We start from the raw sequence: 55,682 nt of genomic DNA, 5'->3' as shown, positions 1-55,682 counted from the left end.
GTGTCAAGGGGATGGGGACAAAGGCTTTTCAGCTGTCCCATGCGAAAGCACTAGAGGCAAAGGGCAAAAACTGAACCACAGGAAGTTGCGCCTGAACGTGAGGAGGAATTTCTGCACTGTGAGAGTGACAGAGCACTGGAAGAGGTTGCCCAGAGAGGTCATGGAGTCTCCTTCTCTGGAGATATTCAAAGGCCACCTGGATGCAACCCTGTCTAACGTGTTCTAGGTGAGCCTGCTTGAGCAGGGGCGTTGGACTAGATGATCTGCAGAGGTCCCTTCCAAGCTAACCGATTCTGTGCTTCTGTGAAAGGGACAGAAAGGAAAGGAAAAGGGGGAGGGGAAGGGGAAGGGGAAGGGAAAGGGAAAGGGGAAGGGGAAGGGAAGGCATAGGGAACAGCTCCAAATGACTGCAGGATGCCCAGAATTTTGTGATGCAGTTTAACTGAATGATACTGGTTAAATGTTGATAACCTCAAGGAAATCTCTAACAATGAGCTTGGTCTGACTTGTGTAATATGCCCTTTTTTGGCTTATGCTGAAGTACGAGCATTCCAAACTAGAAGGGGCTAAAAGTGGAAGCTCTCAGGCTTTTCTAACCATGAAAAGGTGTGGGCTTACTATGTTTTCTTGAAAAAGGAACGTGACAGGGTTTGCATGTTGTAACTCGACTCTCCTGCGGAGGCTTCCAGTTCCTTAAAGAGTACTTTTGTGTATTCAGATTCCCTTGTACTTTGATCTGCCTTTGTTTTCTTCCCGGTTTTCTTCTTCTTTTTCTAGAGGATTTATGGGCTGCCTTCGTTGTGGAAACAGTGTGCAAGTACAGTCTTTTTCTGGAGGAAATCCGACTTCCTCTATTTTTTCACAGACAGTTCTTGCTGAAATATGTTTCTCCAGAATATTAGCAGAAAGGCTAATATTATCTTGTTCCAACACAACGACCTTCACCCTGTGGGTCCTCCTGTCCACAAGTGGTCCAGAAGCAGCTGCCCGCAGCAGTGCAGTACAGCCAGAGCCCAGCTTGCTCCCAGCGAAGGCGCAGGCTGCCTTGACTGCCTGATGTACAAGGCTCCTGGGCACACATCCTCACAAAGGTGCACAGCTGAGCCATGACGCTGGCCTTGAAAGCCTCTGCCTGACTGCCTGGAGCTGCTGAGAAGCCAGTGGGAAGTGCTGGCAAAGTCCAGTAGGTTTCTGCCTGCCAGCAGGCTGACTGCATGCTCAGCATGGCAACCTGCAAGGATATGCCTGGGGGTGTCCAAGGCAGCTGCCTTTTCCGTGGGTCTGCACGGTAACTGCACACTGGCCTTGCTGGTCATACCAGAGCCAGCTGGACCAGTATCATTGCTCCTGACAACTCCTCCCCCCTCCCTCAATCTGTTATGTTGGGATGGACAGAGAAGTGACAGGGCATTTCACAGAATCACGCAGAAGCACAGAATGGCTGCGGTTGGAAGGGACCTCTGGAGATCATGTAGTCCAACCTCCCTGCTAAAGCAGAGTCACCTGTTGCATGTTAGACAGGATCATGTTGAGGCAGATATTGAATATCTCCAGAGACAGAGACTCCACGACCTCTCTGGGCAACCTGTTCCAGTGCTCCGCCAATCCTGCAGTAGAGAAGTTCTTCTTTATCTGTGGGGGCAGAATTTCACACTGCTCAGGGCATGTTCGGGGGTGTCATTAGACCCAGCCCACTCCCTCTCCTGAGAATGAAGAGCCCTGATTTGATGCTTTCCTTTGGTTGACTGCACTTGTTTGTGAGAGTCTCTACTTACTGAACATCCCAGGCATACACTGTCCCTGGAGATGTCCTGTGCTCTCTGGGTGGCTCCAAACCCCCTTCAGAAAAATGGGCATCTTTGATCAGCCCTCCAATATGTGGCACAGTCCCCAAAAGAGACCTCTTTGACCACTCATCCTCTCCAGGGACACTGGGCACCCACAAGTGACAGATGAATACAGCCCTCTTTCCCTCACGTGGCACTCAAAAGAGTTCATGCCCCTTTATCCACGGAAAACCCAAGCACAACAGCAGGATCCTTTTGGGTGCAATTCCCTGAGCACATTCTTGGCTCCAACTTGGGAGGAAGAGCCCAGCCTTCAGGCACAGAGATCCCCTTTTATTACAGAATTGCTACTTGGGAGATCAACTCCGACACAGAGATAGGCAGATTTGCAGAAGGCTTCTGGGTCAGAGAGATGGGATTTGTGCTCCAGCAGAAGTGGAATGAATTCAGATATTTGTGCACAAATAGGACTATCACAGACAGAACTCCCAGAGCACAAAGTTTCCTGAGATAAACTGGGAATACCTTGTGAGGAGACATGGGCAGCTCATTGCTACTGAGTTTGTACCAGCTGGAATAGTTTCCTCACTGCCTCCTGGAGCTCCTTGTTCCTCATGCTGTAGAGGAGCGAGTTGAGTGTTGGAGGCACCACTGAGTACAGAACAGCCACCACCAGATCCAGAGATGGGGAGGAGATGGAGGGGGGCTTCAGGTAGGCAAATGCTGTAGTGCTGACAAACAGGGAGACAACAGCCAGGTGAGGGAGGCACATGGAAAAGGCTTTGTGCCGGCCCTGCTCAGAGGGGATCCTCAGCACAGCCCTGAAGATCTGCACGTAGGACACCACAATGAAAATGAAACACCCAAAAACTAAAAAGACACTAACCACAATAAGCCCAGCTTCCCTGAGGTAGGAGTCTGCGCAGGAGAGCTTGAGGATGTGGGGAATCTCACAGAAGAACTGGTCCACAGCATTGCCTTGGCAGAGGGGTAGTGAAAATGTATTTCCAGTGTGCAGGAGAGAATAGATAAAACCACTGGCCCAGGCAGCTGCTGCCATTCTGACACAAGCTCTGCTGCCCATGATTGTGCCATAGTGCAGGGATCTGCAGATGGCAACAAAACGGTCATAGGCCATGACAGTGAGGAGAGAAAGTTCTGCTGAAAGCAAGAAGAGAACCAGGAAGACCTGGGCAGCACATCCTGAGTAGGAAATGGCGCTGGTGTTCCTCAGGGAATTGGCCATGAATTTGGGGACAGTGGTGGAGATGGAGCCAAGGTCGAGGAATGAGAGATTGAGGAGGAAGAAGTACATGGGAGTGTGGAGATGGTGGTCACCAACTACAGCTGTGATGACGAGGCCGTTGCCCAGGAGGGCAGCCAGGTAGATGCCCAGGAAGAGGGAGAAGTGCAAGAGCTGCAGCTCCTGTGTGTCTGCAAATGCCAGGAGGAGGAACTCATCGAAGGAGCTGCTGTTGGACATTTGCTGGTTTGGAGCATGGGGCAACTGTCCAAGGGGAAAAGACAGTGACCACTGATTGTCCTGAGAAACAAAACTTTCATTTGTTCATAGAAGTACTACCCCCTCACCCATCCTACCAACAGTATAGACAAATTTCTTTTCTCCTTCTCAGGAAGACCTTCGTTCAGCTCCTCAGCTCCTCAGCTTCAGCTCCAGCTGAGTGTGCTGGGAGGAGCACAGGCCTGTCCTGCTTCGCACCGGGCAGTAGATGGGGCTGGTTTTTGATATCTCTGATTTTCACAACTGATGTCTGAGTGTCCACCTGTAAAGAAAAAGATCTGTTAATATCCTCACACACGGTTCTATAGAATTTATGCTACAGCAGAGAGGTTTAGCAATTTTTTTACAGTTATTTGTTTGCAGATTTTTAGATTCTTCCATCACATCTGGTGAGTGGTCTTTTTAGGGATAGATGTTTTTTCTTGCTGCAAGGATGAACATTAGAAGACGAGAGAGGAAAACGGGCTCTCTGCTGCTTAGTGCAGGGTCGGGAGTGCTGTTGAGTCCACCTGCCTTGCTCCCAGCTGCCCTGTGCTCGCACTTGCGTTACCCAAAGGATGATTTCACCCATAAGCTACTCTAAAAAAAGACATTGCACTCTGATGAGATCAGGGGAGGCTGGTTTCAAAGCACAGATCTAACACAGATCTAACTCTGCTCTCTTTCGCAGCCCGAGGTGGAGATGTGATGGAGAGAACAGAACGTTGCTCCTGACATACATGATTCAACCAAGGACTCTGTGAGCTGACTGCCGAGAGTGGAGGAAACTCTCAACACTTCCATTCTAGCCGAGGAAACGCTGGGTTCACTTCAGCTGCACACATACGAAGGTGCTCAGGAGCATTTTCTGGTGTTAGTACCTCCTGAACTACTTGAAAGGGATCTCCAGTATTGCTAAGATCCAATGGGAGAGCTGTGTCCTTCTGGAGGGCAGCTTCCAAACCCAGCAGGACACCATAAGGACTCACTCACATGTCCTGAAAAGGAGATCTCCAAAAGGGAGAGTCCATTCATTCCCCAGACCCTCAAATCACATTTCCCAGCACCCTGGGATGAGAACAGGCCGTGGGCACCTCAGCCCTCTGCAGACACCTCCATGGGAGGACCTCAGGGTGGGTGTCTGAATTTGCAGCTGAACCTCCAGCTGACAGCAAGTACAAGAGCAGAAAGGGAGAGGGAGGACCACGGGAGAGTTGCCTGAGTCCAGCCTACCACAGTGTTTCTGTGGGCACTTTCCTCACATTCCCTGAGCATCTCTCAGCCGCCTGGAGCTGTCCCCACTGGAAGCTCTTTCTTTGTCCCCACGTCTGTCCCCTGTCAGTGCTCCCTGACCCCATGCCACCCACGGGGCATTTGGCTCTGCCCTACAGACTCCTTCTGGCCAAAGGGCCCAGCCCAGGGGCATCTCTGTGTGTGCAAGACCTAAGGAGCAGGGGAGACTAAGCATGATGAGACTGGTGAGGGCTGCAAAGGAGATACTGCTGCTGCTGGCAGGTGAAGAGGTGGCTGAAGGAGCTTTCTGGGGTCCTTGTAGACCTATTGGTCCCTCACAGGAACACTGCAGAACTCTCCTCCAGTCACCTAAGCCCAAACAATCCTTTCCAGTTTGTGCCCTGCCAAAGGTATAAAACAAAATCAGAGCCTCAGGAGAGTGCCTTCCCTTTCAGGCAAGCCTGCCATGCATGTTAGAAACCAGGAGAGTGATCCGTAAAAAGCCTTCCAGGCCCGGGATGGGCTGGGTTCAGAAGACCCCTCCAGGAATCTCAGTGGTGTTGTCCTGCAGCCAGAGACTTACCGTGTCAAAGGCTGTGAAGATTTCTCCCACAGTGAGCTCTCCTCTGGCCTCCCACTCCACACCGCCTTTCACTTCTCATCTCATGTCCACAGTCAGTGCCTAGAGCCTAGAGCCCTGCTGCTCTTTGCAGAGGAGCTGCTCCTGGACACCGCTGTCTCTCAGTAATGCTTCCAGGTTGCCATGGGCTCCTTCTGTCCCAGGAGCCCGGCCCCGCTCAGGAGCAGGGGGCAGCTGAAGACAGGAATTTCTCTGTGCCTTGTGCTCCATTCTCTTGGGAAATCGTCCCTGAAGCAGCCTGAAATAATCACCGATGGTCCCTCTCTAAGCCCTGAAGGAAGACTGACTCCAGCATAACAATTTCTTTCATCAGAGAATGGTTATCTGCAGGAGATGGAAATCTCCCACTCGGGAAGCCCCTGTTCCATCTCTTAACTAGGCAGGACACCTGGAAAGGGGCAGGAAGGGAGCTCGTTTAGCCATGGTTCAGGTATTGGTTCTGATGAGTCTTTCTGGGCATCGCATGTCTGTTTAGAAGCCCCTGAGCTGGAGTGGGACTCAGATCCCTCCCATGACCGCCACAGGCACAGAGAAGGTGGGATTCCCCTTGCCCGAGCAGAAGTGTGCACAACAGAGATGTTTGCCTATGAACTCCTTGTCTGAACTGCCGTTACAATCACTGGAGATGGCGGGTGGGAGTCAGTCCCTCACCCACAAACCTCTGGTGTTAATTAAAGAGACAGAGTTAAAGAGACAGCTAAGAGCTAAGGAGAAAGTTCAAGTATCTGCACTGATGGAGCAACTACGAGACTCACATCCTTCTGGAGCATGAGGTGGGGGCCGGGTGGGGAATTTCCTTGGCCATGACACTAGATGTCTAACACTGCTGGAGCCCCACTCACTACGAAGCTGAGACACAAGCCAATCCCTACAGTGCAAAATCCTGATGTGATTCAGTGCAGACTCTTGATTTAATGACGTAAAATAGGCTGGCAGGTCCATACCGGATGCCTGGGTTGTCCAGCACCACTGTGTATTTCTCGCAGATACAGCGTGGCACCTACAGGAAAATCATGCCCCTTTGGCACATGTGCTGGGCAAGTGCCCCAGGGCATCTTGGGTTTCCTGCCTGTGCCCAAACAAATGAATCCTACCTCTGCCTTTAGGCACAGTCAGTATCGTCCACGTCCAAGCGTGCTGTGTAAATGGGAGGCACATCACACCGGGGTCTCCACTCCAGTCTCGGCACTCTCACACCCTTCTAGCTCTCCTGTCCCTGAACCTCTTCTCACCTGCCCAGATGATGTGAACAGGGACTGGGCTAATGATGTCCACAAAGTGGCTGGATCATGGGCTTTCCAGGGCCTGGGAATTGCTCAGTAGCACCTTGTCCTTCCTGGAGATCAGTTCACCTCTGACACAGGCCCCACGATGCTGCAGAGTCAGCTCAGGCAGCAAACCCATTCCTGAACAGCCCAGCTGTGTTTCTCCCTGGCCTCGGGCACTGCAGAGTTTGCTCTCTTAGTGGGAACATCTTTCACCATAACATTGCCACCTGCTTTGTATGCCAGCATGTCCCTGCTCTGAAGTGGGACCACCACACACACTGTGTCCTTTGCCCTTGATAACAGGCTTCACCATCACCAATCTGACTGAAACATTGCTAGAATAACTAAGATGTGGTGAGATCACTTGCATGACTGAAAGGAACCAATTGTAGGGTAGAAGGTCTTCAGGAGAGAACAAGGGAGAAGATGAGGAAGGGGGATGTCCTTTGTGTGAAGGGACAGCTCAGATGTGTGGAGCTCTTCCATGGGAGAGACAAGTGTTTGGGTAAGCACCAGAGTCAGGGTGACATTGTGATGGGAACTAGACCACCTAATCAGGGTGACAAAGTCAATGTAATGTGAGCAATTCTGTGGATCACAGGCCCAAGTGATCTTGTGGGACAGGGAGGGGAATGGACTTCAATCTCACAGACATTCTCTGGAAAGGTGAACAGCAGGGTGGAAATAGGCCGGGAGGTTTCTGGAGGGCACCAGGGACAGCTTCTTTGCACAGTTGCACAGTGGGGCAGTACTCATACTTCCCTCTGTCTGCAATTCCAAACGGGGAGGAACTGATCAAGGATGGGACAGTCAGTGTCATGCTTTCCTAGAGTGACCATGAAAAAGCAGAGTTCTACATCCTGAGCAGAATGAGGAAGGATAGCTGCAGAGCTCAGACCCCGGACTTCAGAGAAGTAGACTTGGGCCTGCTCAGGGGACTGGTGGGGGCCCAGGAGCTCAGGAAAGCCAGCAGGTCTGTAAGGACAGCACCTGCCAAGCACAAGAATGGGCCATAGCAATACTCAGTAAAACTGGTAGAAATCTTGGGAGATTGGCTTGGCTACGCTGGGAAATCAGGATTGACCTCTCAGCAAAAAGTCTGCATGTAAGAATTGGAAGGAGGGAGAGGTTAAAAAAAAGTAGAAATCAGAAAAGTTGTCCAGCAAAGCAGGGATGGTCTTAGGGAAGCCAAAGCTCTGCTAGGATTGGACTTGCAGGGTATGTGAATGGCATCAAGAAGAGCTGCTGCCTCTTCAGTTACAGCAAAAGTGAGAAAAGGAAAATGTGGGCTCACTGCTGGTTCAGGCAAGGAATCTAGTAACAGAAGATGCAGGTAGGTCTGAGGAGCTCTGTGCCTTCTTGGCCCCACTCTCCACCAACAAGGTCTCCTGGGCTGTTTTGCCTGGAGCCAGGACTTCAGAGGAAAAAACAGCCAAGGTGGAAGAGGGTTCAGTGAGGTATTATTGGCAAGAACTCAACCCCCTACAAGTCTCTGGAGCTGGATGGGCTGCATCAGCGGATACTCAGAGGGCTGCCTAATATCATAACTGCCAGTTATGGCTGCCAGTCTCTATCATCCCTGAAAGGCTGTGGAGATCAAGGGAGGTCCCAACAACTAGAAAGAGGAATCTGTGCCCATCTTCCAAAAAGGCCATGAGGACCACTTGGGGAGCTGCAGGCCCTTCAGTCTAATTTTGGTGAGGAGCGTTTCATGGAGTGAGTCCTCTTGTTGTCCAAAATCTGGATTCTGTTACCCGGTGTGCAAGCAACCAATAGACACACAGGGTCGAGATATTTGTTTACTTAATTTCTGCACAGAGATGGGTGCTAGGTGGTAGATCCACAAAGCTAGCACACCTTCTCCCTCTCTCAGTCTTTATTTATATACACTTTTCAGGGAGTATTTTATACAAATCTTTCTGTTGGTTACAATTTCACTACCTCAGGTAATTGCTCTGCGCTTGTGCTTTCACATTCCTGCTAATTAGCACAGGAATCGAAGAAGAGGCAGTAACATCATTATCATGTCATTTCCATCTCATTCTTCATTTAGGGGTGTGTAGTTTAATATGTTAATAAGCCTTAATGAACCTACGGTCACTTCTGTGTTATTCTGCTGTTTTTGTCTTACCTACCCCTCGCATTCTTCAAAGCGCTGTGGTTTCATCAAGGTTATTTAGCCGGAGCTGGTTATCCTTTGCAGTACTGTTTGTCTCTCCCCCTTGTCCTTGAGTCTTGTTAACTATTTGCAAGGTTTTTCTCACAGCATTGCTCCAGCACTGTTACAACTGTTCATACCCCTGTGTAAGAAAGAGGTGTTCTCACCACAGCTATGCAGTATGGAAGGTATCGATGGAGTCGAGGGATGGGGACTGTAGGGGGATGCTTCCAGCTTCCCCCAGCATCTGGGGCCAGTTACATGCAGTCTGCATTCCTGTGCCTCATATTCTGAAAGAGAGGACATCAAGACTTTGACATAAGGCCTGCTTGGATGTCAGGACTTGGAAACAGGAAGCCTGCTCTCACCGCTGGGGCAGTGTTAATTCCTCCAGACAGGAATTAACTGCTCCTTACTCCAGTGATGGGATCTGTCCTTGGGACCACCACTGCAGGAGTAAAGCAGTCATTTGCAGTCACTGAAACTCCTTTCTTCAGTGTTCAAGGCAGATAGCCTGCTGTTGGGGGTGTTTGGCCACCCCCTCACCCCATGACTTTGACTATCATAAAAATGGAGCAGAGCTGAACCCTGCTGCAGCTAAAAGTTAAGGACTGAGAGTATGTGAGGAGAATGGTAACTGGCCTAGTGACCCCAAGTCCATGTTTGCCTGAAGGATATAAATAAATTGGTTGTTGTTTTATTAATCTCTTACTTTGCTGTAAAGGTCGTGGGGAAGGATGATTGGATCCATCCTTTCCATGTCAGGAAATTACCACCTTCCCAGAACGGTGAGACCTTTACCCAGGAAGATAAAGCTATGCTAGATCATGAAAAATGAAGGAATTTCTGGTACCTGTTGCACTTGTTTCCTTTCCAAGGCCTTGTGGACATGTGAGTCTCTGGTTGCTTGGCTGAGCCAACCATCTCAGAGCATAAACCAAGGACATTTTCCTCACTGGTGTCTTCATCATCCTTACAGGAGTGCCCTCCTCCTGCATGCTGCTCCAAGGGGGGAAGGATTAAGATACCACCGACACGGGTGGCTCTGGGTGACATGTAATAATTGTGGTTCTTGTGACCCTCGTTGGTGTGACCCATGTTACCGAGGCCAGTGGATGAATAACTCTCAAGGCTGCAGTTGGGGAAAGGTAAGTAGGCCAGGGGCAGCAGAACAAATTAACTGGTGTTGTTCCTGCCCATCGCATCAGCCCCAGGCTATAGAAGCTGGAATAGGTGCAATAACATTATTAACTAACTAATGACTCTACTCAAATTATCAAAATGATTAGGCTGCTAATAAGTTTACTTAGTGTTCGGGTGGCCCATTTCAAATTATCCATAATGCAGCCTGAGATTATGTCCAAATAATGTCTCCTGTGCAGCCTCAGAGCAGCCTTACTGCCCTGGAGCCCACATGCACGTTCCCCGTTTAGTCAAGCTGGGTCCCAGAGATGTCCACTAATTTTATAATTGTTTGTATGGAACATTCTTGTACTTGACAGGTGCAGTCCTTAATGAGCTACTGGCTTTCCTGAGCTCCTCTGTCCTTCAGAGCTGCCTCCTGTTATCCATCCCATGGAAGAGCTCCATACACCCAAGCCACCCATCCACATACAGGGGATCCCCCTCCTCATCTTCTCTGGCAGTCTCTACTGAAGAACTTGCACCCTGCCATTGAAAGACTCCAGTCATGTGAGTGATCCCACCAGTTACTCCAACCCTGTGGCAGTCCTGTGACAGCTCATTCATCTCCATTGGCTCCTGTCTGCACCCCAGGCTGCATACGTTTGCATACTAGTTGGCTTCACCACCTCAGCTATGGCACTGATGGAAGATTTGTCACAGGAAAACATGTTACCAAGGATCTTAAGTATGCACAGGCTTTGATTGGAAGTGGTGACATGCTAGCATGGATACAGGTGGCAATATAATGATGAAATGAGGTTCCCACTAACAGAACAAATCCTACAGTGCCCAAGGCCAAGAAAGAGCTGGGCTGTGCAGGAATGTCAGGCGAGGGGTTGACTGCCCAAGCTAACTCTGCAGCACCATTGCACTTGTGACAGATTTCTTGAACTAATCTCCAGGAAGGACATGTTGCCATTGAAGATATCCTGGGGCCTTGACAGCCTATGATCCAGCCACCCTGATGTCATCATTAGTCCAGTCCTAATTCATATCATCTGGTGGGGTCGGAAGAGGTTCAGGTCAGGAGAGCAAGAAGGATTTGAGAGTGCAGAGACCAGCACAGAGACCTTGCTGTGATGTGCCTCCCATTTGTGCAGTACACATGGATGTAGACAAGATGGGCTTTGCCTAAAGACAGTGGTGAGATTCATTTGTCCGGGCAAATGTAGGAAGCCAAACATGCTCTGGGGCCCTTGCCCAGCACGGACTCCAAAGGGACGTGGTTTTCCCTAAGGTCTCATGCAGTATCTGCTACAGACATATGGTTGTCCTGGACACTTGAGCATCTGACATGGCCCTGCCAGCCTATTTTATGTCAATAAATCAAGTGTCTCCCCTGAATGACATTGGCTTTTTGTAACACTGGAATCTGCCTGTGTCTCGGCTTCATAGTGAGTGTAGCTCTAGTCATAGTAGGCATCTAGTGTCATTTCAGATGGTCAAGGAAATTCACCACCTGGCCCTCTGCTGATGGTCTAGAAGGATGCGGGTGTCCTGGTTGCTCCATCAGAGCAAGCAGACACAGGCACATGCCTAAGACTAACCGTCTCTTCAAATGTCACCAGCTGTTTGCATGTGAGCAACTGACTTCCACTATCCATCTCCAGGGATTGTAATGGGAGCTTAGACAAGGAGCTTGCTTGCAGACCTCTTATGCTCACTTCAGCTTAGGCAAGGGGTATCCCACCTCCTATGTGCTTGTGGCGTTCACAGGAAGGAGCTGAATCCCAACTGCTTCCCAGTGGCTTCTGAACAGGCATGAGATGCCCAAATTGATTCATCTGAAGGAAAAGCTGAACCATGGGAAAATGAGTTCCCTTCCTGTCCCCTTCTAGGTGTCCTGCCTAGTTAAGACATGGGAGTATGGTTTCCAGGGTAGGACATTTCTGTGTCTTCTAGATGACCATCCTCTGATGAAACAAGTGACAACACTGTAACTGGTCTCTCTGAACTGTTTAGAGAGAGACCAAAGGTGATTATTCTGTTTTACTTTCCTGAACAATTCCCAGGAGGAGGGAGCACAGGGGACAGAGAAAATCATGCCTTCAGCTGGGCCACTGTTGACTAGAGAGAGCAGGCTGCTGGGGTGGAGGGCACTCATGGCAACCAGACAGCAGTGCTGAGAGAGAGCTGTGTGCAGGAGCAGCAGCTCCTCTGCTAAGAGCAGCAGGGCTCCAAGCACTGCCTGCAATTGCTGACCTGAGAGGAGACAAGGCTGACAGTGAGACGTGAAAGGCAATGTGGAGCAGGAGGCCAGGGGAGAGCTCCTTGCAGGAGAAATCTTCACACGTCTTGACACGGTAAGTTTGGCTGAGGGGCAGTGCTACTGAGGTTCCTGGGGGGGTCTTCTAAACCCATTCCATCCCAAGACTGAAAGCTTCTTCTAAGGATTATTCTCTCGGCTTCTCTAGCGCTGCGGAGGAGGAGATGCTTTAGAGCAGGGATTCCTTGCCACACTGTCAGAGGGACAGGGCAGGCTGCTACTTTCTCCCAGGAATGGTGTAGGACTGTGAAGCTGGGACATGCACCACAATCTGCCCTGGGCTGTGATTCAGAGCAGTGTCCCTGCACCACAGAGGAAGGTGAAAAAAAGGCTCCATGAAAGGGAAGGAGTTTCCTTCCAAGGCTTTCAATTTCCTCCTTTTGGCAGGGAGAAAAAGGAAAGAGTTTTCTGGCTTGGCAAGGGACTGGGACTCACTGATCTTCACTCTCAGAGATCAGAAGGTGTGTGAGAAAGGTCAGCAAAGCCCTTCAGCCCTACCTCCCACCACAGCTGCACCAGCAGCAACTTAATGGACTTACCAGGGTTTATGTGACTTGCTCCTTAGGACCTGCATGCAGAGATGCCCCTGGACAGTGCCCTAATCTGGAAGGTTTCTGTAGGGCAGAAATACGCATGCAGAGGGTGGTAGAGGGTCTGTGAGCACCGACAGGGAAAAGGCGTTAGGACGGAGAAAGCTCCCAGCAGGGCCAGCTCCAGGAAGCAGAGATGAGCAGGGAATGAGAGGGAACTGCAAACAGAATCATCATGGGGAGATGGATTTGGGCAAGTCTTGATCAGTCCCTGCAATGCAGACACGTTCCGCTGGGCAAGGTGCCTGTGTCTCCCCTCCCACCCAGCAGAGCCTCTGCCCTGACAGCCATGGAGTCCAGGGCATGAGCTGCCTCTCCTGCAGCAAGACCTGCGGGAGAGGAGAGGGGCATCACTACTGCCACGGGCATGTTTTGTGGCACTTGATAAAGGGCTGAGTGACTGCTCTGTGATATCATTGTCTATGATGCAGCATGCCCAGCTGGGTAAGGTGAGAGCTTTCTCAAGTGCGTGTCCCCCCCCCCGCCCTTGCCTGCCTTGGAATCAGGATCATGATGTTGCTCCTTGTTTCCCTTCCTGTCCATGATGCTCCTCTTCCTTTCTCAGGCCCTTAGGGTTCAACATTTTCAGCTGCAGTTCAGACGCTGATGCTGCAAGTTGTGCAACAGAGGGGTCTGCATGGGAACGAGGTTTCCCCAGCCCCTTCTAAACTGTGTGGCAGCCTGAGGGGCTGGGAAATGAGCTAACTTCCTAAAGTAGAGCCCATCTCCAGTCTTAAAAGTCCTTTGACTGCCTCCCTGTGGTGTCCTAGCAGGCAGTGAACTGCCCTCCTGAAAGGCAGAGCTGTCTCATGGCACCTCTGTGATATCTGAGAGACTAATGAGGAAGGTGCAGAGATACTGAGAGTATGGAGAGGGTGTGGCGAGGATGTATATGGGTAGCTGAAAAGAGCCCTGTGTGTCCCTGGCTAGAAGTGGAGTGTGGAGATCTCCCACTGGTGCCCTTAGAAAGGCTGAGAATTTTGGAGACCTGTACTTTGAAACTGGACTCCTCTGCAGCTAACAGAGGCTGGTTTCTTTCTAGAGTAATATCATCCTCCAGCTCAAAGAAGCGTGCATGCAGGAGGGCTGGGAATAGGACTAATAGACAGATGAGATGTCCCTACTCTGCAACAAAGGGCAGTAAATGGCTTCCTTTCAAGACTCACAGTAGCAGTGCCAAGAATTTATACTTTTGAGGAACATTTTCCAGAGATGATGTCTACAGGAAAATAAAATCCCTCTGAAATCCCTAAAATTCTGTTCCTCAAAGCTCATTCTCCAGAACTGGAACTGAAGATGCTGAAAAGCTCTTCTACATGATGAGTGGATTTCACCTGACAAAAACTGTGAATGTCAGGACAAGTAACCCCCATTTCCCAGTTCCCACTGCTGTATTGACTCTTTGGGAGCCCATGGGCAGAGGCCGATGCTCCTCATGGCAACCTCAGCCGGTGCAAAGTGGAGGTCAAGAAAGAGAGCTGCACAAAGACCCTCTCAATAAAGAGAGAAGCAATGTGGGTGTCCTAGGGTCCTATGAGAAGTGGAATGTCTAGGGCTTTTTTTTCTTTTTCTTTTTTTTTTTTTTTTTTTTTTTTCTTTTTCCTCTTGAAAATTCTCTCTTAACTTCTCAATGTCTTCTTTGGACAGTACCCCATACCCAGAGATAGCAAAATGTCCAATGGCAGCTCCCTCGGCGATTTCTTCCTCCTGCCATTTGCCAACAAGCCACAGCTGCAGCTTTTGCACTTCTCACTCTTCCTGGGCATCTACCTGACTGCCCTCCTGGGCAACAGCTTCATCATCGCAGCCATAGCTTGTGACCACCATCTCCACACCCCGATGTACTTCTTCCTCCTTAACCTTGCCATCCTCGACCTTGGCTCCATCTCCACCACTGTCCCCAAATCCATGGCCAATTCCCTCTGGAACATCAGGACCATTTCCTACTCTGGATGTGCTGCCCAGGTTTTTCTGGTTCTCTTCTTGTTTGGAGGAGAGTTTTCTCTCCTTACAGTCATGGCCTATGACCGCTTCATTGCCATCTGCAGACCCCTGCACTATGGCACAATCATGGGCAGCAGAGCTTGTGCCAGAATGGCAGCAGCTGCCTGGGCCAGTGGTTTTCTCATTGCTGTGCTACACACTGGAAACATATTTTCAATGCCACTCTGCAAAGGCATTGTCGTGGACCAGTTCTTCTGTGAAATCCCCCAGATCCTCAAACTCTCTTGCTCAGACTCCTACCTCAGGGAAGTTGGGCTTCTTGGGATTGGTGCCTGTTTAATGTTTGGGTGTTTCATTTTCATTGTGCTGTCCTACGTGCAGATCTTCAGGGCTGTGCTGAGGATCCCCTCTGAGCAGGGTCGGCACAAAGCCTTTTCCATGTGCCTTCCTCACCTGTCTGTGGTCTCCCTGTTTGTCAGCACTGGCATATTTGCTCACCTAAAGCCCCCCTCCATATCCTCCCCTGCTCTGGATCTAGTGGTGGCTGTTCTGTACTCGGTGCTGCCTCCAACAGTGAATCCTCTCATCTACAGCATGAGGAACAAGGAGCTGAAGGATGCACTAAGGAAAGTGATCTCATGGATATTTTTCAAAAGTATTAAAATTGCCTTTGCTCTCCACAAATGACTTCCCCTGTATCCCGTAGTAGGACTGAGCTTTGTTCATTTTAATTTTATTATTCCTAGTATTGCTGTTGTTATTATTTGTTGTCATATTGCTACACAAATACTTGGATTCATTCCACTTTCACTGAGACTGCTCTGCTACATCTGGTGCCCACATAAAATTGGGTCTAACACTGGGTCAGTTCTGTCTCCATCACAGTATCTTTGTAATAAAGTGAGTTCTTCCTGGTGCGTTTCCTGAAGTCTGGGCTTCCTCCAAAACTCTTGTCCCTCACCCTGTCCCCAATACATGTCCTTGAGACAATCTCCCCCACCTTGTATACTGTTCTTTACCCCCAAAGTCACCTCCAGAGAAGGCTCTGAGCCCAGGGGAGATAAGCCCTTTCCTGAATCGTCTACAGGGCTGGCAGAGAGCATGCAGAGGAGGTTCTGGGCCACCTACTGGGCCTGTAGACATTCCTCCTCCCATGGGAGCTCTCAAGCAGAGTCCTTCAGTGCAAAGATCCAGCCAAGCCTGTTGTCCGAACAGAGGGGAGAAACTGCCCCGGAAACTCCCTCCAGACTCAGCCCCTCATACAGCCATTTCCAGCACTGGCCATTCCCCACAGTCTCACACATCACAGTGAGGGCTGATCGCTGAGTGTTGACCAACTCTATTTGCCTGCTGGTCTCAGCATATGTATGAGCTCATTGCTTCATTTACCTTGTCTTTTACTGGTATTGTCTACTACCAGGCCTCCTCGCCCCCTCCCCATCCCCCCAAGTCCTTTAGCAGCATCTACATTAGCAAAGTCTCACCCATGATAGGGGGAGCTGCAGCTGGGGAGAACATTTTCCCGGTAGGCACACATAAATCTGAGATAAGATAGGATGCGCCCCAGCATGCAGGGAAAGGTGACTGGACTCATGGCAGTGCTGATCATCTTTTCAAGGTGAGAGTAATTAGGATGCTTCCTGATGACTGGGGAAAAGGCAGACATCACACCTATTTTCCAGAAGAGCAAGAGGGAGGATCTGAGGAACAACATGGTCGCTGGTCAGCTTTATCTCAGTCCTTGGGAAGGTAATGGAGGAAATCTTCTTGGAAATCATCTCTGAGCATATGAAGGGCAAGGATTGGAAGAGGCAGCATGGTTTAACCAAGGGGAAATGGAAACCATGCCTGACCAACTTGATTGCCTTCACCATAAGATAAATACCTGTGTGCACAAGGGGAAAGCAGGGTATTTTGTGAAGCTTCACTTTAGCAAGGCTTTTGATATAGTCCCTCCTAGCCTTCTAGCCAAACTGTTGAGATTTTCACTAGATCAATGGACCAAAAGGCAGGTGAAAGACTGGATGGACCACGCAGATGAAACACTATAACCAATGGTACAAATTCCAAGTGGTAGCCAGTTACTAGTGGCGTCCTGCAGTGATCACCATGTGTGGCAGGATTGTTTAACCTCTCTATTAATGACCTGCACAATGGATGGAGCACAGCCTTAGCACCTTTGTGGCCAACGTAGCATCTGACCACCCTCATCTAGATCCCTCTGCACTGACCAGTGTGTTTGGGACTAGATGGCATCCAGAAACCTTGTCGAGCCTAAGTACTGTGACTCACAGAATCACTCAGAATCACAGAATTGTTGAGGTTGGAAGGGACCTCCAGAGATCATCCAGTCCAACCTCCCTGCTCAAGCAGAGTCACCTAGAGCATATTAGAAAGGATCATGTCCAGGCAGGTTTTGAATATCTCCAGAGAAGGAGAGTCCACAGCCTCTCTTGGCAACCTGTTCCAGGGCTCTGTCACTCTCAGAGTGAAGAAATTCCTCCTCACGTTCAGGCAGAACTTTCCGTGGTTCAGTTTGTGCCCATTGCCTCTTGTCCTGTCACATGGGACAACTGAAAAGAGTTTGTCCCCATCCCCTTGACACCCTCCCTTCAGGTACTTATACACATTGATAAGATCCCCCCTCAATCTTCCCTTCTCCAGGCTAAACAGGCCCAGCTCTCACAGCATTTCTTTCTAAGAGAGATGCTCCAGTCCTCTGGTCATCTTCGTAGCCCTATGCTGGACCCTCTCCAGTAGCTCCATGTCTCTCTTGTACTGGGGAGGCCAGAACTGGACACAGTACTCGAGATGAGGCCTCCCCAGGGCTGAGGAGAGGGGCGGGATCACCTCGCTTGACTTGCTGGCAACACTCTTCCTAATGCACCCCAGGAGACCATTGACCTTCCTGACTACAAGGGCACATTGCTGATTCACAGTCAACTTATTGTCCATCAATATTCCCAAGTCCTTCTCTGCAGAGCTGCCTTCCAGCAGGTCAGCCCGCAGCCTGTACTGGTGCATGGAGTTTTTCCTCCCTGGGTGAAGGACCCTCCACTTGCCCTTCTGGAACTTCATGAAGTTCCTCTCTGCTCAACTCTCCAGCCTTTCCAGGTCTCTCTGAATGGCAGCACAGCCCTCAGGTGTTCCAGTTACTCCTCCCACCTTGGTATCATCAGCAAATTTGACTTGGTGTCCCTTCATCCAGGTCATTGATGAATGAGTTGATCAAGACAGGACCCAGTACTTAGCCCTTGATGACACCAGTAGCCACAGTACAGAACTCCAGCTAGACTTTGTACCATTGATGACAACCCTCTGAGCTCTGCCTTTCAGCCAGTTCTCAATCTACCTCACTGTCCATTCGTCTAACCCACACTTCCTGAGCTTATCTAGGAGGATGTTATAGGAGACAGAGTCAAAAGCTTTGCTGAAGTCAAGGTACACAACGTCCACTGTTCTTCCCTCATCCACCCAGCCAGTCATGCTATCAGAGAAAGGATATCAGACTGGTTAAGCATGACTTCCCCTTGGTGACCCATGCTGACTATCCTAATAACCTTCTTTTCCTCCATATGTCTGGAGATGACATCCAGAATGAGCTGTTCCATCACCTTTCCAGGGTGATGGCTGTCTCACCAGGAGGTGAGACTGACTGGCCAAGAGTTGCTTGAGTCCTCCCTATTGCACTTCTTGAAGATTGGAGTGACATTAGCTTTCTTCCAGTCCTCTGGCACCTCTCCTTTCAAAGATGATGGGGAGTGGTCTAGCAACAACATCTGCCATCTCTCTCAGTACCCATGGGTGCATCCCATCACGGCCCTTGCATTTATGGATGTCAAGTCTGCCTAAGAGATCTGTAACCCGATTCTCCTCGACCAAGGGAAAGTCTTCCTTTTTCCAGATTTTCCTCTCATCTCCAGGCTCTGGGAGAAGCAAAGAAGGTATTCAGTAACTGCCTTCTCTGTAGCCTTCATCACCAGGGCCCCCGCCCCATTCAGTAGTGGACCCACATTTTCCCCAGTCTTCCTCTTGCTACTATTTGAAGAAGCCCTCCCTGTTGTCCTTAACATCCCTTGCCAGACTGAACTTCAAATGGACCTTAGCCTTCCTTGTTGAATCTCTACATGATCTGACAGCATTTTTATAGCCCTCCCAAGTAGCCTGTCCCCTCTTCCACATTCTGTGTACTTTCTTCTTATGTTGGAGTTTTGCCAGGAGCTCCTTGCTCACCCATGCAGGTCTCCTGCCACCTTTGATGGACCTCTTTCTCCTTGGAATGCACTGCTCTTGACCTTGGAGGGAGTGATGCTTGAATACTAGCCAGCTCTCCTGGACCCCCCTTACTCCTAGGGCTGTAACCCATGACATTCCTCCAGGTAGGTCTCTGAAGAGGCCAGTTCCGCTCTCCTGAAGTCCAGGGTTGCAATCCTGCTTATTGCCTTAGTTCTTTCCTGCAGGATCCTGAACTCCACCATATCATGGTCACTGCAGCCAGCACAGCCCCCAGCCTTCACATCTCCAACCAGTCCTTCTTTGTTGGTTAGGACAAGGTCCAGCAGGACTCCCTTCCTCGTAGGCTCCTCCACCACCTTTGTCAAGAAGTTATCACTGATGCACTGCAGGACCCTCCTGGACTGTTTGAGCCTAGCTGTGTTGTCCTTCCAGCAGATATCAGGGTGGCTGAAGTCTCCCATGAGAACCAGGGCCTGCAATCATGAGGCTACTTCCAGCTGTCTGTAAAAGGCCTCATCAGCTTCCTCTTCTTGATCAGGTGGCCTGTAGTAGACACCCACAACAGTGTCCTCCATGTTAGTCTGCCCTTTGATCTTCACCCATAAGCTCTCAACTGCCTCCTCCTCCACCCCTAGGCAGAGCTCAATGCCTTCCAGTTGCTCTCTCACATAAAGAGCAACTCCACCACCTTGCCTTCCTGGCCTGTCCTTCCTAAAAAGCACATAGCCATCCATGACAGCATTCCCGTCATGCGAGCTATCCCACCATGTCTCTGTGATGGCAATGAGATCATGGCCTGCGACTGCACACAGATCTCCAGCTCCTCCTGTTTGTTCCCCATGCTGTGTGAATTGTTGTACAGGCATTTTGGAGAGGTGGTCATGCATTCAGATTTCCCAGGAAGGGTGTAGAGGAGTCCTCCATAGCCACGTCTCAAACGCACATTGTGTTTTATTGACTCCCCTCTCTCTATGACCCTCCCCTTCCCCCCTCCAACCTAGTTTAAAGCCGTCTTTACCAGGCTGGTCAACCTGTTGGCAAAGACACAGGTGCCCCACTTAGTGAGGTGGATCCCATCTCTCCCCACCAGTTGCTGATCTTCAAACAATGTCCCATGGTCATAGAAACCAAAATCCTGTTGCCCACATCAGTGGCGCAGCCAGCTGTTAACTTGGATAATTCATCTACTCCTCCTCCCATCCCTCTCCCTCATCAGCAGGCCTGAGGAGAAGACCACCTGGGCTCCCAGACCCTTGACCATCATGCACAGAGTCCTGAAGTCCTATTTGATTGTTTCCAGTTTGTTCTCCTTATCATTATCACCCATGTGAAAGGGTAGCAGTAGTCTGATGATCAGACAAGCCTTGGCAGCCTTTCATTGACATCTCGCATCCGCACCCCTGGCAGGCAGCAAACCTCTCTAGACAAGAGGTGAGGTCGGCAGACAGGTGCCTTCGTCCCCCGCAGCATGGAGTCACCCACTACAACCACTTGTCACCCCTTCTGAGTGGTCATGCAAGGCACAGGGTCTGACAGCCCAGTTGCTTCCCTTGAAGTCAAGGGAACAGAAAATATTATCAATGTCCTGAGACAGAACCAAGCTCAGAAAGACACCACGCACAGTGTTCCTCTGGCTAGACTATCAGGCACTGCGAAAAAGTGATTTCCAAGTCAGCTTAAAAGCCATGCGCCTGCTAATGGCCCATCAGGCACTGAGGCACAAGGGACTTCACACCCACAAATATCAACCAAGTGACCAGTGCTGGCCTATCAGGTACTGAGGCTCAATTGACTTCAGAACAACAGTCACATGACCATCACTGGCCTGTCAGGGCCTCAGGCAGAAGTGACATCACAAACACAAACAGCAGCCATAGGCTCATGACTGGCCTATCCAGTCCTCAGGCAGAAGTGACCTTAGAACCACAAACAACAGCTGTGTGCCTGACACTGGCCAATCATGCACTAAGGCACAAGTGACCTCACTGTACTGGCTACCAGTCACTGGGGCACGAGTGACCTCACAACCACAAACAGCACCCACAGGACCAGCACTGGCCCATCACGCACTGAGGAACAGGAGACCTCACAAACACAAACACATCCCTGGGCCTCTGGCAGACAGGACATCACCACCACAGGCAACAGCTGCGAGACTAGCACCACCTTAGCCTGGCCTCAGGCAGAAACGATCTCACAGCAACAAACAGCAGCCATGGGCCTACTACTGGCCTATTAGGCACTGAGGCACAAGGGACCTTGTCACCGCAAACACCATCCATGCACCTAGGTATTGCTAGTCAGGGCCTCAGGCAGAAGTGACCTCAAAACCACAAACATGAGCCGCAAGACCAGTGCTGCTCTATCAGGGCCTCAGCACAAACATAGGCACAAGTGACCTCAAAGCACAAACAGTAACCAAATGGCCAGCACTGGCCTATCAGGCACTGCTGTAAAAGGGACTTTACACCCACTACCAGTAGCCATGGGCCTATGAGGCACTGGGCCAGAAGTGACCTCAGAGCTACAAAGAGGACCTGTGTGACCAGCACTGCCCGATCAGTCCCTGGTTTACAAGTGACTTCACAACCACTAACACCAGCCAGGGGCCTCGCGCCGCCCCATTAGGCACCGAGGCACAAGCGACCTCCAAAGCACAAGCTGCAGGGATGGGCCCAGCACTGGCTTGTCTGGCACCGAGGCACAAGTGAGCTCACAGCCACAAACAGCAGGGATGTGTCTCCCTGTCGCTTGGCATTTACATGCACACAAGTGGCCTAACAACGTTTATCAAAGGAATTTGCTCACTGCTTGCCTATCCCGTTCTCGGGAGGCAGTGACTCCACAGTCTTCCTCAGAGCCACGTGCCGCCAACTGGCCAATCAGGCAGTGAGGCAAGTGTGACCTCATGAGCAAAACCAGAAGCCATGGGCCTGCCCCTGTCCTCTCACATGCTGAAACAAAAGTGACCTCACACTCTGCGTTGAAACCATGTGCTTGCTGCTGGCCAGTCAGGGACTGAGGAACAAGTGACCTCCCAGGCACAAAAGCAGAAATGGGCTTGATGCTGTTCCTTGAAGAAAAAGTCACCTCTCCAGTACAAAAATGAACAAGGTGGCTGCTGGTGACCTAGCAGATCCTGAGGCCCAATGCCTTCACCAACACAACCACCAGCAATATGCTTTGAGCTGGACTGCCAGCTACTGAGGCTGAAGTGACCTCACAGACAGCCAAGAAGCTCCTGGCCTGTTCGCGACTCTGGCACGATTGACCCAACCAAGCACAAACAGCAGCAATGTCCATGCTGATCACTGCTCACATACTGATGCACAACTGACCACAAAAGCACAAACACAGCAATGGGCCTGCTCACCATTTATGAAGCACTGAGACAAAAGGGACCTCATCATCTTCACCAAAGCTAGGGGCATGTTCTTGGCCTACCAGGTTCAGAGGCACAACTCACCTCACAAGTACAAATGGCATGAATGTGCCTGCTGCTGGTCTTTCTGGTACTGAGTCATAAGTGACCTGAGAAGTGTAAATCTTCACAGAGCAGAAGCTCACCCGGGCAACTCTCATGGCCTTTGATTACGCTGTTAGCACTCCAAACGTAACAGTCTTCTGCAAACAGCTTTCATCTCCTGGCAAGACTCTTTCCAGGTCACAGGACATCTCCATTCTGTCACCCTGGGCACAAACCACAAAAGGGAGCAATTGGTCTGGCCTTTCCTTTAGTACCATCAAGTCAGAGCTGTGAGCCTTTGCCCTGGGGCACCTACACAATGACAGCAGGATGCCACTTCCATTTCTATGGCCTAGATATAGAGATAAACTGAGTGAGCAGCTTCACTGGAAAGAGTTTCCAGAACTGTCAGATCAGCTGAGCTCTGCAACAGCCATCAACCTCATGCCAGACCTCTGCTGTCCCAACTAGTCTACAAACACACTGTCTCTGCCCCACAGAGCTGGCTGGTCGGCTAGATACAACCAAGTGCCAGTAAGAAGAGATACATGCAGGACACTCACCACTTGCACGCTCCCCTGGCACTGCTCTCCTCACTGCCTTCGCTTGGCTCCAAAACTCAGACACACAGGGAAGCTCTTGCACTCACACCTGAGGTTGGCCAAGGCACTCCAGGCTCACAAGGTAAGTGCAAATGATCAGCACAAGATCAGGCACAGAGCTGGCTCCTTGTGTGATGCGGCTCTTTCCACAGGGCAGCATCCTGCTATCTTTGGGCAGAGCAGGCTGCTGCTTTCCACCTCCATCTCCTCAGGAACCTCCAGCTAGGAGGATTGTAGGGAGGGGATGAGGATTTTCTTTAGTAACCCAGAAGTTGCACATACGATGTAGAAACATTTGAGAGACCTGAAGGCCTCCTGATTGCAAGGTAACCTCAGTTCCTTTGCTTTCCTTACTTGGACATGGAGCCCTTGTGAAGCAAAAAAGCATGCAGAGGCTTTGAAATGAAGCCCAAGCAAGGAGACAGCCCCAGGCTAGAAGTCTGCTTAAATGCCAGCTCTCCTGGCTGTGCAGCCTCTGCAGAATGAGTCCCGGCTCCACAGCTGGGTTAACACAGCACCAAGGGCTGCTGCCATGGACAGTGTGACCTTGGTCACATCTTCAGCCCTTGCAGAGCCAGAACCCCAACAGCTATGACACCTCCTCAGTTCAACCTATCAAGGCTTTTGGGCACTCACACAAAGGCATTCAATAGATGCTGGCATTCATTATAAGGTTCTTTCACTTATTCTGTAGGGCACCACGACGTTCTAGGAAAAGGAAGGGGAACACTAGCATTTGCTGAGCAGGTGTATCCGTACTACGTGATACTTGATGGGAATGGTCCGTGTTGCAACTTTTGTATCTGTACCACCTGCTATTGGGTGAGAATAGTCTAGTGCTGTAACTTTTTAGTGCCTAGAACAATACCGCTGTGTTAAGCGGGATACAAACAAGTAACTAACAAGGTCTTGGAAATCTGTGAGAAAGAACAGCAGTTGGTCACATATAGATTCTGTGGCTGGAAGCCACAGAATCACCATGAGAAGCAGTCAACATGAAGGTCAGAAGCTGAAGAGTAGTGAAATAGCGACCCCAAAGTCAAATGTGGCCCCCAAAATAAGTCTGTATGCGCGCGCAGTATCGTAGCCCGGTTATGCAACCGGGATGGAGTTGGGCTAGACTCCCTGCACTTGGTGGCCCCAGGTGCCGGGACTCCTGCCTACCGCAAGTAATCATAAATGCCAGAGTTTTCCGAAGGAGGGAGAGGCTGCTACACAACAGAGGAGCACGTTGCCTCCTCGGGGACACCCGAAAAGATTGTGCCTGCTGACTCACTCTCTCTCCATGCAGACAATCGGGACAAGCATTGAGGTGGTCCTTCTCGAGATTACCATTGGGTCAGTCTGTTTGTAAGTATCTACTAATAAACTGCTTGCTACTGAAGAGTGTTTGCGTGTGTGTGTGTGTGTGAGTTTGTGCTGGGTTGCCAAACCGGATGTTTGGCCCCCGGGAATCTAACTAGAACAGCTCGTCCCCCAGTGTCCCCGAGGCTTGGTGTCTCCTCGCTGTTGGTGTCACCCCACACTCATCCCCCAATGTCCCCAAGACTCGGCGTCCTCTGGGTGTTGGTGTCACCCTATGCTCATCACTTGGTGTCCCTGAGGCTCGATGTAACCCTGTTCTTGTCCCCCAGTCCCTGAGGCTTGTCCCCCCGGTGTCCCCTGGGTGTTGTTGTCATACTGTGCTCATCCCCAAGGCTCAGTGTCCTCCCTGGGGTGTCTCTGTTTCCCCATGCTCATCCCCTGTTGTCTGCAGTGTCCCCGAGCTTTGGTGTCAGTGTCACCCCTTGTCCTCAATGTCCTCCATGTGCCAATGTCTCCTTGCCATGGTCCCCAGTGCCTGCAAGTGTTGGTCTCTGGTGTCCCTGTGCCTCAGGGTCCATTCAGCCCTGTCCCTAAGTGTCCCTGTGCTGGGTGCGGGCCACATCGTGAAGTGCCTGGGAGTCCCCTCCACCCTGTCCGTGGGTGTCCCCGAGCCTCGGTGTCCCCATGCGGCTGCAGGGCCACCTGCAGAAGACACGCCAGGTGTCTCCGTGCACTGGTCCTCCATGTCCCCAGGTGTCCCTGAGCGCTGGCCCCGGGTGTCCCCATACCTCCCTCATGTCCCCACATCACCCAGTATCCCCCGACGAATCCCCACGTTCCCTGACGTGTCCCCGCAGCAACCAAATGGGCAACATTTGGGCTGCTACATCCACCTGCATGGCAGCGACCTGTGGCCCCAGTTCCCCCAGTTCACAGCAGTAGTGAGGCTGGGACCTGCCTCAAATTGCCCCCTGGAGACCCCAAACTGCCCCAGGGACACCCCTAAAACACCCTGGGGCTCCTGCAAATTACCCTGCCTCCCAAAGAGGCCCCACAAAACCTCCCCTGGGACCCCCAGACCCCCAAAGGACCCATAAAACCACCCTGGGATCCCCCAAAGCTCCCCTGAGCCCCCAAATGCACCCATGGCCCCTAAAACCACCTGGGAACCCCCTAAGTCTCCCCCACTGACCCCCCGCAGCGACCCCCAACTACTCCTGGGATTCCCCCCCCCCCCCCAGTCCAGGAGATCCCAAACCCCCCTGGGACCCAGGAGTCCCCCAAACCCCCACTGGGATCCCCCCAAACCCTCCTTGGATCCCCCAACCTCACCACCCACTGCACCCAGGAACTCCACCCCCCCAGGTGCTGTCACCCCCCTGCCCCCCCCCAGATCCCCCTTTGGGACCCCCACACACCCGGGACCTTCCAGATCCCCCCGGGCTCCACCAAACCCCCCTGGGACCCCAAACCCTCCCAGGAGCCCCCTCCAAACCCCTGCAGCCCCCCCAGGATCTCCCAATTCCCCCCTACCCCGGGGTCCCAACCACCCCCATGGGGGCCCATAAAACCCCCTTTGTAGCCCCCCTCCAGAAGGCCCCCCCAAACCTGCAGCACTCGGGGTGGGGGGCAGCAGCCTATTTCTCCCCCTTCCCCTAGGACAGGGAGATCTGGGTGTTTATTTGTCCCAGGGATGGTTGTTTGCCATGGGGGGGGGGGGCGGTATTTACCCCCTGCTCCGCGCCAGTGCCGCTCTCCCCCACAGCCTCACCCCAACATCAACCCATGATGTACGCCAAAACCCTGCTGCAGCTGGGCATGATGTGACCCCCCCCCGAGATGACAACACCCCCTCGAGGTCTCAACACCCCCGGAGGGTGACACCCTGCCCCCCCCCAGGTGTCTCCCCTCCCCCAATGGCTTTTAATATGCTGGATTATATTTATTCCCTCCCCACCTCCTGGAGGGGCACTAGGGGGTGGGGGCACCCCACCAATGGGGGGGAGGGGAAGGGGGGGACCGTCTATGGGGCACTGGCTCAGGAGCTGCCCCCCTGGCCTGGCCCCCACTTTACTGTCTGTAATTAAAGATGTTAAAATAAAGTAATTATTAGAAGCCTCGCGGGGGGCCCAGCGTCCGAGGAGGTGTGGGGAGGGGGGGAAGGGTGTGGCGCTGCTGGCCACAGACACCTGGGTCCTCTGTACGAGTGCAGGGGAGGGCCGGGGCGGCATGCCCGGATGCCTGGGACCCTCCCGGACACCTGAGTCCCTTGGAGAACTGGGTTGTCCTGGACTTCTTGCGTTGCCTGGACTCCTGGGCCCCTCGGACGCCTGGGCCCCTTGCTCACCCGGGGGAGTGGGGTTGGGGGGGTTCAGCGTGGGAGCCCCAGACACCTGGGTCCCCTCTGTGTGGGGGAGAGCGGGGGGTGAGAAGGGGCACCCAGACGCCTGGGTCCCCCAAGGGGCAGTGGTAGAACTGAGACTCGTGGCTGGATCTGGTTGATCATGTCAAATAAAATATTGAATCGGCAACAAGTTTCTATTGCTTAAACCGTGGAACAAGAAGCTGCTCTGGGTCCTTCTTGTGCTCCCAGCCAAGAGGCACCTTATCGCTAGCAAGAAAACTTTAAAAAAAAAAAAGAAAACATAGAAATCGTGACTTTTGCTGCTCCTCACTGGCGCCTGCCAACGATCAAAAAGAGAACGGATCATTTTTATCCTGCCAACGCATCCAGGAAACATCCTCTTGGTCGCTGCCGGCAGGGCTCGGCGGCCGCTTCCCCTTTGGAGAGCACGGTTTAATTTAATCTAGAGGGAATATAGCGAAATGCTCAATGCGACATTGATCTCTAGGCAAGAGGCTGCTTTTTAAGCGTGGGGGGAAGCTCGTTCTGCGATGCGTGTTTGGTCTTTGGTGGAAAGCTTGAAGCAGGTGAGAACAAAAAAAAGGGAATAAATCATTTCTACTCACATAAGATCGGTGCTTTTCCAAAATCCTAAGGACTGTGAGTCATGGAAACTTCTTCAAATCTTTGCTGCATTGTAGTGTTTTCATATTGGATTTAAAATTGCAGTTAAACGAGGGGATTTTTTTGCATGTAAGCAGTGGGATGAAGACGAGCAGATCAGCGGAGACCTCCTCTCAGCGACCATGAGCGTGTTGAGCGCGGTTTCATCTTGGCAGCCCTTGGTGGGCATGGCTGCTGCTAGAAGAAGCTTGGAGGCAACGCGAGTCAGTTCCACCCCCCCCTCAAAAAAAAGGGGGGGAGAAGAAAGGAAAGAGAAGACACACATTTCCAAGACATTTCATGGGACGTTGAGATCCTTGGGCTGAAGGAGGTGCTGCTCCGTGGAGCTGATCCCAAAGGATGAGCCAGGGACCACAGAGCTCCTGCCCTACCCCAGGGCTCTCCGTGCCACCGGCTGCTGGCAATGACCGTCTTCTCCAAATGCAAAGGACCGGGGAGATGTTCACCCAAGGAGACCACCGGTGGTACCACCACACCTCACTCACTGCAGCAGAAAACAGTCCAAGAGAGCTGCGGGAAACGGAGGCAAGTAGGAGTCCATCGCCCAGGTCTCCACAAACAGGACTTGCACCAGATGAGAGCAGAAGAGGGGAAACGGGCGTTCGCAACGGCTCTAAATCATGAACGAACGACTCCAACCAGAGAAGACCGTATTCTCTCCATGAATTGTGCAAGATTCCCAGTCCCAAGTTTAGGTAGGATTTCCATCTTTACGTACTTCAGCCATAACCTCTGTGAGTTCAGCAACTTGTGGAAAATGGTAGGAAGCGGTGAGAAACAGTGGAAAGGGTGGAAAATATTGGAAGACGAGGCAAAAGCAATGGAAAAATGCATAAAGAGGCAGAAAACAGGGAAAATGATGGAAATTGGGATGAAACCCCCAAAGCAGTGGAAAATGCAAAAATACTACAAAATCACCTGCAAAATAAATGCCAAATATCCCATTTAAAAAATAAAAAAACTTCAGCACAATGTCTCCCACAAAATAAAAGCTACTAAAAAACCCCACAGAGAATGCACAAATAGAAGAAAACAGTAGAAGAATGCCAAAAAGTTGAAAATGTAAAAAGTGAAAGTAGAGAGAGAAAACAATAGCAAATGAAGTAAAAGAGAAAGAGAGATTAAAAAACCCCAATATATTCAACTGAAGGCTGAGTATGCATACAGAAGATCAGAAAATGTTTTAAAAAAACACAAAAAGGGTGGATGCAATGACACAGAATGGAAAGAAAGGCAACACAAGTGTGAAAAGCACATGAAAAAGAAAAGGAATGATCATAAAGCAGAGGAAAAGAGCAGAAAATGCTAAAGAATGTGAAGACAGTGAAAAATGCAAGAAAGATGGTTAATGCGGGGGAAAAGAAGGGTTGAAAACAGCAGAAAATGATGGAGAAAACCATACCTGGAAAAGTGCAGAAAGCATAATGACTGAAAACGCAAAAAAAGGCAAAAATGAAAAAAGAAAAAAAAAAAAGCAAAATGCAGAAAATGCTGGCACATGACAGAAAAATTCAGAAAACATCGTAATACACAAGGAATGGCAGAAAATGCAAAACCTACCAAAACCTGGCCTCCAAAATAATGGAAAACACCTAAAGCAACAAGGAACACACACACACACAGACAAACAAACTCCAAGCGGAATTGAGTGGAAAAATGAATAAATGGTGGAAAGCAGGGGAGAATGTACCAAAAAAACAAGGAAGAAAATGCACAGAATTGCTGAAAAAAATCAAAAATAAGAAGGTGGTAGAAAAAGTAGGAGTTGATGAAAACGGGCAGAAAAAAACAGAACATGGTGGGAAGGACTTAGAGGAGTGAAAATGGCAGAAAACAGAAACACCAGAAAAGGTTAAAAAAAAAAAAAAAGTGAAAAATTCGAAGAACAACTGAAAGCATCAGGGACTGACTAAACAGCAGAAAATTCTGAAAAGGAAAGGAAAAGGTGGAAATCACAGAAGAAGATGGAGAAAACAGAAAGGATGGATAACATGAAGAAAATGGAACACCAAATACACTTAAAATGGTTAAAAATGGTTAAAATGGTTAAGCCAGAGATGTCAGAAAGTGAAAAAAAAAAAAAAAAAAAAAAAGTGGAAAAACTGAGAAGTGGCAGAAAATCAAAAAAAGGGAAAACCTGAAAACACTTCAAATGGGACAAAACGCAAGAAACAGAGGAACATTCGCACCCCCCCAAAAAAAATAATTGCCCAAAGTGTCCAACAGCAGCAGAAATCTTTGGAAAAAAATATAAATAAAAAAGAAAGAAATGTGGAAAATGCAAAAAGCTCTATATGAAAACTGTGGGAAATGCAAAAAAAAAAGGAAAAAAAAGAAAAAAAAGTGTAAAACAGAGAAAGAATGGAAGAAAGAGGACACAAAAAAGGTTGAAAGGGGGAAAAAAGATGGAAAAGGGAAAGCAGAAATGGTAGAAATGGCAGAAAAGGAGGGAGAGCAGCAACAGATGATGCAGGCACGGCAGAAAAGAGATGGTGCAAAGCAAGAAGTGCAGAAAGCTGTGGAAAATGGTGAAGAGCACCAAAAGAAAGTGGAAGGTGGAGAAACATCAAAATGGAAAATGAGAAAAGCGGGTAAATTGGAGGGGAAAAAGCAAAAAGAATATGGGCAGATGGAGGTCAGAAAACAGCGGGGATGACTGTGATGTGCCAGCAGAGGAGCTGCACCAAGGTGATCGAGGTTCTCCCTGGCTGTTGGCCTCGGGGGCCTCCCTGCTGCTGGATGGGTTGCTGGGTCCACCGGCCAGCTCGTGGTGAGTCTGAGTGCACACCAGAGCTATGCGTCTTGCTGGCTTTCATCCTTCCCGGGCTTCATTCCCTCTCCGGTCGAGCCATGCCAGACCACAGGTACACAACAGACCAGGTGGCCTCAGCCAGGAACAGGATGGTCGACAGCTAACAGTGCAGCTGGACGGCCAAGAGAGAACCTGGTGCACAGTTCCACAGGAACCAGGTGCTTCCGGTGTGAGCCTGCAGTGTGCAGGGGCCGTGGTGGGATTGCTGCTGGGGAAGCTGGACTGAACTGCTCCGTGTCCCTGAGCAGCTCCTATGGCTGGTTGACAGTGAAGGGACTGTTCTGCAGCACTGAATTCGCTGAAAGGGACTTGGTCACACATGGCCCCAGCGCCAGCAGCTCCGGATTACGGGACGCCCCAGTGAATCAAAGCTGATGGCTCCTGGCTTTTGAGGTCTTTCAAGGGAAAATAGAAGCACATAGTCCTAGGGAAGAGAGAGAGCAGAGGAAAGAAGCAATTCCCAGGGACGGCGCAGGGTGGGCAATGGTGATAGAAAGAGAGCTGCATGGCAAACCCCAGCCCGGCCCTTGCACAGCAGATGCAAGGCCTGAGGACAGCAGGTGTCTGTAGAGGCTACAGCTCTTCTCCCTTTTGCCCTTGTGTTTCCTGGTCCAGCAGAGCAACTGCCCTGTTCCCCACTGCCTTTCTCTCTCTCCAAAAAAAAAAAATTAAACACACATGGGCTGAAGAAACAGGACTTTATCTTTGAGGAAAGCAGAGCAAGGGGAGGAAGTGGTAGAACACTAATGGGACAGGATGCGCTTAGAGTTGTCGAGCTGTCCTGTGCTGCGGGAGACACCAGCCATGGCCCAGACCTTCCAGCACACTTGCATGTCTGCGGCGTGCAGCCCCACGGCATTGGCACAGCTGTGACAGTGCTGCTCAAACAGAGTCACCTCCTGGCAGAAGGGTGACACCTCTGCCATGCTCTCTGGAGCCAGTGACCCAGTGCTCCAAAGCTGAACCTTGGTGGCAACCGCTCCCCGGGAGTTCTCAGGTTCAGCACGGTCTGTGTCAGCAGGCAACGGACGGAGGGTTCAGCATCAGCTTCCAGGGGCTGGAGGGCTGAGACAGAAAAGATCACAGCACATAACAGACTCCCACAGTTGCAGACATCCCTGATATCCTGCCCAAATAGGGCCCGTCCCACCCAGCCCTTCCCAGGCTGGGCAGGCAGCACGTGGGACAAAGGGATCAGCTGCAAGTTGCTGGTAAGGAATACTCCAGGTGACCCACAAATACTCACCTCCTCTCCCCCAAAGAGGCAGACCACACCTGCCTGGCTTACGGCAGGGCCAGCAACTGGAGCTCCCTTCCTGGGCTCCCTCCTCCTCCCTGCCAGGGCCTCCTGCCACAGCTGCTCTCACTCACCATTGCAGATCTGCTCCACCTTCTCCTTCCTCTGCTTCATTTGCTGCCCCATGAGCCCTAGGCAAACACCTCCTGTCAGCCCTCATACTCCCCACCAAGACCCCAGCAGCACAGCTCCCATCTGGCCTTGTCAGCCTGGCCACTCATCCTCCTCCCCTTGCGCAAGGCTGGCCTCAGCGTGGTCCCCGGGGTGCAGGATGCAGGCATGCTGTGAGGCACTGCAGAACCTCTTCTCAGCCCACCTGCACGGTCAGGGATGCGACTGGGGTAGTGGCTAACCAAGGAACCTCATGGCTGCCTCCCGCAAGGATGCCACAGGCTTCTCCAAGTATGGCAGGCTCTGGTGCAGGTATTGCTCCGCTCTGCTCCTGTCCCTCAGCACCTGGAGACACCACGAGGCTGGGGGTTGGCACCGAGACTCCCTGGGGAGCCAGGCTTGACCCTCCTCCCACGACCGGCCTCCTCTTCCTTCCTCCTCATGACCCCCGGTGGCCTAGGGATGCTGAGATCCCCCCCAAGCCTTCTGACAAGGACAGCCAAGCCAGGGGCTCCTTCAGCATCCCAGGGGGGACAGCAAGGGCAGAGGGGCCTGGAGCAGAGCCCGAGGCAGCTGGGGCTCTGGGCTGCAGCAGTGGGTGAGGGGCACAGCTGTGTGCCCTGCACACTGGGCAGCGGGGCAGGCTTCGTCCGGTCATGGGCCCTGGGACTTTGGCCTTGTCCTTACCAGGTACTCCCCAATCTTCCGTATCTCCCCTGTCCTGGCCAGTTGCTTGAGCTCCTCCCACTTGAGGAGCTGTGCAGCGCTGACATGGGCTTTCTGAGCGGCCTGCAGAGCAGCAGAGACCGGCAGATGCCACCAAAGCCAGGACAAGACACCCTGCCTCCCCCTCATCTCGGCCAGCCTTGGAGCATGTCCCAGCCCACAGAGGGGCTTAGGACCAGGGCTGCCCCTCCCTGCTGAAGGCAGCGGCACCTCTGCCTTGTCCTTGGCCACTCAGCAAATTGGACCTCCCGCTGACATGCACTCAAAGGCACACTTGTCTGCAGCCCCTGCCATGGTGCTCAGGCCTCCCCCAGGCCATGTCAGCATCCCTTCCCCAAAGCACTGCTCCATACCTGGGCCGCTCTCTGGTTCTGCTCGCTCATGTGCAGGAAGAGTGGCACCAGGCTCCTCTGCATGGGCTGCTTCATCCTCTGTTTGTTCTTCCCCACCACAATCTCCATCAGGTCCTTGAAGAGCAGCATGGAGAGCTCTCGCACTGTGCTGCAGCTCTGTGAGGAAGGAAGGAGAGCCGGGGAGGCCTCAGCAACGACTCCAGGAGCCAGGCACGAGAAGAAGGTTTTCCTTTGCGAGGCCTCGTCTTCTGCAGGCACAACTGTCCCCCTCCCTGGCCAGGGCTCGGAGCTGGGGACAAGCCTCTGCAGAGGCAGCACAACTGTGGCAGGAGGTGCCAATACACTGCCCAGTGGGCACACGTGCAGAAGGACACAGAGCATCCAGAGCCACGTCTACAGACCCACCCACACGCCAGAGAGCCCCTGGCTCTCCCACCAGCCTTACGTCATCAAAGCGTGGCAGAAGCCTCTCCGCCAGCTGCAGAGCGATGGGGTTGGAGCCCTTCTGGTCCAGGTAGATGAGGATGTTTCTCAGCAACAGCAAGCTTCCTGCACGCATGTCCCTGTGGGCATCCTGCAGCCACTCCGCCATGTCTGGGAGCAGGCTCTGCATTTTCCTTGCCTGTGGCAAAGACACAACTTCCTTTTGTGAAGCAAGGCCAGAGTCCCCTGGCCACAAGTGCTCTAGGGGCTGATTTCCCATCAGGACTCAGGGGCCAGGGCCAGGGCTCTGCACACAGCCACGGCTTGGGCACAGAGGCTGCAGTGCAGGGCAGAGATCTCCAAAGGGCCTCTGAGCACACTAGGGCTTCTCTCGGGAGCAAGGCTCCTGCCTCCAGGACCAGCAGCAGCTGACTGCATTAGCCCAACCCTGTGATCTGCCTCATCATCCCTCTCCCAGCAGGGCTCTGGCCGCAGCATTCACACAATGGAGGCCGTTTGGAAGTGGCTTGTTTCTGCTGGGCCAGAATCTCCGCCTGGCACAGCGGAGCTCTTCCCAAGGGCCATTGGTGCCTTTCTGCCTGTGCAGCACAGCCCAGGGGCTGCCATGAAAGACTTGGGGCACATCAAGAGGGCAGCGGGGACGTGGGAGCAGCTAGCACACCTCCTGAGGGCCAGCAAAGGCCAGGCCACTCTGTGACCCAGCACCACCTGCCAAGCCCCAGCCTGCCACCATGCCTTCACCCAGCTGCCCCCCTGCTCACCATCTCGGGCCTCTTCAGCAGGCTCAGGAGGCCTCTGAATGCCAGTCTGCGCAGCTCCAGGCCCTCAGTCTGCATGTAGCGCCAGAGCAGCGGCAGCGCGGCATCGTCCATCTCGGCAAGGTCAAGGCCGTCCAGCAGAGGAAATGCACACAGCACTGATGGACTGGCAGAGCCACCAGCACTGCCTGCAGCGTGCAGCCCTGCGTCCCACCCACCATTCAGGCCAAGGGCACCAGCCCCTGACACGGCTCACGCCATGGCCAGGGGCCACTGTGGAGACACCCGCAGGCCCTGCTCCCAGCCCTGGGCCTCTCAGCACACTGCACGCACTGCTCGCCTCCGCCCCACGGCCTCGGAGCCCTCTGCAGCCTCTTGTCCTCAGCCCTTGGAGGAGCACTTGAACCCAGAGAGCTGCCACAAAGGAGGCCCAAAGGGCAAGTGCTTGCGAGCGGCCGCCCAGCAGAAACGAGCCAAGGCCAGGGCTGCTAACAAGAGCGCGTGCATTGCCCCAGCTCCATTCACCAACGTCACCCACCAGGCACGCGCACAATGTGAGCAGAGAGCATTCAGCGGCACCTCCAGAGAGGCACCGCTTGCCATGAGGCTCACCTCCACAAAGAAAGCCATGGCGGGCCTCTGGCGAAACTGGTCCTCCCCGATCAGCAGCCTTGCCAGATGGTGGAAGATCCAGCCACACAGGTGTCTCGGAGCTCTCCTCATGGCTCTGGCAGAAGGAAGAAGGCACTGTTGGTCCTCAGCTGAGCAGGCAAGCCTGCTCTGGGCCTGCTTGGCCCCCTCAGCCACTTCCCCCCAGCACACTGAAGGCAGCTCAAGGCAGTGCTTGGCACGCAGCCACGGCAGCCAGCAGCATGTGCTCCTGGAGGGCCGCTCTTTCCCCACCACACCTTGCCATCAGAAAGCCAGGCTCAGTCACCATTATGTTCCTCTGGGTGGGAGACTGGAGAAACACCCTTCCTACCTGCAGGTCATGGCCTTCCCACACATGCCGTGTCCTCACCCCTTGGCATTCCTCTGCCCCGGGGGCCTTCCCAGGTCCTTCTGCTCAGCTTGCACCTTTCCTGGGGCTCGGCTTTGGCTGCCACTGCAGCCAGACCCTCCCCAATCCTCTCTGTGATGGGAGCCCAGGCCCCACCGGAGGGCACTCCGGAGCTTTGGGAGGGCACCACTCCTGCGAGGGACCTTCTCGCACTACTCCTAACACCAACTACTCTCCCAACAGCTCTCAAAGCTGGGCAGTAGTGGGTCAGGGAGCTCCCATAGCCATTTTGCTGTGTGAGCCCTTGCCACAAGTGGGGAGGCTGCAGCCCCTTTCTTGGAGAGCTTGCCCCCACCCCCCACCCACCCACAAGGAAGGACATTGTGTGGGGCACCCCAAATCCACGGAAGAGGTGCTGGGGGAGAGCAGGGTGTAAAGGGCTCTACCTGGCCAGCACGGACACTCCCTTCTGAGATGTCTCTGCATGCAGAAACAGCTCCCAGCCGCCATTCTTCTCCACAGGTAGGGCTACGTGCCGATAGCCAGCACAGTGGAAGAGACCCTTCATGGCCTCCATGGCACACCTGCATGCAGAGGAAAGCCCAGGCCACACTGGCAGCCTGGCCCTGCCTCCGACTCCAAGGCCGAGACAGGAGGAGTGGGATCAAGCACCTGACGTGGCTGGGGGCATGGGACCCATCCTGCTGGCATTCCCTCGGGAAGATGTTTGCTTCCTGGCGGGTGAACCCTGCTGTGAAGACTATCTGAAAGAGCAGTGTCAGGAAGAGCTGGGGGAAGAAGGCCTTCAACACCTGTGGGTCGTCGGGCTCCTGGACGATCACGTGCAGTGCTCTTGTTGCCTGTGGAAAACACCCAGGGACACCTCTCACTCCTGAGCGCTCCCTGCCATTCTCCCTGAACCCTCGAGCTGGAAGCCTCACGCACAGCCTTGTGCCATGGACAATGCAGATGGAGGGCTTGGAGAGCCTGACCAAGGCCAATGCCTGCAGGCTCTTTGGCCTCAACTCCTGTCCGTACACAAGGAGCCTTCCTGCGTGAGGGACACTAGGGGATGCAGGGACAGGGGGAGATGGAGATTTCCAGGCCATGGCCAGCCTGAGTGTTTGTGTGCAGAGCAGCGCTCGGCAGCCCTGTGCGCTGGCAACGGGAGGCCTGGTGCTGGGCATGTTGTATCCCCACGCAGGGGAGGTGCCTGCCTGGGGGCACACAGGCAGGGCAGAGGGGGCCCACAGAGCCAGGCGACAGCCAGGGGACCAACGAGGCCTCGTCCCGTAACTCACAGCCAGGGGAAGGATGCAGCTGTTGTCCCTCTCGGAAGTGGGCTGCTTGCGCAGTGGCCGTTGCTCCAGCAAACTCAGCAGCTCCTGCAGCACGTCTTTTGCAACTGCAGGCTTATCCAGCAGCACCTTCCACATGGTTGTGGCGATGCTGCAGGCCCAGAGCGCTCTGTCAGTGGCACTTCCTCGGCCACAGCGCCAGAGCCTGGGCATGCCCTGGAACTCCCTGGACATCCAGCAGCCCTGACCCTGCCCACCCCCTCCTCACTGGGAGCCCTAAAGTGGGCCTGCCCATGCAGGCTGGACAGCACCAGGCTGAAGTGCCTTGTGGGGAAGGCAGGCAGCATGGCCACTGCCTGCTGAATGCAGGCTCCCTTGCTCAGCTCTGCCTTCTGCAGAGCTACTTGATGCATGGGGACTGGGTAGTGGTGGGACAGACAGAGGACCCTGCCCCGCAGGCGTGTCCTGGGAGTCTCCTTGGGTCTGGCCCCCTTTGGGCCCTTCTCCCCATCTGCGATGAGCCCTTGAGCCTGACGGGCCCCATACCTGTTGCAGAGCGGGGAGCAGTAGAGCAAGCTCACGGTCACCTCCTAAGGGTTCGAGCAGCACAGCTGGCAAAGGATGTTGTTCAGGGTGACCCGGGCCGACAACTCCCTGACGTACCTCAGGTTCCTGTAGAGGCACCTTATGATCCGTGGCACCTGGAAGACCCATGGGTGAGAGTGGGGCTGCTATCAGAGAGCAGCCATTACCCCACCTCCCACTGACATCCCCTTCCTTCTCCATGGCTCCCAGTGCTCCTTGCTGCCTTCCAAGGCTCTTGGGTGCCCCAGACCCCTGGCTCTGGCGAGGTAAGACCATGTCCCAGAGGGCTCCTACCCCACGCACACCACCTGCAGCCTGCTTACATCTTCCAGTGAAGAGACAGCGCCCACCACAAACATGTTCAGCATGTGGGTAGCCACCACCGTGCTGTAGTTGCTGCAGTTCCTCATGCCCTCGATGGCTGTGACAATGACGTCTATGCCCTCGGAGGGCTGAAGGTTTTTCACAAACAGCTTATGGGAGAAAGGAGGTGAGGGAAGAAATGTCACGCTCTGTGCCACATTAATGGCGCTTAGCTGAGCAGTGGACGTGGCTCGGGAGAGGGGGGCGGGGTAATGCTGGCACTGTGTTCCTTCTCAGAGCCAGGGGCGGCTGTTGGGTTGTGCAGCGGCACCGTGGGGCATGTGGCCACAGGGCCATCAGGACACGGGAGGATGGTCGCGGTCAGGGTCACAGCGCACTGGCTCTGCAGGCAAGCACAGCTTGATGGTGGCCCTCAAGGCTGCAGCTGCTGCTGGGACTCTTGGAGTGAAGCCCCTGCCCACTCCCCACTCAGGCACAGTGGAAGCGGCACTGGGAGAGTGCAGCCGTACACAAGGTACCACTGAGAGCTGCTTCCCTCTCCACCACGCCCTCTGCCCACTCTGCGTGAACCACGATACCCCCTCAGCCCTGCTCATTAGGCAGCCCTCTGCTCCTCCAAGTCCCATGATGACCCCATGGCCAAGAGTCACAGCACGGGAGGTGCTCCTCACATTCATGATGACACTGAGGTTGCTGGTCCATGACACGCAGAGCTCGTCGTCAGCTTCCCACTCCTTTGGGTTCTCCGCATGCCCTTGATTATCCTGCAACGGCTCGCTGCCTGAGCAGGAGCGGAAAAAGAGAGCAGTCAGGAGGAGTGGAGGAGCCTTGGAGGGGGCAGACTGATGGCCTCAGGGAGAAAGCAGCCTGGCAGAGGAGAAGAGCATGCCAGTAACGTCTGGGGAGCAGGATTCCCCGGGAGGCTGGGGGCCCCTTGCAGGGGACAGAAGGGGCAACTGCTTTGAAGGCTACCAAAGGCCTGGGGGGGTTCAATGGGACTTTGTGGTGTGAAGCACCTCAGGATCCCTAGTGCGAGCAGGGGTTGCTGAGCATTTTCCACAGCAGGGCAGTCCAGCACAGGCACTAACATCCTGCTGCCCTACTGCTCCATCAGCCCTCTTTACTGCTCCTGTGTCTCACGGAGCAGAGTGGCCGAGGCAGGCTCATGCCCTCCCTGGCCTTGCCAGGCTCTCCAGCTCCACAAGCATGCAGCCCACCACAGCTTCTCTTACGTTTTCGTTGCACCACAAATCTGAAGAGGCAATGAAGAGCGTCCGAAGCCCCACGGCTGCTCTCCACATCCTCATAGGCGCAGCAAAGTACGAGACGCCCCACCAGCTGTCCCACTATGGCCACAGAGACCCTTCCATAGCCGGTGGGGCTCTCCTCAACTCCTCCAAAGAGGAGCCAGACCTGTGGAACGGGCGGTACAGCTAGAAGGACTGATGGCAAGCAGTCGCCACCAAAGCCCTGAAGCCAAGAGTCTGCCCAGGCATGCATGCCAGGTGAGTCAAAGCTCCGGAGGGCCCTGCAGGCCTGGGCTCCCAAAGCAGCAAGGCAGCACTGCCACACCTCGCCTCACATCGTGCTCCCTGCACACTCCTGCCCTGCACACAGCTGGGGCACAGCTGGGGCCTCAGAAAAAAACGCCTGCAGAGAGAAGCTCATGGCAAGAGGAACAGAGAGCTTTTGCCTCAGGGCAGGGCCTTGCTGAGCGCTTTGACCTCTGGCCAGGTTTCCCTCACAGGCACCCCGGAGCTGAAGGCTGCTCTGGTCTGCAGGCAAGGGGCAAAGGGGTGGCTGGGAGGCGCCTGCCTCCTTACCTCCAGCGAGGAATAGTTGGACAGCACATTGCTCAGCCTCCCAGTCCTCCCCACAGCCCTCTCACGCACAGCTGCTCTCTCCGAGTTGGTGAAGGGCAACAAGAGCTGGGAGGACAAAGCCTACTGGTCTGCCTGGGGAGCTGACACCTGCTCCAGCAGAAGCAGCTCTCCTCAGCCCCTGGCTGCACTGATACAGTTCAGGAAGGCAGGTAACTGCACACCCCCTGCACAGGCACCCTTTCCACACACCCCCTCCAGAACATTGCCCTGTGTGCAGGACATTCCCTGGTGGTCTGCTTGGGGAGGTTGGGCTATGGCCTCCTGGCCTGGCAAAAGAACCAAACTTCTCAGCTGGGCTCCCCTTGCAGGATGGGCGAGTCCTAGCAGGGCCCTGCCCCAGTCAGATCTGGAGAGCAAAGGACAAGGGACAGGGGGCGGGCAGGGGGATCGCAGAAGTAGCTGCCGTCTGTGTGGTGCTGAGAGAAAAAGGACGCCAATTCCTCCCACATCTTTGGTGCAGGAAAGGCTTTGCAGGCAGAGTTGGCCCTGGAGTGCAGCAGGCAAGGCTTTCTCATGACCTAGGAGGAGTCTCTGGAAGGAGAAGGGACTTGGGCTGCAGCCAGCGCACCCCAGGATCACTGCACAGGCACCTCCCAGTCACCTAAGGGAGGTGGGCTCCCTCCCTGCACTCTGCAGCCTCCACATGGCACTGAGATAGGAAATGGCCACTTGAGGGTATCGCTTCCCCCTGAGCTGAGGAACAGTCCCTGTGAAGCCCACTCTTTGCAAATGCCACACCTGCAAGATACTCTGCAGCTCCAGGAGGCTGGAAGTGGCAGAGTTGAGCACCAGCACCTCCAGCATGTTATCCATGCTGTCCAGGGTCTGCAAGGAGGACAGAGGGTTGTGACACTCTCTTCACTGCTCCCTGGCACACACCAGCCTCTGGGCTTTGCCCGTGGCCACACCCAGAGGAAGGGGTAGAAGGGAGGAAGGTGGGAAAGCAAAGCTGAGATCAGGCCCTGCCTGTGATCTTACAGTCGTCTCTCGGCACAGACTGGGCAGGGGCAAGAGCAGAGGGGCTGACAGGCTCCCCGTCGCTTGCCCAGTGCATACCTTGGAATAGAGGCAGGTGTCCAGGTTCTTCATGTCTTCTTTGGCAGGAAGCAAGAAGACACTCCTGAAGCAGGTGTGCAGGAGGATGCTCTTTTTGCCCTCCAGAACCGGCTCCACGGCACTGCAAAGAGAGAGTGGCGCTTGCTCAACACTGGCGCTGGCAGCACTGCCTTGATGCCCTGGCAAGGTGGATGTGGACCTCTGGGGCAGGAGTCCTCGGGCTGGTCCCGAGAGCAGCTGGGGCAGCCCTGCATGTGTTGGGGGGGTGCTCCTTCCTTCCATGACACTGCTCCTGGGACACTGGACAGTCCTGCTTGGTAGGCTTCATGCCTCCTCAACCATCTGCCTCCCCTTCTCTGGTGAAGGCCAAGGTGTCCTGGGCAGCTGCAGGTAGCCCTGTGCCCTCCCGGTAGCCTTGTGCCCTCCCATCTCCTGATGACAAAGCCGGGGCCAGGGAGAGCAGAGGCCCAGTGGGCAGAACCACCAGCCTCCCTCCATGATGGGGGGACACCTCCCAGGCAGGCACGGTGCCATCAGGACCATGCTCTGGAGAGGTCTGGGCCAAACCAGGGGCTGACGTACGTACCTCATCGCCATGAGAGCAAGCATGGCTTGCTGACGCACTGCTGTGCCTAGCTGCTCTATCGGCTCCTCCTCCAGCAGCACCTACAGTGCACAACCAGCATGCCACACTGAAAGTGCCACCACCCAGCGCCAGCACTCCCAGCAGCACTCTGTGAGGCTAGCAGAGGCCTGAGGCCCCCATCCCTGCACTGCAGCCCACAATGACCCCCACTTTGAGGTCTCAGCTCGCAGGGCTTCTCAAGGCCACCCGGGCACCTGTGAGCAGCAGCTCTTTGCCAATGCTTGCTTGCCCCAGTCCTCCCAGTGACCAAGTCCTCTCCAAAGAGCTGTGCTTGCGCCCAGCTGCCCTTGAGCCCATACTCACAGCTGCTGCATGTGTCCTCACCTTGATATGCTCGGCCAGGTCGTACGTGCAGCAGAAAACATCCAGGCCCCACGACAAGGCCTTGGAGCTGCTGCCTCTGCAGAGGGTGCAGACGCACTCCAGGAACTTGAGCTTCTGCACCTCTTCCTGACGCACGGGGAAGAGAGATGGAGTGAGCGTGAAGGGCAGGGGAAAGACCAGCAGAAGCAGAGCAGCGAGGGGGCTGCAGCAGTGCGCGTGTCCCCTGGCCGGGAGCAGCTCTGCACAGCCAGCAGCCCCCCCGCAGCCTGGCAGCAGGCAGCAGAGCCGGTGCGACCCGCAGGGAGACTCAGGCCCGGCCCGGCCGGACGTGGCTGCAGCTACCTTCTGTGTGCCGCTCACAAAGGCCTGGATGAACTCCAGGGCTTCCTCATCCTCTCTCGACAGCTCCGACCAGCTGCAGATGGAAAACTTGGCCCCTGCAACAGCCAGAGAGCCAGGAGGCCTGGAGACACTGAGCGCAGGCAGCAGAGACGAGCGCACCGAGCTCGGCCTCCGTGCCAATGCCCCTGGCACCCCAGTGCCAGGGTGCGGGCAGACGGGAGCCCCGCGCAGAGCAGGGCGCGCTGCCCGGCCCTGGCCCTGGCCCGGCCCGGCCCCACGGGGCCCCTAACTCACTGCTCCACGGGCTCCGCGATGCCTGGGCCGGCAGCCCTCGAGGACGCCTGGGGAGAGCTGCTGCCCTGGGGAGTCCCGTCCGACTCCTGGGGTACCCGGGGGCTGCGTGGGCGGCCGCCCTCCTAGGGATTGTTGGCAGTGGATTTGTACCCAGCGAGAGGATGGGGCCGTGCCCATGGCAGTTTGCGGGCTCAGGGCATCCTCCGGGGTCTCCCCTGCATGACGAGTCTCCCCGCAGGGGATCCCTGCACCCCCAGGCTCTGCACGGCTGCCGGAGCAGCTCCAGCTCCTCCCACCACCAGGATCTCGGGTGAGCGATCCCCACTGCGAGGCCAGCAGTGACCCTGGTGGCAGGGACTTCTGCCCAGGGTGCCCAGGGCTGGCAGGGCAGCGTCAGCACTGGCACGCAGCAGTCCTGGCAGCTACACTGGCACCTGAGCCAGAGGGGAGCATCAGTCTTTGCTCTGGCTGCAGCTCCCCACCCCGTCCAGCCTCCCGCTCTGGCTGCACTGCTCTCACACCTGCCCCAGCTAGTGGCCTCCTCACACCAGGCCCACAGACACTTACATCAGCAGAGCTGAAGGAGCGCACGGACCCTGAAGCCAGGCATGTGGCTGAGCCATGCAGAGGGAGGGAGCAGCTGTGGGGACTCGGCATCGGCCTAAACACGACTTCTGCAGGTTTCACAGAAATGCCATAAGGACCCCCTGCAAGAAACAGGAGACACTCAGGGGTCTTCCACAAACCTCTGCTTTGAACACGCTCAGTGCTAGGGTAGAAATGTCTAAGCAGGTGAGGAAATGCAAGATGGGAAAGCAACTCATACGCACACAGTAGGAAAGAACCTACTGCTCACGCAGGGCTCAGCAACTGGCTCTTCCAAAGATTCTCAGCTGCACACTTCCCAAACAAAGCAGAAGGCAAGAGCCAAACTCTTAGATCAGATAAGACAAAGAGGAAGTCTTGTGAAAACTTCTGCTTCAGGAGCAGACACTGAAAGCAGGGGTTTTCTTGCTTTTCCATTTCCTTTCCCAAAGGACAGGAGACACGGTAAGGATACTTTGGTGTTTCTTCAACAAAATCGTTCCCTTTCTACTGCTATGCTCCCAAGCCCAGCCGTACCCGACCCTACCGGATAATCTCCCTCTTCTGTCAGGAGCAGAAAACCTTCTTTCAACATAACTGATATCCTTGACTCCCCCTTTTATAGAACACACGGAAGAGCTGCTGTCCATACGCTACCCAGGTCACACACAAAGCAGTGGGGAGTGCATGTTAAATGCAGAGCCCTTCCTCGAAAACTGTATTTGCATTCAGCACACACTGGTATTGCAGAAGGTAAAGCTCACGACGACAAAAAACGCCCGCATCCTCCAGCTCAGCTTTCAGCCAGAGACACATTTCAAGCTGACACTTCAGTCACACCTCGCCAGCATCGGTGTCCCAGCAGACACAAGGCACAACCCAGCCTTCTCCAGGCGATGTCCAGGGATACCTACAAGCAAGGTGAACAGGGGCTGGGGAAGCTCTGGGCGAAGGAGCGGCCCCGGCAGGGCAGGGACATTCCCCCATGCACAGGGGGCTCCATTGGGCAGGGCTGCTCAGAGCTCCCGCTCACCCCCAGGACACTGCCCGGGGCGTCTCAGGAGGAAGCTCCGGCAGGGACTGAGTCTCTGCTTTCAGGTCCCTGCCCGTTGGGTGTGGGGAAGGGAGAAGGAGCTGCCCAGGCTGGACAAGAGTCCCAGACTCCAAAGCCGACGGAGAGACCAGCAGGTCTGCGAGGCAGCTCCGAAAGTGCCTTCGCCCACGCTCTGCCCACGCACAGCAGTGCTGGGCCCGCGCCCTGCTCTTGCAGCGGGGACGGTGCTGAGAAATGGTCACTGCAGGCAGCTCCGAGCCGCGGGGCCGCCAGGAGAAGGAGTGCAAGATCCAGGGGGCCGCTGCTGGCACACGGCGGGGCCGCGGCGGCTACTGCCGCCCCCGTGCACATGGCCGCTCGCTCTGCCCAGCCCTCAGCCCCGCAGCCGGGGCGGCAGCTCCCAGCACTGCGGCTAAAGGTTCCGGACGGCCCCGGGGCGGGAGATGCTGCCCCGCGGCAGCAGCCGCCTCTCGCCCCCTCCCTTCCCGCAGGGCCCGGGCAGCCCCGGCCCCCCCCCGCCCCTCAGCCGCCTCCTCAGCCCCAGTGCGCATGCTCCGCCCTGCCCCGCCCCTACTGACCCTCGAGGCCCCGCCCCTCGGCTGCCCTGCCCGCCCCGCCCCCGCACAGCGCACGCTCACTGCTGCCCCCTCCCGCCCCTCTCTCCCAGGTCCTGCCCCAGGAGGCCCCGCCCCACCACACAGGAGCCAATGGGGGAGCCCAGGCTGGGAGGGGTCACAGCGAGGGAGGTGTCACTGCTGCAGATGAGGGCAGGGCCTCTGTGCCCGTGGCCCTGCCCTTGGGCCCGCTGGCCATGCCCCTGCCAGGCCCCACCGCGGCTCCGCTCTGCGGCCGCTGAGCAGCAGCTGCGGCAGCAACGGACGTTGGCGGCGGCTGCGCAGGGAGCCCAGAGCGACGCTGCCGCCCGGCGGGTGCTCGTGCGCCCGGGGCCTGCGGCGGCAGGCCCGCCTCTCCTGCCTGCCTCGCGGTCACGGCCCCCAAGCCCTTCCCCGGTGCCCTCGGGACCGCGCGGCCGTGCGTGACCCGCCCCAGGTCTGCCCTGGCAGTATCGCTGGTGCCCGGTGGGGAGAGCAGCAGCGGCCCGTGCCCTGCGGCACATCACCGTCATCGACCTGCCGGCCCCTTCTGCACGCCCTTCTCTGCAAACCGCTGCATCAGGTCTCTGACACTATCGCTTTCACTCACCACCAGGAAATTGCTTTGAGACACCATCCCAGCTCTGGGAGGATGGGCTGCAAGCAGAGTGCTCCAGCTGAGGACCACTGCGGCCCAGCAGTCGGGTGTCTGCTCCTGGGGAGCTCTGTGGCATGGCACCAGTTTCTGCGACGGCACCGCGTTTTCCTGTCCCTTCCTTTCTGTCCCTTGCCTGTCCAAAGACCCCTTCCATTCACAGCTCCTGCTGTCCCACACCGATCACCAATGTCCACTGCAGCTGCAGTGCTGGCAGCACTGACCAGCAACCACAGAAAAAACGGCCTCTGACCCAGGCCCCTGTGTGCGGATTTGGTCCAAAGCAGAGGTCGCACTGCAACGACAGCCTTGCCTTACGTGGCTGTAGTACCCATCTCACTCTGCCATTACTACATAGAGTTACATTTAGATTAAGTTTCCATCTTAGGGTTAGCGTGACTTGATTACCCACTGCCAGTCCCTGACCTCATGCTGCTGCAGGCGGCACTCCTCCACTAAGTGCAGTTTTAAAGAGAGGCTGTGACCGAGCTTCAATACCTGGGTTGTGCCATGGGCAACAGCAAAAGGCAGAAGCTGTTCAAGACAGGTTTGGGGTATCTGCTGCAGTTGTCAGTGTGCCCCCGGTGAGAAGGTAACACCCCATGTCCCTGCAAGAGGAGACACCCAGGTCTTGCCCATCGTGAGCACACGTCACGTCTGGTGAACTTGGTGCCTTCAGCGTCTCCCGCAGAGCTCCAGAGGGCAAAAATCTCTCCAGCAGACACAGGGGAACAGATTACCGGTGGGATAATACTGCCTGCATTTGGGGAGCACTGTGCAGAGCAAGTGGCTGTTTGTGGCCTGCGTTTCTTCAAAGAAGAGAGCTGCGGTTTCTGTTTGGACTGAGCAGCTCCTGCAGATGTTCCTAGGAAGGACCGGGCAGAGCTGTGATTCTGTGCGGCACGTTTTCATGTTGTGTTGCGTTGTTTCCATCGCAGCTTGGTAGCGGAGACGCTCCTGCCACGGAGCACGCAGTCAAGGCATTTCGGGGGTATGGAAGCACACTGCCGCCCTGAAGTCCCGGGCTCCAGAAATAACCACTTCCACCTGCTCCGAGTTTAACGCTGCATTTCATAGTTTAGCTGAGGCAGAGAAGAAAGCGAAACTGTCTCTGAAGTTGGTCAGGAGCGAGTGGGGAAAACGACTTCTTGAACCCAGATGGCGTGGCCGGTGCAGCCCGGGCTCCGGGTCGGAGCTCCCCGTGGAGGGCTGGGGTCGGGGGAGGCTCCAGGCAGGGCTGTGGCTCTGCTCAGGGTTCCTGGGGAGCGGCGCTGGTGGGGGCTGGCTGTGGGGGAGGCGTGGGGCTGCGGGCGAGGGCTGCGGGGCTGGGGCTGGGGGCGAGGGCTGGGCGCGAGCGGGGAAGGGCCGAGAGCTGCGGGGGCTCCGCGGGCGGAGCAGGGCGGCGGCGGCGGCGGCGGGGCCGGGCGCGGGGCGGCTGCACCGGCCTCAGGGCGGCACCGAGCCTGCCCGCCCTCAGGGCTGCCGCCCGCGTCTGGCCAATCAGCTCGCGAGGGGAGGCCGCGAGCCAATAGGGCCTGGGGGGCGGGCTTTGCCCTGAGCGACATGCCGGCCGCCCAATGGCGCGCCCCGGCGGGGCTCTCCCTGCTGCCAGGCGTGGGGCCGGCGGGGCGCAGCGCCCCCTGCCCGCCGCCTCCTGCGCCTGGGCCAGGGCTCGCCCGGGCCGGGCCCGTGGGCGGGTGGGGGGCGGCGGGGGCCTCTGCCCCGCGGCCGCGCGGGAGCGGCCTGCAGTGCACAGAGGGAGCAGGAGAGGCAGCGGCACAGGATGGCGGAGCAGGAAATTCCGCCGGAGCGCAGGAAATCGCTTGTTCACTGTGAAGGGGCCGAACGCGGGCAGAGGTTCCCCGAGAGGCTGCGGAGTCTCCGCTCCGGGAGAGACTCCAAACGGGCCCCTCCTGCTGCAGGGCAGCCTGCTCCAGGGGACCCTGCTTGATCTGCGGGGCTGGACCAGACCAGCTCCCCAGGTCCCTGCCAAGTGCGGCTGCTCCAGCCCCTCCCAGTCCCTGCGCTGCCGCTGCCTCGCGGGGTCGGCGGGAGCCCAGCGCGCGCGTGGGCCGAGGGGTGGCAGGTTGGGTGGTCAGTGCGCGGGTGGGGCTAGCAGGGAAGGGGGTTGTGTTAGCAGTTAGGGTCGAGGCCGCTCCTTGGGGTTTCTGCTTGGGGGTTGGTGTTGCGGGTAGAGCCGGGGACGGGGGGGTGGCTGTACTGGGTGGGGCCGGGGGGAGGGTTGGGGGGAGGTTCTGCTGCGGTGCTTCGGGGTGCTGGTGCTTGTGGTGAGCGCTGGCGAGCTTTTTGGGGGACTGGGTGATGGCTGGAGGTGAGGGCTGGGGGAAGGTTGGCGTGGTGATGCTGGGGCTGAGGGTGGGGGTGAGGTGAGCGCCAGGGAAGGGGGTGAGAGGTGTGTATCTTGGCTCAGCGGTGGGGTTTGGGCTGAGGGGTTGGAGTCGGGGCCGGGGCTGGTTCAGGAGCAGGGCTTGGGGTTAGCGGTTGGTGCCCGGTAGGTGAGTGGCTGCAGCGCCTGGTCCGTCGGGGCTGAAGCGGGAGGGAGGTGGCCGTGCGCAGCCCCGCGCTGCCCCTGGAGCTGCCTCCCGTTGCCTCCGGCAGCTCTGTCATCCACGGGGCAGCCGCGCTCGAGCCCTGGGGCTGCAGTGGCGGCGGCTGCTGCTCGTGGAGCCGCTGCGGGCAGCAGAGGTGACCTCAGCGCCGCCACGCGCGGGGCTGCTGGGACCCGCGTGGTGACCCGCCGCGGCCCCGCAGTGTCCGGGAGGACGGTGCTGGGAGAGGGCAGGAGTGCGCGGGGCTCGGGCAGGAGCCGCCGAGCGCAGCCGCGACTTTCCCTGCCGCCCCGGCAGCCCCGCGGAGCCGAGGCATTTCCTGAGGCCTTCCCACCTCCTGTGCCGGGTGGGAGCCATGGGGCTGGGGCTGGGGCTGGGGCTGGGCAGTGTGGCTGGTCTGCGGGGGCCCTCGGCCGTGGTGGGGGCAGAGCCTTGCGGAAGGGGCTGTGGGGCAGGAGAGCTGGCGCCAGGGCCGGGGCGGGCGGGGGGACACCGCAGCGCTGCCACCACCCCCGCGGGGACCTTCCCAGCTCTGCCTTAAAAACGCTCCCCGTCTGGCCTCTGCTCTGCCCCGCAGGATGGAGGAGACACCCCCCCCAAGCCACACCCGGGCGGCCCGGGAGAAGGAGGGCAGCCGCCCGTGCAGCCCCCGGGCACCCCAGGAGCGGGACGGGACTCCCCAGGGCAGCAGCTCTCCCCAGTCGTCGTCCGAGGGCTGCAGGGCCCAGGCGTCGCGGAGCCCGTGGAGCAGTGAGTGAGGGGCCGTGCAGGGCTGGGCTGGGCCGGGGCCGGGCAGCGCGTCCTGCTCTGCGCGGGGCTCCCGTCTGCCCGCACCCTGGCACTGGGGTGCCAGGGGTGGTGGCACGGAGGCCGAGCTCGGTGCGCTCATCTCTGCTGCCTGCGCTCAGTGTCTCCAGACCTCCTGGCTCTCTGGCTTTTGCAGGGTCCAGGTTTTTCATCTGCAGCTGGTTGCAGCTGTCGAGAGAGGATGAGGAAGCCCTGGAGTTCATCCAGGCCTTTGTGAGCGGCACACAGAAGGTAGCTGCAGCCACGTCCGGCCAGGCCGGGCCTGAGTCTACCTGCGGGTCGCGCCGGCTCTGCTGCCTGCTGCCAGGCTGCGGGGGGGCTGCTGGCTGTGCAGAGCTGCTCCCGGCCAGGGGACACGCGCACTGCTGCCGCCCCCTCGCTGCTCTGCTCCTGCTGGTCTTTCCTCTGCCCTTCACGCTCACTCTCTCTCTCTTCCCCGTGCATGAGGAAGAGGTGCAGAAGCTCAAGTTCCTGGAGTGCGTCTGCACCCTCTGCAGAGGCAGCAGCTCCAAGGCCTTGTCGTGGGGCCTGGATGTTTTCTGCTGCACGTACGACCTGGCCGAGCATATCAAGGTGAGGGCACATGCAGCAGCTGTGAGTATGGGCTCAAGGGCAGCTGGGCGCAAGCACAGCTCTTTGGAGAGGACTTGGTCACTGGGAGGACTGGGGCAAGCAAGCATTGGCAAAGAGCTGCTGCTCACAGGTGCCCGGGTGGCCTTGAGAAGCCCTGCGAGCTGAGACCTCAAAGTGGGGGTCATTGTGGGCTGCAGTGCAGGGATGGGGGCCTCAGGCCTCTGCTAGCCTCACAGAGTGCTGCTGGGAGTGCTGGCGCTGGGTGGTGGCACTTTCAGTGTGGCATGCTGGTTGTGCTCTCCAGGTGCTGCTGGAGGAGGAGCCGATGGAGCAGCTGGGCACAGCAATGCGTCAGCAAGCCATGCTTGCTCTCATGGCGATGAGGTACGTACGTCAGCCCCTGGTTTGGCCCAGACCTCTCCAGAGCATGGTCCTGATGGCACCGTGCCTGCCTGGGAGGTGTCCCCCCATCGTGGAGGGAGGCTGGTGGTTCTGTCCACTGGGCCTCTGCTCTCCCTGGCCCCGGCTTTGTCATCAGGGGATGGGAGGGCACAGGGCTACCTGCAGCTGCCCAGGGCACCTTGGCCTTCACCAGAGAAGGGGAGGCAGATGGTTGAGGAGGCGTGAGGCCTACCAAGCAGGACTGTCCTCTGTCCCAGGAGCAGTGTCATGGAAGGAAGGAGCACCCCCCCAACACACACAGGGCTGCCCCAGCCCGAGGATTCCTGCCCCAGAGGTCCACATCCACCTTGCCGCGGCATCAAGGCAGTGCTGCCAGCGCCAGTGTTGAGCAAGCGCCTCTCTCTCTTTGCAGTGCCGTGGAGCCGGTTCTGGAGGGCAAAAAGAGCATCCTCCTGCGCACCTGCTTCAGGAGTGTCTTCTTGCTTCCTGCCACAGAAGACATGAAGAACCTGGACACTTGCCTCTATTCCAAGGTATGCACTGGGCGAGCGACGGGGAGCCTGTCAGCCCCTCTGCTCTTGCCCCTGCCCAGGCTGTGCTGAGAGACGCCTGTAAGATCACAGACAGGGCCCGATCTCAGCTTTGCTTTCCCACCCTCCTCCCTTCTACTCCTTCCTCTGGGTGTGGCCAAGGGCAAAGCCCAGAGGCTGGTGAGTGCCAGGGAGCAGTGAAGAGAGTGTCACAACCCTCTGTCCTCCTTGCAGACCCTGGACAGCATGGATAACATGCTGGAGGTGCTGGTGCTCAACTCTGCCACTTTCAGCCTCCTGGAGCTGCAGAATATCTTGCAGGTGTGGCATTTGCAAAGAGTGGGCTTCACAGGGACTGTTCCTCAGCTCAGGGGGAAGCGATACCCTCAAGTGGCCATTTCCTATCTCAGTGCCATGTGGAGGCTGCAGAGTGCAGGGAGGGAGCCCACCTCCCTTAGGTGACCAGGAGGTGCCTGAGCACTGATCGTGGGGTGCACTGGCTGCAGCCCAAGTCCCTTCTCCTTCCAGAGACGACTCCTAGGTCATGAGAAAGCCTTGCCTGCTGCACTCCAGGGCCAACTCTGCCCTCAAAGCTTTTCCTGCACCAAAGATGTGGGAGGAATTGCGTCCTTTTTCTCTCAGCACCACATAGACGGCAGCTACTGCTGCGATCCCCCTGCCCACTCCCGTCCCTTGTCCTTTGCTCTCCAGCTCTGAATGGTGCAGGGCCCTGCTAGGACCTGCCCATCGTGCAAGGGCAGCCCAGCTGAGAAGGTTGGTTCTTTTGCCAGGCCAGGAGGCCATAGCCCAACCTCCCCAAGCAGACCACCAGGGAATGTCCTGCACGCAGGGCGATATTCTGGAGGGGGTGTGTGGGAAGGGTGCCTGTGCAGGGGGTGTGCGGTTACCTGCCTTCCTGAACTGTATCAGTGCAGCCAGGGGCTGAGGAGAGCTGCTTCTGCTGGAGCAGGTGTCAGCTCCCCAGGCAGAGCAGTAGGCTTTGTCCTCCCAGCTCCTGTTGCCCTTCACCAACTCGGAGAGAGCAGCTGTGCGTGAGAGGGCCATGGGGAGGATTGGGAGGCTGAGCAATGTGCTGTCCAACTATTCCTCGCTGGAGGTAAGGAGGCAGGCGCCTCCCAGCCACCCCTTTGCCCCTTGCCTGCAGACCAGAGCAGCCTTCAGCTCCGGGGTGCCTGTGAGGGAAGCCTGGCCAGAGGTCAAAGCGCTCAGCAAGGCCCTGCCCTGAGGCAAAAGCTCTCTGTTCCTCTTGCCATGAGCTTCTCTCTGCAGGCGTTTTTTTCTGAGGCCCCAGCTGTGCCCCAGCTCTGTGCAGGGCAGGAGTGTGCAGGGAGCACGATGTGAGGCGAGGTGTGGCAGTGCTGCCTTGCTGCTTTGAGAGGCCAGGCCTGCAGGGCCCTCCGGAGCTTTGACTCACCTGGCTTGCATGCCTGGGCAGACTCTTGGCTTCAGGGCTTTGGTGGCGACTGCCTGCCATCAGTCCTTCTAGCTGTACCGCCCGTTCCGCAGGTCTGGCGCCCCTTTGATGGAGTTGAGGAGAGCCCCACCGGCTACGGAAGGGTCTCTGTGCCCATAGTGGGACAGCTGGTGGAATGTCTCATACCTTGCTGCGCCTGTGAGGATGCAGAGACCAGCCGTGGGGCTTTGGACGCTCTTCATTGCCTCTTCCGATTTGTGGTGCAACGAAAACGTAAGAGAAGCTGTGGTGGGCTGCATGCTTGTGGAGCTGGAGAGCCTGGCAAGGCCAGGGAGGGCATGAGCCTGCCTCGGCCACTCTGCTCCGTGAGACACAGGAGCAGTAAAGAGGGCTGATGGAGCAGTAGGGCAGCAGGATGTTAGTGCCTGTGCTGGACTGCCCTGCTGTGGAAAATGCTCAGCAACCCCTGCTCGCACTAGGGATCCTGAGGTGCTTCACACCACAAAGTCCCATTGAACCCCCCCAGGCCTTTGGTAGCCTTCAGAGCAGTTGCCCCTTCTGTCTCCTGCAAGGGGCCCCCAGCCTCCCAGGGAATCCTGCTCCCCAGACGTTACTGGCATGCTCTTCTCCTCTGCCAGGCTGCTTTCTCCCTGAGGCCATCAGTCTGCCCCCTCCAAGGCTCCTTCACTCCTCCTCACTGCTCCGTTTTTCCGCTCCTGCTCAGGCAGCGAGCCGTTGCAGGAGAATCAAGGGCATGCGGAGAACCCAAAGGAGTGGGAAGCTGATGATGAGCTCTGCGTGTCATGGACCAGCAACCTCAGTGTCATCACGAATGTGAGGAGCACCTCCCCTGCTGGGACTCTTGGCCATGGGGTCATCATGGGACTTGGATGAGCAGAGGGCTGCCTAATGAGCAGGGCTGAGGGGGTATCGCGGTTCATGCAGAGTGGGCAGAGGGCGTGGTGGAGAGGGAAGCAGCTCTCAGTGGCACCTTGTGTAAGGCTGCACTCTCCCAGTGCCGCTTCCACTGTGCCTGAGTGGGGAGTGGGCAGGGGCTTCACTCCAAGAGTCCCAGCAGCAGCTGCAGCCTTGAGGGCCACCGTCAAGCTGTGCTTGCCTGCAGAGCCAGTGCACTGTGACCCTGACCGCGACCATCCTCGCTTGCCCTGATGTCCATGTGGCCACATGCCCCACGGTGCCGCTGCACAACCCAACAGCCGCCCCTGGCTCTGCTGGGACCACAGTGCCAGCATTACCCCGCCCCCCTCTCCCGAGCCACGTCCACTGCTCAGCTAAGCACCATTAATGTGGCACAGAGCGTGACATTTCTTCCCTCACCTCCATTCTCCCATAAGCTGTTTGTGAAAAACCTTCAGCCCTCTGAGGGCATAGATGTCATTGTCACAGCCATCGAGGGCATGAGGAACTGCAGCAACTACAGCACGGTGGTGGCTGCCCACATGCTGAACATGTTTGTGGTGGGTGCTGTCTCTTCACTGGAAGATGTAAGCAGGCTGCAGGTGGCGTGCATAGGCAGGAGCCCTCTGGGACGTGGTCTTACCTCGCCAGAGCCAGGGGTCTGGGGCACCCAAGAGCCTTGGAAGGCATCAAGGAGCACTGGGAGCCGTGGAGAAGGAAGGGGATGTCAGTGGGAAGTGGGGTAATGGCTGCTCTCTGGTAGCAGCCCCACTCCACCCATGGGTCTTCCAGGTGCCACGGATCATGAGGTGCCTCTACAGGAGCCTGAGGTACGTCAGGGAGCTGTCGGCCCGGGTCACCCTGAACAACATCCTTTTCCACATGTGCTGCTCGAACCCTGACGAGGTGACCGTGAGCCTGCTCTACTGTTCCCCGCTCTGCAACAGGTATGGGGCCCGTCAGGCTCAAGGGCTCATCGCAGATGGGGAGAAGGGCCCAAAGGGGGCCAGACCCAAGGAGACTCCCAGGACACGCCTGCGGGGCAGGGTCCTCTGTCTGTCCCACCACTACCCAGTCCCCATGCATCAAGTAGCTCTGCAGAAGGCAGAGCTGAGCAAGGGAGCCTGCATTCAGCAGGCAGTGGCCATGCTGCCTGCCTTCCCCACAAGGCACTTCAGCCTGGTGCTGTCCAGCCTGCATGGGCAGGCCCACTTTAGGGCTCCCAGTGAGGAGGGGGTGGGCAGGGTCAGGGCTGCTGGATGTCCAGGGAGCTCCAGGGCATGCCCAGGCTCTGGCGCTGTGGCCGAGGAAGTGCCACTGACAGAGCGCTCTGGGCCTGCAGCATCGCCACAACCATGTGGAAGGTGCTGCTGGATAAGCCTGCAGTTGCAAAAGACGTGCTGCAGGAACTGCTGAGCTTGCTGGAGCAACGGCCACTGCGCAAGCAGTCCGCCTCCTAGAGGGACAACAGCTGCATCCTTCCCCTGGCTGTGAGTTACGGGACGAGGCCTCGTTGGTCCCCTGGCTGTCGCCTGGCTCTGTGGGCCCCCTCTGCCCTGCCTGTGTGCCCCCAGGCAGGCACCTCCCCTGCATGGCGATACAACATGCCCAGCACCAGGCCTCCCGTTGCCAGTGCACAGGGCTGCCGAGCGCTGCTCTGCACACAAACACTCAGGCTGGCCATGGCCTGGGAATCTCCATCTCCCCCTGTCCCTGCACCCCCTAGGGTCCCTCACGCAGGAAGGCTCCTTGTGTACGGACAGGAGTTGAGGCCAAAGAGCCTGCAGGCATTGGCCTTGGTCAGGCAGCAAGTCCGAGCCCTCCATCTGCATTGTCCATGGCATGAGGCTGTGTGTGAGGCTCCCAGCTCGAGGGTTCAGGGAGAATGGCAGGGAGCGCTCAGGAGTGAGAGGTGTCCCTGGGTGTTTTCCACAGGCAACAAGAGCACTGCACGTGATCGTCCAGGAGCCGGACGACCCACAGGTGTTGAAGGCCTTCTTCCCCCAGCTCTTCCTGGCGCTGCTCTTTCAGATAGTCTTCACAGCAGAGTTCACCTGCCAGGAAGCAAACATCTTCCTGAGGGAATGCCAGCGGGATGGGTCCCATGCCCCCAGCCACGTCAGGTGCTCGATCCCACTCCTCCTGTCTCGGCCTTGGAGTCGGAGGCAGGGCCAGGCTGCCAGTGTGACCTGGGCTTTGCTCTGCATGCAGGTGTGCCATGGAGGCCATGAAGGGTGTCTTCCACTGCGCTGGCTATCAGCACGTAGCCCTGGCTGTGGAGAAGAATGGCGGCTGGGAGCTGTTTCTGCATGGAGAGACATCTCAGAAGGGAGTGTCCGTGCAGGCCAGGTAGAGTCCTTTACGCCCTGCTGTCCCCCAGCACCTCTTTCGTGGATTTGGGGTGCCCCACACAATGTCCTTCCTTGTGGGTGGGGAGGTGGGGGCGAGCTCTCCAAGAAAGGGGCTGCAGCCTGCCCACTTGTGGCAAGGGCTCACACAGCAAAATGGCCATGGGAGCTCCCTGACCCACTACTGCCCAGCTTTGAGAGCTGTTGGGGGAGTAGTTGGTGTTAGGAGTAGTGCGAGAAGGTCCCTCGCAGGAGTGGTGCCCTCCCAAAGCTCCGGAGTGCCCTCCGGTGGCGCCTGGGCTCCCCTCACAGAGAGGATTGGGGAGGGTCTGGCTGCAGTGGCAGCCAAAGCAGAGCCCCAGGAAAGGTGCAAGCTGAGCAGAAGGACCTGGGAAGGCCCCCGGGGCAGAGGAATGCCAAGGGGTGAGGACACGGCATGTGTGGGAAGGCCGTGACTTGCAGGTAGGAAGGATGTTTCTCCAGTCTCCCACCCAGAGGAACATAATGGTGACGGAGCCTGGCTTTCTGATGGCAAGGTGTGGTTGGGAAAGAGCAGCCCTGCAGGAGCACATGCTTCTGGCTGCCGTGGCTGCGTGCCAAGCACTGCCTTGAGCTGCCTTCAGTGTGCTGGGGGGAAGTGGTTGAGGGGCCAAGCAGGCCCAGAGCAGGTTTGCCTGCTCAGCTGAGGACCAACAGTGCCTTCTTCCTTCTGCCAGAGCCATGAGGAGAGCTCCGAGACACCTGTGTGGCTGGATCTTCCACCATCTGGCAAGGCTGCTGAGCGGGGAGGACCAGTTTTGCCAGAGGCCCGCCATGGCTTTCTTTGTGGAGGTGAGCCTCATGGCAAGCGGTGCCTCTCTGGAGGTGCCGCTGAATGCTCTCTACTCGCATTGTGCGCATGCCTGGTGGGTGACGTTGGTGAATGGAGCTGGGGCAATGCCCGCGCTCTTGTTAGCAGCCCTGGCCTTGGCTCGTTTCTGCTGGGCGACCGCTCGCAAGCACTTGCCTTTTGGGCCTCCTTTGCGGCAGCTCTCTGGGTTCAAGTGCTCCTCCAAGGGCTGAGGACAAGAGGCTGCAGAGGGCTCCGAGGCCGTGGGGTGGAGTCGAGCAGTGCGTGTAGTGTGCTGTGAGGCCCAGGGCTGGGAGCTGGGCCTGCGGGTGTCTCCACAGTGGCCCCTGCCCATGGCGTGAGCTGTGTCAGGGGCTGGTGCCCTTGGCCTGAATGTTGGGTGGGACGCAGGGCTGCACGCTGCAGGCAGTGCTGGTGGCTCTGCCAGTCCGTCCGTGCTGTGTGCATTTAAGCTGCTGGACGACAGCCCCTGGGCTGTGCTGCACAGGCAGAAAGGCACCAATGGCCCTCGGGAAGAGCTCTGCTGTGCCAGGCGGAGATCCAGGCCCAGCAGCAACAAGCCCCTTCCAAACGGCCTCCATTGTCTGAATGCTGCGGCCAGAGCCCTGCTGGGAGAGGGACGATGAGGCAGATCACAGGGTTGGGCTAATGCAGTCGGCTGCTGCTGGCGCTGGAGGCAGGAGCCTTGCTCCCTTGAGAAGCCCTAGTGTGCTCGGAGCCCCCTTGGAGATCTCTGCCCTGCACTGCAGCCTCTGTGCCCAAGCCGTGGCTGTGCGCAGAGCCCTGGCCCTGGCCCCTGAGCCGTGATGGGAAATCAGCCCCCAGAGCACTTGTGGCCAGGGGGCTCTGGCCTTGCTTCACAAAAGGAAGTTTTGTCTTTGCCACAGGCAAGGAAAATGC

At 56.2% G+C, this 55,682-nt stretch overlaps 2 protein-coding genes across 2 annotated transcripts; one reads left to right on the top strand and one right to left on the bottom strand.

The window, feature by feature from the left end:
• Window positions 1–2,340: 2,340 nt before the first annotated feature.
• On the bottom strand, window positions 2,341–3,285 carry LOC134154518 (olfactory receptor 14A16-like). The gene has a single exon (XM_062601192.1). The coding sequence runs from the start codon at window positions 3,268–3,270 to the stop codon at window positions 2,341–2,343; it is 930 nt and encodes a 309-aa protein (XP_062457176.1). The 5' UTR covers window positions 3,271–3,285.
• An 11,011-nt stretch (window positions 3,286–14,296) lies between these two features.
• On the top strand, window positions 14,297–15,259 carry LOC134154606 (olfactory receptor 14A16-like). The gene has a single exon (XM_062601282.1). It carries the CDS (start codon window positions 14,300–14,302, stop codon window positions 15,257–15,259), a length of 960 nt encoding a protein of 319 aa, XP_062457266.1. The 5' UTR covers window positions 14,297–14,299.
• The last annotated feature ends 40,423 nt before the right edge of the window (window positions 15,260–55,682 follow it).

The sequence above is a fragment of the Rhea pennata genome, unplaced genomic scaffold (assembly GCF_028389875.1).
Source record: "Rhea pennata isolate bPtePen1 unplaced genomic scaffold, bPtePen1.pri scaffold_32, whole genome shotgun sequence".
Classification (NCBI taxonomy): Eukaryota; Metazoa; Chordata; class Aves; order Rheiformes; family Rheidae; genus Rhea; species Rhea pennata.
Note: the sequence above shows the minus strand (reverse complement) of the source record. Positions and strands in the feature narration are given on the sequence as shown.

Coding starts and splice junctions, on each gene's coding strand:
- LOC134154518 (XM_062601192.1), bottom strand. CDS start 3,270: ATGTCCAACAGCAGCTCCTTCGATGAGTTCCTCCTCCTGGCATTTGCA.
- LOC134154606 (XM_062601282.1), top strand. CDS start 14,300: ATGTCCAATGGCAGCTCCCTCGGCGATTTCTTCCTCCTGCCATTTGCC.